This window comes from Halichoerus grypus, chromosome 11 (assembly GCF_964656455.1).
Source record: "Halichoerus grypus chromosome 11, mHalGry1.hap1.1, whole genome shotgun sequence".
In the NCBI taxonomy this organism is placed as follows: Eukaryota; Metazoa; Chordata; class Mammalia; order Carnivora; family Phocidae; genus Halichoerus; species Halichoerus grypus.
In genome coordinates, this window is record NC_135722.1 from 67,117,508 (window position 1) to 67,189,596 (window position 72,089).

The window sequence follows — 72,089 nt, forward strand, 5'->3', positions numbered from 1 at the left end:
TTTGGAAGGAGTGTTTCAGAAACCACTGCACAAATGAAAAAATACTGCTTTAACCTCTGCTCATATCTTCAGGGACTCTAAGGTAAGTGTTAGCTTGGGTATATGCCACCATCAATATTAGACCACAGGCATTCACATTCAGAAGCAAAATGTGATACAGTCCCTCTTCCTCAGAGTGACTGCTGGGAGGCTGTCTTTTGGGGGTGCTGTACAACTTCCCATCACCAACTGAGTGGGGATCAGATATTATAAAGGAAGAACATAAACTTTTTAAAGCATCAGGATTGTGACAGACAAAACTAGAGAATTTGTGGCAGGTGGTGCCACCTGCACCAGACTAACTGCAATGAAAATGACTTCCTCCCCAGAGGTGGTGGTGATGGAGGATGGAAGGACGGCAGGCACAGAACGGGGGACGGGTGTGAGCAGAGACATTCTAGTACACAAATCTACTAGGGAGGGAGGAATTTCTGCCAGTGGGCACAGCTAACTTCCTTCATGTAGAGTAACTGTTGAACATGCTCCAGTAACCTCCATGCCTTCAAAAATGTAACAGCTTTACAAGTCCAACACCAAATGCCACTGTATCAGATTGCGCACAGGGTATGTGTATGACTGCTGATCCACTAGTAGACAGCATACCCCAGGGACCTTGTTCTAGCACGCATTCTAATGAGAACACATTACAACATATAAATTTTAATAACTTTATTTTTCTGTCTTTTTTGCTGTTGTTGCTTCACCTTCTCTTCTACTTTAAAAGTTTTACACTGATTTTTTTATACAATTTTATTTATTTGAGACAGAAAGAGAGAACATGAGCAGGGGAGGGGGCAGAGGGAGAGGAAGGGCAAGAAGCAGACTCCCCCTGAGCAGGGAGCCCGAAACGGGGCTTGATCCCAGGACCCTGGGATCATGGCCTGAGCTGAAGGCAGACACTTAACCGACTGAGTCACAGAGGCACCCCTTCACTAACTTTTAAATAAGCGAATTTTAAAATTAATTAACCAAGGATCTGGTAAATGAATACTAAAAGCTAAATTGTTATCTATTTTTCACAAATTTCTCATTCTTCAAGTCAAATGCAAAGAATGATAGCAATTACTGTCTATTTTTCCATTTACTTTGAAATCATGCTTTAATTCAAAAGTTATTTCTATATGGGGCACGCCTGGGTGGCTCAGCCAGTTGAGTGTCTGACTTTGGCTCAGATCATGATCTCAGGTCCTGGATTAAGCCCAGCATCTGGCTCTGTGCTCAGTGGGGAGTCTACTTGTCCCTCTCCCTCTGCCCCTCCCCCCACTCATGTTTTTTCTCTCTCTCAAATAAATACAATCTTTAAAAAGTTATTTCTATGTATATTCCCCATGGCTAACAGTGATACTTTTATATACTTACTTTAATGCAATAAGAGATGCAATTATCTTCATAGTGTTTGCAACACCTATGCCTTGGTCCATGCTTACATCTGAAATAAGACAAAAATAATAAATGATGTGTATGTGTGTAGATGTGCTTAACACTCTCTAACCAAAAAAGCAGAAAACATTACCTACTTGTTTCTAAATGCATGCATCTTTTGGTTTCTTAGGACATAAAAAAGCAAAGATAACAGATTTTTTTTTCTTTTCAGTTCACCATTTGACACAGTGCATAAAATATGTGACTGCAGTCAAAATACTTAAATGCAGAACAGAAAAAACATTGGTAAATATTTGTGACTAAATATGAAAAATATGTAATATATTATCTCTATACTCTGCCAAATCTTTTGGAAGCTTTAAGTTGCTTACTGTAGAGTATAACGGTCATAAGTCACCCATGAAGTCAGTACTTGAGCAACAATCATAATGAGAAAGTGCTCAGGTTACAGGAATTTATACTTAATTATATTTGAGAGAAAACATCTGGAAAAGAAACATGATACGGTATTAGAATTCAAAATTCAGTTTTTAAAATAAATAGAGTAATAGATCATGTGGGAATTCAAAAGTAGGTTATTTGTGATTTAAATGCAAACCACTTGGTCCTCTGGTGTTTAGTAAATGTTTCTGCTGGGGGGGCTACTGTTCAAGACACATAGATTTTTAATTATTTGGTATGCTGACTCCAGGACTATATTGAGGCGTAAAAAAGTAAGTAAAATATCTAACAGGGGTCTGGCTCTCCCCCTTTCTCTATGAAGTGTTCATGTTCCAAAATGAGTAGTCTTTGTAATTCTTGCAGACTGCAGTTAATTAATTAATGGTTGGAACACATTAAGTTTCTTGTTTGTAACAATAATGTGTAGAGTGATATTCTGGCTCCACACCTCTTTAATTCCATTTGCAAACTGTTTAGCAAAACCCTTTAGGAAATCCAATTCTGCACCACAGCTGGCATATACGTGTAGCCCTTCACAGACAAGGGGGACGGCAGGGATTCCTGGTGCCCGTAGCCCTTATGTCATCAGGATGATGGGACATATCTGGCCATGTGAAGTTGAGGGATTAAAGCTGGGACCTAAAAGAGGTAAATCAGAGAGGGGTGGCCATGTGTAAACCATCACTCTTCATACTTCTAAGTGTCCTCTTCAAAGGCATTCCTCAGCCAGTGCTACTGGAACCACACAGAAATCGTTAAACTCTCTTTGCTAGTGAAGTTCAATTCTGGTATCAGCTATACTGTCATTTAATCTTCCCTCAGTCTGTTATTAAAACTTCTCAAAACCTGGACTCCCCATCTCCTGTCTTATCTACTCTGCTTATGTATTACCCTGCATCTGCTTCCACAGCAGTGGACTCACGGAGGCAAGTCTGACAAGTTCTGCCATGACCTGATTAGTTCTGATACCCAAGGCATCATTCACCCACATAATACATTCTCTGCATTCCCGTCTCCGCATTCCCCTCTGATTCATGGTGACATGATTTCCATGAATAGGGATTCCTTGTCTCTTTTCTTCACTCAGGTGATCAGTAACTATTTTGAACTTGCTTAAGAATTAAGAAGTTCATTACCAATCTCACTAGTGGCTATTTACCCAAAAATTACAAAACACTAATTCAAACGGACATATGCATCTCTATGTTTATTGCAACATTATTTACAATAGCCAAATTATGGAAGCAGCCCATTTCAATCAATGAATGGATAAAGAAGAGGTGGTATACACACACACACACACACACACACACACACACACACACACACAGTAATATTCAACCGTATTACTCATATGTGGAATTTAGGAAACAAATGAGCAAAGGGAAAAAAAAAGAGAGAAACTAATCAAGAAACAGACTCTTAACTACAGAGAACAAACTGCTGATTATCAGAGGGGAGGTAGTTAGGGATATGGGTGAAACAGGTGATGGGGATTAAGGAGTGCACTTATCATGATAAAAAAAAGGATATACATAAATTTTTTTAAAAAGTTTACTACCACAATTATTCCTGCCATCTGTTATTCCTTCCCTCCCTCTTACCTTCTGTATGTGCTGTATACTAAAATGAAGACAAAGTCTTTAAATACAGTAAAAATTTTGAGCACCTACTCTGTGCTCATGTACGTGAGGCAACTCACATGTTATTTCATTTAATGGACGCAACACTCCATAACAGAGATCATTAACCCAAGTTAACAGATGAGGACTTTAGGGTCCAGAGTGGTTAAATCACTTGCCCAAAGTCACAAAGCCAGCAGGGGTGAAATGAGAGTCTAAGGTCTGATTTATTGGCTTCAGCTTCCCATAACTGATCCCTAACTTTCTATATTGGCTATTCATTCAACACTCTCTAAAATATCACTACAAAGATTATTTTTATTAACTGATGTTCTAATTTTAAATCACTAAATTTTCTATTAATTATAGATGTATTTTAATATTATATAGAAGTATAATTCCTCTACTTGAAATAGCCCAGTGATGGGTATTAAGGAGGGCACATATTGCGTGGAGCTCTGGATGTTATACGAAAACAATGGATCGTGGATCACTACATCAAAAACTAATGATGTATTGTATGGTGACTAACATAACAACAACAAAAAAAGGACAAAGTTAAAAAAAAAAAAAACAAAAAAACCAAATACTATTTGTATGAAATTCAGACTTCTTTGTATAATATACAAATAAAGATGTTTTATTCCATTTCCAAAGCCCTGAAAATTTCTACTCTTACAAAAAACATTTATGTAAGGTTTGCTCCTTATTATTCCTCTATCTTCTTGAATGTGCCCCAGAACTTTTGTTTCTCCTTTCCACATTTGGAATATTTGATTAGCACATATTAACCTGTTTCCTAAAGTTCCCCATTCTAGCCTCCTACAACTGTGTCTAGTTTGACATAGAAAGCTATTACAAGTTCATATAAATCTATTCTAAAGGCATATGTTGGTCTATAGTCCAGACAAAAATAATAAATAACACTGACTTGCCATTATGTGCCTTTTATAAAACTCTATGCACTGTTTCTGGTAAAAAAAAAAAAAAAAAGATAGATATGATATATATGTATATCATTACTGAAAAGAAAATAAAACACCTTGGCAAAGTACAAATATCATATAAAACAGTAACACAGTGTGCTAAATATCAAGATAAAAAACTTACACTGAATCCACAAGTTTCCTGATTAGAGCAATTATATTCAATCTTCTTGGCTTTTCTTCATGTTCCTCTGTCTTTTGTTCCACTTTTGCATATGCTGCTTCTGGTGAATAAGAATGTGTGGGAATTTCTTCCTTCCCTACAATAAACCTAAAGAAAAGAGCACAATGTGAGGCATTTTCACCTTTAAAAAATAAAAGGAAAGGGGCACCTGGGTGGCTCAGTCGTTAAGCGTCTGCCTTCGGCTCAGGTCATGATCTCAGGGTCCTGGGATCAAGCCCCGCATCGGGCTCCCTGCTCATGGGAAGCCTGCTTCTCCCTCTCCCACTCCCCCTGCTTGTGTTCCCTCTCTCGCTGTGTCTCTCTCTGTCAAATAAATAAATAAAATCTTTAAAAAAAAAAAATAAATAAATAAATAAATAAAATAAAAGGAAAAAGACAATAAGGAAAAAAAACCCATCCTGATTCTGTTAATATACAAATACATTTTGGAGAGTACCTTATCATTTGAAATAATGTTTTTCAAAATTTAAATAAAATCTTATCCTTTATAAGAAAATGCTGACAGCCATTTCTTTAATAATGCAATAAATTCTTCTATTAAGTTTTCTATTTTAGTTCCAGCATAGTTAACATACAGTGTTATATTAGTTTCAGGTGCATAATACACTGACTCAACATTATTCAGTGTTTATCAAGATAAGTGTACTATTAATCTCCTTCACCTATTTCACCCATCCCCCACCCACCTACCCTCTGGTAACCATCAGTGTGTTCTCTGTAGTTAAGAGTCTATTTCTTCGTTTGTCTCTCTCTCTCATTTTTTTTCCTTTGCTCATTTGTTTTGTTTCCTAAATTCCACATATGAGGAAAATAATACGGTATTTGTCCTTCTCTAGCTGGCTTATTTTGCTTAGCATTATACTCTTTAGCTCATCCATGTTGTTGCAAATGGCAAGATTTTATTCTTTTTTGTGGCTCAATATTCCATTGTGTGTATATGTGTATGTGTGTGTGTGTATAAAACCTCTTCTTTATCCTATTGATGGACACTTGGGCTGCTTCCATAATTTAGCTATTGTAAATAATGCTGCAATAAACAGAGGGTACACGTAGTGTCTCTGTGAATTAGTGTTTCTGTATTTTTTGGGTAAATACCCAGTACTGTGAGTACTAGGTTGTAGGGTAGTTCCATTTTCAACTTTCTGGGGAATCCCCATACTGTTTTCCAGCATGGCTGCATCAGTTTGCATTCCCACAAATAGTGCAAGAGGGTTCCTATTTCTCCACATCCTTGCCAACACCTGTTGTTTCCTGTGTTGTTGATTTTAGCCATTCTGCCAGGTGTGAGGTGATAGCTCATTGCAGTTTTGCTTTGCAGTTCCCTGATGATCACTGATGGTGAGTATCTTTTCATGTGTCCGTTGGACATCTGGATGTCTTCTTTGGAGAAATGTTCGTTCATCTTGTCTGCTCATTTTTAAATTGAATTAGTTGTTTTTCAGGCATCGAGTTATAGAAGTTCTTTATAATTCTGGATACTAACCCTTTATCAGATATGTCATTTGCAAATATCTTTTCCCATCCCATAGGCCGTCTTTTAGTTTTGTTGATTATTACCTTTGCTGTGCAGAAGCTTTTTATTTGATGTAGTCCCAATAGTTTTATTTTTGCTTTTGCTTCCCTTGCCTCAGGAGACATCTCTAGAAAAAAGTTGCTATGTCCGATATCAGAGAAGTTACTGCCTGTGCTCTCTTCTAGGATTTTTACGGTTTTATGTCTCACATTTAGGTCCTTAATCCATTTGGAATTTAGCTTTGTGTATGGTGTAAGCCAGTGGGCCAGTTTCATTCTTTTGCATGTTGCTGTCCACTTTTCTCAACACCATTTGTTGAAGAGGCTGTCTTTTTCCCACTGGATATTCTTTCCTGCTTTGTCGAAGATTAACTGACCATATAATTGTGAGTTTACCTCTGGTTTTCTATTCTGTTCCATTGATCTATGTGCCTATTTTTGTGCTAGTACCATGCTTGTTTTGATTACTAAAGCTTTGTAGTATAAGTTGAAGTCTGGAATTGTGACATCTCCAACTTTGCTTTTCTTTTTCAAAATTGCTCTGGCTATTCGGGGTCTTTGTGGTTCCATACAAATTTTAGGATTCTTTGTTCCAGTTCTGTGAAAAATGTTGTTGGTATTTTGATAGGGATAACATTAAATCTGTAGATTGTATACATTTGTGTAGTATGGACACTTTTACAATATTTGTTCTTCCAATCCATGAGCACAGATTATCTTTCCACTTGTTTGTGTAGAAACAGCAACATCTTTTATCAATGTTTATAAATACTGTTTATAAATATATAAACTATATATTATATATATATATATAAAATATAAACTATAAAACATTGATAAAAGATAATTTATATATTTTTACACAAGTCTTTCACCTCCTTGGTTAAGTTTATTCCTAGATATTTTATTACCTTTGGTGCAATTGTAAATGGAATTGCTTTCTTAATTTCTCTTTCTGTTGCTTATTAGTATATAAAAATACCATGAATTTCTATATGTTGATTTGGTATCATGCAATCTTACTGAATTCATTTATCAGTTCTAATAGCTTTTTGGTGGAGTCTTTAAGGTTTTCCATATATAGTATCATGTCATCTGCACATAGAAAAAGTTTTACTTCTTCCTTCCTCTTTTCTGATCACTGTGGCTAGGACTTCCAGTACTACGTTAAATATGAGTGGTGAGAGTGGACATCCTTGTCTTGTTCCTGACCTTAGGGGAAATGCTCTCGGTTTTTCACCATTGAATATTATGTTAGCTGTGGGTTTTTCATTTATGGCTTTTATGATGTTGAGGTGTTCCCTCTAATCCCACTTTGCTGAGGGTTTTTATCATGAATGGATGTTTTATATTCTAAAATGCTTTTTCTGCATCCATTAAAATGATCATTTGGTTTTTATTCCTTCTTTTATTGATGTGATGAATCACATTGATTGACTTGTGAATACTGAACCACCCTTGCACCCCAGGAATAAATTCCACTTGATTCTGGTGAATGAATTTTTAATGTATTGTTGGGTTCAGTTTGCTAGTATTTTGTTGAAAATTTTTGCATCTATGTTCAGAAAGAGATATTGGCCTGTATTTCTCTTTTTTTGTAGTGTCTTTATCTAGCTTTGGTATCAGGGTAATGTTGGCTTCATAGAATAAATTAAGAAGTTTTCCTTTTCTATTTTTTGGAATAGTTTGAGAACAGGTGTTAACTCTTCTTTAAATGTTTGGTAGAATCCCCTTGTGAAACCATCTGGTCCTGGACTTTTGTTTGCTGGGACATAGGTTAACATTCTCCTACAATCTTTTTGATTTCTGTGCTTCGGTTGTTACTTCTCCCCTTTCATTTCTAATTTTATTTACTTTTTTTTTTTTTTTTTTTTTTTTTTTTTAAGATTTTATTTATTTATTTGACAGAGAGAGACACAGCGAGAGAGGGAACACAAGCAGGGGGAATGGGAGAGGGAGAAGCAGGCTTCCCGCCGAGCAGGGAGCCTGATGCGGGGCTCGATCCCAGGACCCTGGGATCATGACCTGAGCCGAAGGCAGACGCTTAACGACTGAGCCACCCAGGCGCCCCTCTAATTTTATTTACTTGAGTCCTCTCTCTCTTTTTATGAATCTGGCTAAAGGCTTATGATTTTGTTGATTTTTCAAAGAACTGGCTCCTGGTTTCACTGATTTGTTCTATTGTTTTTTTAGTTTCTACTTTATTTCTGCTCTAATCTTTATTATTTCCTACCTTCTACTGGCTTGTGGCTTTGTTTGTTGTTCTTTCTCTAGTTCCTTTAGATGTAAGGTTAGATTGGTTGTTTATTTAAGATTTTTCTTGCTTCTTGAGGTAGGCCTATATTGCTATAAACTTCCCTCTTAGAACAGCTTTTGCTATATCCCAGATTTTGGACTATTGTGTTTGCATTTTCATTTCTCTCCATGTATTTTTTATTTCCTCTTTGATTTCTTGATTTACTCATTCATTGTTTAGTAGTATGTTATTTAACCACCATGTATTTATGTGCTTTTCATGTTTTTTCTTGTGCTTGATTTCTAGTTTCATACCATTGTGGTCAGAAAAGATGTATTTTTATAACTTCAATTTTTCTGAATTTGTTGAGACTTGTTTTGTGGCCTAATATGTGATCTATTCTGGAGAATGCTCCATGTACATTTGAAAAGAATGTGTATTCTGCTCTCTTAGGATGGAATGTTCTGACTATATCTGTTAGATCCATCTGGGCCAATATGTCATTCAAAACCACTGTTTCTTTGTTGATTTTGTTTGAATGATCTGTCTATTGATGTAAGTGAAGTGTTGAAGTACCCTACTATTATTGTATTACTATTGATCATTTTCTTTATGTTTGTTATTAACTGCTTTATGTATTTATTTGGGTGCTCCCAAGTTGGATTCATAAATATTTACAATTTTTATATCTTCTTGTTGGATTGTATTGTTTATGATCATACAGTGTCCTTTGTCCCTTTTTACAGTCCTTGTATGAAAGTCTATTTTGTCGATATAACTTGCTACTCAGGCTACCTTTTCACTTCCATTTGCATGATAGATGTTTCTCTATCCCTTCACTTTCAGTCTGCATATGTCCTTAGGTCTGAAATGAGTCTCTGGCAGGCAGCATGTAGATGGGTCTTGCTTTTTTATCCATTCTGTCATCATGTGCCATGATTGGAGCATTTAGTCCATGTACATTCAAAGTAATTATTGATATGTATGTATTTATTGCCATTTTGTTACTTGACTTATGGTTATTTTGATAGTTCCTCTCTGTTCCTTTCTTCTCTTGCTCTCTTCTTTCATGATTTGTTGGCTTTCTTTAGCAAAATATTTGGATTCCTTATTTTTTTTTTAATTTATTACTGTTTTTTTTTATTTTTTTATTGTTATGTTAATCCCCATACATTACATCAGTAGTTTTAGATATAGTGTTCCATGATTCATTGTTTGTGCATAACACCCAGTGCTCCATGCAGAACGTGCCCTCCTCAATACCCATCACCAGGCTAACCCATCCTCCCACCCCCCTCCCCTCTACAACCCTCAGTTTGTTTTTCAGAGTCCATCGTCTCTCATGGTTCTCCTCCCCCTCCGATTTCTCCCCCTTCATTCTTCCCCTCCTGCTACATTCTTCTTCTTCTTTTGTTCTTTCTTAACATATATTGCATTATTGGTTTCAGAGGTACAGATCTGAGATTCAACAGTCTTGCACAATTCACAGCGCTTACCAGAACACATACCCTCCCCATTGTCCATCACCCAGTCACCCATCCCTCCCACCCCACCCCCCACTCCAGCAACCCTCAGTTTGTTTCCTGAGATTAAGAATTCCTCATATCAGTGAGGTCATATGATACATGTCTTTCTCTGTTTGACTTATTTCGCTCAGCATAATACCCTCCAGTTCCATCCACGTCGTTGCAGATGGCAAGATCTCATTCAATTTATTACTGTTTTTGACTTTTAGTTGCCGTTAGGTTTATATATAACATCTTCCGCATATAGCAGTCTATGTTCAGCTAATGGTTGCTTAATTTTACTCCTCTCCTCTCCACATTTCAGATATTTGGTATCATATTTTACATCCTTTTATTTTGTGCTTCTCTTGACTGATTTTTATAGATATACTTATTTTTTTGTTGTTTTTGTACTTCTTGTTTTTTCTTACTCTTACTTATGATTTTTGTTTTCCTCTTACAAAGCCCCCCTTAGCATTTCTTGTAGGGCTGGTTTAGTGGTCATGAATTCTTTTAACTTTTGTTTGTCTGGGATATTCAGGGAAATGGAGGAAACTAAAGACTGAGAATCATAAAATGGTCAAGATTCTATGTATTCTCACATAATTTCATTAGAAAACCTTAAACTCAATATTATTCTAATCTAGTTATTTCTCTTCTGAAAAACCTAATATCTGGGAGAAGACACTATTCTTATCTCATCAAAACTGGAGTATTTTTTCCCCAGACAATGTGAAAGAAAAGAAAGAAAAGAAAAGAAAAAAAGAGTTGCTACCATTAGATATCATTCAATCAGTATCCTTTACTAGTTTTCCATTTTTGCTGTTTGTACCTTCACTATGAGTCATTGCTCTTATAAAGAATAACTAAGCTTTCTTAAGAGAACTCTACCTGCTGAACTTTCAGAAAATACCATAAAATGCAGACAAAAACAAGGGATCAGTAATACTACACTAAGGTTCTGGAACATGGGACCTATGACAAATAGAATAAGAAAATGTAAACACTCAGAAAAGAGAGGTGAAACAAGCTATTACTATCAACAAGTGTATCCCATCTCATTCGGACAAACTTGGTAAAATATCTAGCTTATTAAATCATAAAGGGCATGTAATGAGATTGTCACAAGGTGGCAGCTGTGCAGTCTCAGTAGCTGTTATTCCAAAAGAATTTGGTTCTTAATCATGGGTGTGCATGGAGAGTTCAAGGTCTGTACTACTGTTCTTTATAAACAAGACAAAAACTATGTTAGAACAGATAAAATCATCTCTCTCACACTGTTCATAACACTGTTTCTCTTTTGGCCAGGACTGACCGTCTCAGATTAGAGGTCACTTCCTTGGAGAAACTGTCCCCGCCCAAGCTGCAGTGAGTTAGCAATCCTTCCCTTGTGCTATCAAAGCCCAATGAGTCCCCAATAGCAGAAGCACCTTATTAGTAGTTTGCATCCCCCATTAAACTGTGGGTCTGTGAGACTCTATACATCTTTTGCTATTACACCCCAGGGACTGGCACATAGTAAAAATTTAATTAATACATACTGAATGATCAAATATAGTAATAATGAGCATTTTCTGAACATTTACTATATGACAGGACAGTACAGAGGATTAAATCATTTAATCCTCATAGCAACACTACGAAGTAAGTAGGTGCCATCATTTCCGTGAGAGTTAGCATGAAAAAGCATTTGACCACATCCAAAAACAATTACTTGGACCCAAAAAACTGTCTGACTCTAAAGCCTGGGCTCTTAATCACTAAGCTGCCTATACACTTCTAAGTATTAAACTATGTTGATGCAGGTTTGGTATACCATAAGGCTCCTGAACTGGTTCCCAGCCTTTGACTCTATCCTTGACTCTATCTGTTCTCATAACTTCTACTAACTTAGCAAGAATTAATAACCATTTTTTTCCAGAATATTTTCCTATAATACAGAGTAAATTCTAAGTGCAAATAGTTATCCAGCCCCTTATTTTGAGTGGATTTGACGAAGAGACACAAAAATATCGGATACATTTTGAGTTTCTGTAAGGATTCTGGGAGCCTATGGAGAGACACGGGAAAAGGCAAAGTTTTCTCTTTAGGAAAACCAACTTTTGGTTTTGTTATAAACTTTTGACATAACATAGAGTCTTCACATTCAATGCAACAACAACAAAAAGTTATTTTCTGAAATGTTTCATGATCTTTCAATGAAAAATATAATATGAAAAAATTACCGCTGTGTATTATGACTTAGTTACTGTTACCACAGAGTTTCCACAACCAAAGATACTCTTATTCACACAGGGGACTCAATTTGTCCCCTCCCAAACTAGCTTCCTTGCACACCATCTGATTTTCTGTTAATAGCACCTTTTTTCATGTACTTAGGTTTTCAAAACTTGGCTCGTAGCAAGGATTGGAGGGAAAGAGGAAGAAGGAAAATATCAATCAGTAGGTCTTCATTTCCTTCGACACCAGTCTCAACTTTGCCTCTTTCTCTTTAATCCTCCACTGTCGCCAAATCCCAGTCCTTATCACTTCATCTTTCTTCCTTCTGATTCTCTCTTTCACAATGTCTGTCCCAAATACTGTGGCCAGACTAATCTTTCTGAAACAATGTCAACTACCCTGCTCAAAACCCTTTAGTGGCTCTCTACTGCCCATCTTATCAAATTCAAATTTGTCTTCTTTTTTTTCTGTTTAGGTCTTCCAAAATCTGGCCCTGCTCTGACCATCATTTAAAAAATCAAAAAACCCCACAAAACCTTATGACCCCTAAAATAAGCTTTTCATACCAATTAAGTTGATTTTCCCACTCTTACCTCATATTTCATGTTTATAATTTTCATACTTTTGCTAACATTATTCACTTCTACCCAGAAGGTTCCTCCTCTTCCCTTCTAGTTCTCTAAAGCTATCCTTCAAGTGCAGTTTAAGGCTTACCCCCATAAGAATAATAATAACAGTAATAGCCAACATTTCTTGAGCACTATGTGCCATGCACAGTTCTAAACACTTTTCATGCATTAACTCATTTGATCCTCAAAATAACCTAAAAAAGACAGTCATATGAAATCTTCTAGCATACCGAAGGCTACCCTAATTTTTCCCTCCTATATTTATAATAAATACTCCACACCTAATCTTCACTAAGCATCTACTATATGTACTTAGGAGAATAAAAGAGGCAACATTTATAATACAAACTGGAAGAGCATTAGGTTTCAAGTAAGTATATGCAGTCACTGTGTGACATTAAATTAGTTAAGTATTCTAAGCCTCATGTCACATGGGCATAAAAATACCCATCTCACAGAACTGCTGTGAAAATTTTCTAATCTATGTGAAAATGCTTGGTGAACTGTAAAATACAATGGAAGTGCTGCCAACCAACTTTTCTACACTATCTACTACTATCGGCCAATAACTATGGCAAGAGATGGCATACAGGGTGAAAAGCAGATTCTAGTGACTCTAGTGAAGCTTATGATTCAAAATGTGTCTGACATGAGCCCTGTCCTAATGAAGCCCATAATGTGGTACCACACAATTCAGTATTTAATTTTGCAGTAATTATTCACATGTAGCTTTGTTTTTCCAATGCTCCTTGAAGAGAGAGTTCTTCTAATTCTTTCCTAACACCCAGTGATATGAGGCACACAATAGGTCCCAAAAGCAGTTGTTGATTTTTTTTTTTTTCCAAAGATTTCACTTATTCATTTGACAGAGAGAGACACAGTGAGAGAGGGAACACAAGCAGGGGGAGTGGGAGAGGGAGAAGCAGGCTTCCCGCTGAGCAGGGAGCCCGATGTGGGGCTTGATCCCAGAACCCTGGGATCACGACCTGAGCCGAAGGCAGACGCTGAACGACTGAGCCACCCAGGCACCTCCAAAAAGAGTTGTTGATTGACTGATTTTTAGGGGGAAAGAAATCCAATAAATTAGACTCTTTTAATAAAATATCGTAAAAGTGACTGTGACTCCTGCAATTATTTTGGGCTAGAAAACTGAGTCGATAAACATCTATTGTAATTATGCGCAATAATATTACTTTTTGAAAAAGTTAACTTGCAAATTCTCTCTTAACATAAGGTAAATAAACTACTTACCTAAGAGCAGAGAATGTAAATCCTTTCAAACCATCTTTGCACCTAAAACAATAAAAATTATGATAAAGTAACAATTTTTGAGATATAAAGTAGTATATTAAGTAGCTATTAAAATTTATTCTGAAACAGATGACTTTTATTTTTAAATTTTTTTATTTTTTTAAAGATTTTATTTATTTATTTGACAGAGAGAGAGAGACAGCGACAGAGGGAACACAAGCAGGGGGAGAGGGAGAGGGAGAAGCAGGCTTCCCGCCGAGCAGGGAGCCCGATGTGGGGCTCAATCCCAGGACCCTGGGATCGACCTGAGCCGAAGGCAGATGCTTAACGACTGAGCCACCCAGGCGCCCCTGAAACAGATTACTTTTAAAAGGTGAAACTTTTAGGACAGTGATCTGAGCAGTACAAATGCAACAAACAAGCAAGCCATCTTACACAGGATGATTAAAATTTCCTATGTCAAATTAACATAATTTAAGGCTCAACTCTCCTATTTGCAGGTGGAAGAGAGATTTAAGTATATCTTCTAAGGGCTCCATGTGGACTTAAAATGAAGGCTCAGAGTGGAATATTCATTTTACCCAATCCCTGGGGGAGCAAATTGTTGAGAAGAAAAGGCCACATACACCTGCTGGGTATTATGAATAGATCAATTCAAGGTCCTGACTTCTCCCTACTTATTAATTCAGTGAATGCAGAGCAATGTAGAGCTGGCAGGCACAAAAAGGCTTCAAGTTTAGTTCAACAGTTTTAACTTTTGAGTAAGCCCAATCAGAATGGATAACATAGCAACGGGAACAGAGTGGGGGTAAGGGGAGGGCACAGAGGCAGGAGTTCAAATAATATTTATTGAGTATTTACTATTGCTGGGCATTGTTTTGGGCACTTTATATGTGTTGTCTCATTTAATTATATCACACCTCTATGAATAAGTATTTCTCTATTCTATAGCTGGGCAGAGGCCCCCTCCCCCAAAACGGGCAACTTCCAAGAGGTCACAAAATAAATAATAGTCGGAATTCAGGAAAAAAAAGTTCCTCTGACTTAAAAACTGTGGTTTTCTCTTATACCTCCTTCTGAAATAGTGTATTCCTTTTAACTGGGGGAAGGTTCAAACTGCATGACAATTAAAAAAAGATTCTCAGATCTGCAAAAAATATTTAAACAAGATTTTAAAATGGGGACATTACTATACTAGTCTTAATGGCCTGCTTTATAAGTATGATCAAGTTACTAAAGAATTGTTGTATATCTAGTATCAGAATCCTTTGGAGAAACTATAGAGATTGGTGATACAATGATGCTCAAATGTATGTTAATTTTAGACACTGGATATTCTTGGATAAAAAGTACAGCCTCAAATCTAATTGGGCAACTCTCTCAGTATACCTTTTATATGAAAGGTCACAAAGGAAATGCATAAAAATATAAGAAGTCCTTCTGAACAAGTCTAAATGTAAATATTTTTACTGGGGGACACACAGAATCTCAGAAAAGAATTTAATTCGTGTGCATGGATCTTTTAAAACACTTAAGAATTCATTTTAATTAAGAAACATGATCTACTTTGTGATCATGTTAACAGTGAGAAATGTAATCACAGAATTTAGCTAACATACTACATAATTACTCACCCCACACAGAATGAGGGTAAAGGCAAAAGAATTCATATGTTAAGCTAAAAATATGCATGAGAAAATTATAGCATTAACATTCTTAAACTTATCTTTTTTCCATCTGAAGTGTTTCTCAGTAATTTAAAACCCATAATTGGGCAATTTCTAGATAGGTGGGGTGGTGAGCGGGTTAGGCTAGGCGTCTACTGACTGGAAAACAGAAAGCAGCAGATTGATTAAAGATTATATACAAGTGGGAACAAATTTTGGCTTTGGTATGCTATTGTTAAGAGATAGCCATTTATCTTTGTGCAATGCTGAATAGATAAAGGATTCTGACAACTTGGTCTAGTCAGGATTGCATATTTGTGACCTTAAACAATAAATCTAATTGCAGACCAAACATCAAAAAGTAGCTTTCAAATAAAAAAGGGCATGTACAAATGAATTTGCAATTTCATTATGATGGAAGTTTGGTTCTTTCAGCAGAACCCTGTGGGAAGCACTTCATATTGATAAAGTCTTAGCCTGAATTCAAAAGGGGCTATTCTTCTTTCCATTCATGTGTATAAGGTCTGTTAATGTAATTGAGGGTCAGATGTCTATGTCAAAAGAACAAAAAAGTAATTATTCCCCTAAAAAGAATCTTTAAAATAATAATATCGCCCTGCATTTTGATACCAAGAGTATTGTCTGAGCCTTAGCCTAACTATGAAACACTATCGTAATCTGAGTTAAATGTAAAAAGTATGGTATGCACAGAAAGATTTATACAGAACAGACCCCATTAGAAGGGGCCTCACTATTTAACAGATCCAGTTATTATAATGCAAATCAAATTACTTTCTACATTCACGTCTTAAGGCTCACTGATTTCCTCAACAAATACTGACTGAATGCCTACTATGTGTAAGCACTAGTTTCAGATCTAAGGAGGTAACAGCGGACAATACAGAATCTCTGTTTCCATACAGGTGACATTCTGGGCCAGGGAAAGGTACGAGGAAAACAAGTAAATATATCTGGTGGTGATAAGTGCTATGGCAAAACACGACGCGGGGGAAGAGGAGAAACAGATGTGGTCGGGCCTTCTTATCTTAGGTAGTGTAATCCAGAAGGGCCTCTCCAAGAAGGTGAAATTTGATGATGTGATCAGAAGCCTTACAGGATGGAGGGAAGAGTATCTGATTGAAGGAAGAGCAAGCACAAAGCTCCTGACTAGGAGTTTTCGTGGCACTGAAGGAGAACAGCAAAGTAGATTACTGTAGCTGGAACAAAAGAGGGGAGGGAAGCCGTGGTAGGAAAGGAGGTCACAGTCACAGTGGAGGAGGGAAGGAGTGGTCCAAAGTTCTTGGTAGGGCCCTTTAGGCATGGTAAAAAAAAAAAAACCAAAACAAAACCTCAGCAGAAGAGTGACAAAGACCTGTCTTAAATTTTAAGATAATCTTTGGTTGCTCATTGGAAAACAAACCACAGGAAGGCAAGGTTAACAGCAAAGAGGCGAGGGGTGCCTGGGTGGCTCAGGCGGTTAAGCGTCTGCCTTCAGCTCAGGTCATGATCTCAGGTCCTGGGATGGAGCCCCAGCTCCCAGCTCAGCGGGGAGTCTGCTTCTCCCTCTCCCTCTGCCTCTCCCTCTGTTTGTGCTCTGTCTCTCTCTGTCTCTCAAATGAATAAAATCTTTAAAAAAAAAAAAAAACCAGCAAAGAGGTGAATTAGGAGGGGAAAGACGATTGTGGCTTGACTAGGTCATTAAGTGGTAGAGGTAGAGAAAAGTGGTAAGACTCCAAAGGTATTTCAAAAATAGAGTTGGTGGAATTCCTTGATGGTACAAGAGAAAGAGAAAATTTACAAATTATTAAAATATTTTTGATTTGAGCAAGCAAAAGGATAAAACGTCTGTTTACTGAAGTGAGGAAGACTACGGGAAGAACAGGTTTGAGGAGAAAATCAGTTTTATTTCGGACATGGTAAGTTTGAGATGACTGTTACCTACAAATGGAAATGTTAATGAAACAAGTGGCTGCTGTACAGGTTTGGGGGTCAAGGAAGAGGGGTGATTCATCTATAAGTAGAACTTAAATCCACAGTACAATCATCTAGGAAATAAGTGCCAATAGAGAAAATACCCAGGGACTGAGTGTATTTTATTTCTCTATTATCTTATAGTGCAGAAAATCTGTTCCATAGGAAAAAAACAAAAAACAAAGTCATTTCTCTTCCTAAAGAAATTGTTCTCTAATACAAAGTCTCATTTTTATTTTTGAGCGTGCATAAATATAATGCCTATAACTCATGTACACACAGACTTTTCTATTAGTTAGCCTATAAATGGCATAAATATCTAGTAAGAGTCAATCGTAGTTACTGAATCTCTACATTTGCAAGGTTATGTGCAAGGTTCAGGAAAGAGGAGGAGGAAAAAGTGCAGCACCATATCAAACAACTTAGGTGATACACAACTTATTAGAGAGGTTCAGGCTGGAATTATACACTGTGGAGAAGAAAGTATAAAGTTTAATACTGTTATTAGAATAATATACTTGGTCAAATGCCAATGAGAGGGGGAACCCACAAACACAATTTTTTTTTTAAATTGTAAGTGTAAATGATAGTTAAAAAAAAACAAAACAATTTGCCCACAAAGATTCTTTGTCTCACGCTTAATTTCCATGAAATTATTTCCAGGAGATACTTTTATTTTTATTACCAAATTACACCAGCAGATGTCACTAGTAAACCATTTTTTGAAGAGTTTGTAGCTCTGTGAGGTGATTTATCATTTTTTGCATGTTTTCCCTTAAAAACACATTTACTGACATTTGAAATGTTGTTAATCTTAGCTACATTGCATTAAATTCCCACAAGTAAATATCGTCATATTAGACTTTTAATTACAGCTGATGTTCATTCCTATCATTCTATACAGTTATGAAATCTTTAAGAACACCCCACCATTTGACACCAACATAAAATCTGATATGTACATGTGCTATATCATTATGGTCTCTATTAAGCTGAAAACAATGAAAACTATTTTGTTTCCCACTTTTTTTATTTGGTAAACATAATGGAATATAAAAGATGTAGTACTCAATAAATCTTTAAAATATTTCTTGAAGGCAGTGCATGCTACAGTGGAAAAGACTCTTGATTTGAATGATTCACAGTCATAACTTCACTACCAACCTGGAGTAAATCATTTAACTTTAGGGTTCAATTTTGTTGTCTGTTAAACAAGAGCCTGGAAGTAAATTACCTTCATAATTGACTGACTGAATGTCTTCTAATTCTGAAATTCTACCAATTATTTTATCATTTTATTTACTGCTAGTGTTATTAGAAATCACAATAGAAAAATAGAATGAATTATTCTGTCACTAGTAACATAAACAAAAAATTGATCTCACCATCGAGAATAAAAAAATTTTTAAAAAACCATACAAAAAACCCCCCTGAATTTGCCTTGAGATTACTGGCCTGCTACTAATATTATTACATTTGCTTATTGTTTTGTAATACTTACTGATGTGGAACTTATTCCTGCAAAGGTTCAAAGGGAACCTTTTCTTTTTTAACTTTAAGATTACAAGACCAACTATTGGATTAGTCTGCTATAGAAAGACCTGATAAGAAACACCATCAAATAAAAGAAGGAATTCTATAGATATAATCTCAATAATGATTAAATGTTACATTATTATCTATATTAAATATCAATGCTGAAATATAATTAATGAGAAAACGTAAAAATGTTGTTTATATACATATGAAAAAGTGGTCAAAAAGAAATATCTGAAACCCTTGATAGTAGGCTACCTAATGAAGTCGAATGGGTTAAGATGCATGAAAAGAACATAACCTTTTACTCTCTATTTATATATTACTAAAAAATTTTTTACAAGTATATATTTATATATTGTGTAGTTTCATTTAAAACATCAATACTTGAGTACTTAGGAACAGATTAAACAGTGCAAATTATTCATCTCTATTTCACCCCCACAATGGCAGAGAATGTAAACTCAAAGTAGTCAACTTCACTGTTGTAAAAGTTTTGTAAAATTACTAACTAAAGTAGATAGTTTAGATTAAAATTTTCAGAAACTATATCCCCAATCAACATGGATAATTAGGTGACTACAAGGATTAAAAAAAGAAAGAAAGAAAGAAACATGCATTAAGTATCAATTTCAGAGTTCTGTCCATTTTTAATCACTGAATTGATTAAAAGGAAACTCAAATATTGATTAAATATTACATCATCTATCTTTATTCGCTCAACAGTCATTTCTTTATCGGGCAGCTAATACACAGAAAACACTGCATTGCTTATTTCTTGAGGAAGGGAAAGATAAATTATATGCCATCTCTGACCATTAAAAAAAAGGTATATGCAAAGCTCTGTGTTTGTTTCTCATAAGAATAAAAATAACCTTGACTAAAAGTTATAACCTTGACTACAAGTTATGACACAAAATTTCTTGTATCAGTAGTGCTTCTCAAGAGTTTAATTACTCTACCGTGCTTTATATTTATAATTCAGCTTCAAATTTCTTTGTCCAGTCTTTTTCTTCATTTATCTTCTTAAATTATTTGATTTGAGAAAAGCAGTACATGCAAAACCATAATTAACGATGCTAAAAGACTGGCAATAAATAGAGATGAATTAGATTTAAAATAGTTGAGTACATTGATAAGCCTTAAAATATTCTATTCTGTTGATTATATTGTAATCACCTAAGTCACTCAGTATCAAAAACAAGTTACATTATTATATGTGAACAAAATTATTTAAAACAGAAAATGCTTAAAGTTCAGGCATATAGAAGGTATAAAAAGAATGACATAGAAAGTTAATTATAAATAATAGTTACAGATAATAGCTGAATCAAAATCAAAGTTTTGATTTGTCTAATTATTACTGGTATTAAAAACATAAATATATTTGGAGTGAATATGACTGAAAAGTTTAATGTGAAAGTTAAAAAAGGAACCAGAATGCCTATTTAAATGCTTCAAATTTGTGACTCATTGTTGTATTTATTATAAAGAAAACTCATGCAATTTTATATAGTTTTTTTTTTAAATGAAAGAAAAAGTCCATGATTTTACTGAAATGTTTTAATACACTTGGGCACCCTGGGTGGCTCAGTGGGTTAAGCATCCAACTCTTGATTTCAGCTTGGGTCATCAGGGTTGTGAGATCAAGGCCTGCGGGCAGGCTCCTCGCTGGGCATGGAGCCTGCTTAAAATTCTCTCTGGCCCTCTGCCCCTCCCAGCCACCCCACCCCCGCCCCTGCTCATGCACACTCGCATGCGTTCTCTCTCTCTCTCTCAAAAAAAAAAAAAGTTTTAATACAGCATTGGAAGATCTTAAAATCATATATCCTAAACCAATACAGCATTGAAAATGACATATTCCTGAATCTAGTTGACTTCTAAAAAAGGAAGGTTATAGTATATCCATAAGTTGATTAATATATTTATGTTAGAGACTGAGCAGCCCTGGTATATTCTTATTTCTCTGGCTCCCTTTTCTGGCTAGATATATGCCAAGTCTAGCCCATTCAGCAGAGTTGGACAGGATTAATGTATTTGGTGGTTTCCTAATGTTAATGAAAATGTCAATGTTTCCACAAGGGATGTGCAAGTTCTGGGATTAGGCTGCTCTTGAGGCCATCTGCATCATCTTTGTTGAACTCAACTTAAAGTTAAATTTTTCTTATTTTGTTTTGAAAACTCACATAAAAGAATAAACCACTTTTTCTAATTAATTTTCCTAATCCATTTTCAAGTGTAGAAACTCATCTAAGTACTCAGTTATAAATTAGTAACTGAAACTTGATCAACTATAGAATTTTGGTTGACACCTGTTTATCATAAGAATAACAAAAAAAGATCGACATGGAATTAATTCCAGCCTTTTGTTTTCGTTTTGTTTAAACAAACAAACAAACAAACAAAAAAAAACACTTCACTGTCTTAATCACATAGCATGCTCCAATAGCTTAAATCAACAATTTCAATTTACTACTCAGAACTTGGGGTGCTCAATTAAAATACATTCATTGCTTAATACACACAAGAGACTTTTTCTCTTAGATCTAATATTATTTGACTAATAGACTGAGAGAGCTCAGTTTCAGTCTGCATATGGCACTGTATATGAGAAAGCAAAATAACTAATGTTATGTTCCTATCTTAAGAACCTCATACAAAAATCTGAAGTCGGAATAGCAACAAATCAAGAAATTTGAGGACGATTATTTTCTTTGCTTCATGAACACATTATATATCTTCAAACTAATTTTCAACTGGATTTCTTTAAATATAAGTGAATTCTCCAAGAGCATCAAAAATGTTATTTTTGATTCTGGCAAATATTTTACAGTACTTTATTTCATATGGAATGGAACATTGGTGTTTAGCTTTGTTCTCAAGAACCTAAGGGACGTTACTGAAGCAGGCAGCAGTTACGGGTAATCAAGTGTGTTTGTAAGTCCCCAGATGATTATTGTGCACTTTTTCTGGTGTGTCCTAAATATGAACCAAGAATCACCTACAGAATGTTTCTAAAAGAAATGCTAATTAGGATGAATTTCCCTCCCAAAATGAAACAGTAATAGCAATACTAGTCAAGCTTTAAAATACTTGTAAAAGGAGTAGATTTGAGTTGTATTGGACCTAACATGAAAGGCCTGTTTGCAGTTGCTGAGGAAATGGCATGTGTTTAGACCTGACAAATTAACTAGAGGCAAAAGCCAAATTTAAGATCAAAATGGTGTTTTATGTAAATCCAAGGAAAAACTTTGCAAGTTCCTTAAGATCATGGCATTGCAATAGCCACAAATTATTTACATTAAACAGAATTATAACCACAATTCTGAACCAATCCATTTTTTAAAGACTTCAAGACTGGCAAGTATTTTCATTTTTTCTCCCTCCCATAATGGTTGTAAAAGATTAAAACAAATGTTTTCAATTATACAGAATCTTTGAATCAACCTTAATTTGTTTTCAAATGCATGTTGGTATCTATGTCATTAAAATAATAATGGCAATTGGTTTTCATACTGAACAAAATAAGCAGCTATTTGAAACTATAACATTAGGCCATGCTTTTTCATAAGTTTATGCTTATTCAGTATCAAAGTTCAAATCTAAAAATAAAATACGCCATCTATAGGTAATGGAGTAAAAACAAAATTTTGGAAGCTTTTAGAAAACTATTTTCTGATTGAGCACTACAGAGTATCCTAACTCTAAAAGAAATACATTTATTTCAAATACTGCAGCGTACTTCATGCATCTCAAAGATTATGAACTTAATTTGTGGTATGTATAATAGAAATTGGGCAAGTTAACACATACCGGAATTTTGTTGGCCGAAAGTATTAGAAAAATGGAATACTGGAACCCGAGAGAATTATATTTTACAAATTAAGAAACCAAGGCCCAAAGAGGTTAAGTGATCTCCCTGAAAACAGTTTGTTCCTAGACACCCTCACACAACACTAAAATCATTCTACATCCCAGTCAACTCCCTTTCTGCCTGCTGAGGTCTCCCTGTGGAGGAGAAATACCACAGAGAAGCAGTGGGACCTTGGGCCATAGAAAAGAAACCACAAAACATGTGAACACAGAGAGCAATGCTCTTCCAACTAGTTCTATGCAAAGACTTTACACAGGACTGAAGCGCATGGAACCAATTTCCATTTCCTCACTTCCACATGTCTCCTAGCTAAACCTGACGTACTGGGGAGTGTCCTTTGGTCAAGACTCCATGCTGGCCTCTCTCACCCACTTCCTCTTCGACAATAGCTATTATTCACAGCAGTCTCTCCAGGACTTCCTGGACAATCATAAGGCCTACCCTTGGTATTAATTTGCCACCTTTAGCAACAAAAACTCCCAAAGCACCTCAATGTAAACATGAATACAAAAAACAGTACTGAACTGAAGCTTCACTGTGTTTCATTACAGACCAAGTTAGAAACTGGACTTCTGAAAGAGACTCTCCTTTATCTGTCTCTCAGTAGCGAACTCTATTAGTGTTACGTTCAGATGCATTTCACACTTTCTCACCTCTCTCATTTTGGTCATCCGTGGTCCTTCCATATGCAATGACCTCTTTAACTACCCTCCTTTTTTGAGAGAATTCCTACTAAGTCCATCAGGATGGCATTTTCTCCCACAATCAGATGTGACTGTTTCTTTCTCAAATTCCCTTTGCTCTTTGTATATTTTTAGCACCTTTTATTTGAATCTGACTAATATGATAGTCATTTCCATGGTTATCTAATCCACTCTACCAAATTTAGGGTTTCTTACGACATTTTGTGTGTCCATATTCCACAAATCAAAGGAGCATTTTACAGAGTTTACTTCTTTATTAATGAAGTTGGGAAATATTCCGCATTTTGTTGCTGTAATATTTATTAAGTAATTAGAGTATCCAGGAATATGAATTCACGGGCTGTATCAGGAAAGGTGAGTTCTCAAAGTGCGGGCTCTGAAGCACCTCAGCATCTGATGGTAACTTGTTAGAAATGCAAATTCTTGGTCCCCACCCCAGACCTACTGAATTCAGAAACTCTAAGGGGCCCAACAGTGTAAAACCTGTACAATCGCCTTTTAACAGAATCTTCACGTGATTCTAATGCATGCTCAAGTTGGACAACCACTGGGTGAGGTTATGTTGCCGTAATAAAATTTCAATGGCTTTCAACATTTTTTTTTCTTGCTCATGTTACATGTCAAACAAGGGTTGGCAATGGCTCGTCTTATAGGTCATTTTTATTTCAAGACGTTAGGGTGAGGAAGAAGCATCTATCAGATCTGCTGGTTGTCAGAGCAGAGAAGAAAAGAGAATATAGGACACTATGTTCTGACTCAAAACTTCTGCTCATAAGTAAACATAAATCATTTCCACTCTTATTTTATTAGTCAAGGCAAAGCTAAGGCCTGGCATGAGGCCAATAGAATAGGGAGGCACAGCAAAGGTTTCTGAACAATAACACAGTCTACCATACGGGCCAGGTATATTATTCTTGAAGGTCAATTGTATTTGTTTATTACATTTAAGGAAATTCAAAGCACAATTCCCCCTTTCCTCCCAAATCCTACCATCATTTAGTTTTTTTCACAGTAACTTTAATATCTCACTTTAAATAATCCTAAAATCTTTTGGTATTGGTTTCAGAAATAGGCTTATCTAAAACATACTAATTAGTATTTTACATATATGCATAAACGTGTGTGTGTGTATGTGTTCTAGGCTCCATTTTTTCCTATTTATTAAAGCATTCAGGAAGTTAACATTGTTCAATTATGTATCCCAAGTGCCTACAGCAATGCATAACATATTAGTCACTCAAAAGATATATGTTGAAAGAGAGAAATTTTTATCTGTGTAGTAACTGATAACATCATACTTCATATATTTCTAATTGGGTACCAACTTTTTTGGATTCTTTTTTTTAACAGCAATTCTAGAGTTTGGGGGTTTTTCACATTCAGTTTCTAAAGAAATTTGTGTATATTTTTTGAGAAACTTTTTAAAAAAGATTTTATTTATTTTGAGAGAAAGAGAGAGAGAGAGCACGAGCAATGGAGAGGGGCAGAGGGGGAGGGAGAAGCAGACTCCCCGCTGAGGAGGGAGCCTGACCTGGGGCTCGATTCCATGACTCCGGGATCAACACCTGAGCCAAAGGCAGATGCATAGCTGACTGAGCCACCCAGGTGCCCAGAAATTTGTATATGTTTAAATTAGCTACCCTGACACTTATTAACAACTTCCAATGATTGTCCTTAATATCAATTTGTATTAATTTTTTATACTGATAATTTGGCATGAATTTATATAGACATAAATATGCATAAGTAAGTCTAAAATTTTTTTTAATGTTGTTTTTTTTTTTTTTAAAGTAGGCTCAATACCCAACATGGGGTTTGAAATCATGACCCTGAGATCAAGAGTTGCATGCTCTATAGATTGAACCAGCCAGGTGCCCCTAGAGCTATTTTAAATACCTCAAATGCAATGTAAGTGACTGTAATGTAAAACTATCAAGTCTAAAAGGCAGGACTGGGACGCTGATATAGTTAGCTTGTTAATTGACTAGGATCTGTACCTGAGTAAAAAAAGTAAGACCATAAAGTTTGTAGATTGGGGCATTATTCACACTCATTCATCATTCATTCACTTATTCACACATTCAATATTTCACAAATATTTACTCTGAGTTGACTATGTACCAGGCAGGTTGCCAAGTGCTGGGAATAGCTATTTTCCCTGTTTTCCAGAAGTTCACCATCCAGTGGGGTATACATATAAGTGAAAAGTGCTACAATATTACAGAAAGTGTATCAATATAAGGGACACAGTGTTTATAGGAGCACAAAGGAAGGGTGCCTAACCTTGGCTTTGTCATGGAAGGCTAGCCAGAAAAATGACATATTTAAGGTGGTATGTAAAGGAAGAAGGGGAAGAAGAAAGCAGGGAGAGACAGTATCTATAAGATTTAGAGAAAAGAGAACATTGAGTATTTTGGGAACTGAAGAAGTTTAATGTAACTGGAGCCTGGAGACAAGGAAGCAGAGTGGAGGGAGACTGGCACAGGCCAGACCACCCCAAATTGAGTTTGAAATTTACCTATAAGGCAAAAGGCCCTATGCTCCACAAGAAGGACATGACCAGATTTGTGTTTAACAATGATATTCCAAGTGGAGTTTTCAGGACCTACTACTGAATCTCATCTCATTATTTACTTCTAAATTAATCTAATTTAGTAATATTTGTTTAAACTTTGTAACATGTCAACTTACAAACTGAATTCTGTTGAAAGCAACAGATATTAAAGCCATCTAAAAACTTATATTGTTCTTTCAGATAATAGATTAAACCACACATCAACTTTAAGACAGATTTTTAATATCTTTTGATAGATTAACAAATTAGTTTAAAAATAAAAACTCCTTTCAAAACCACAACTAAATACAGACATAAAGTATGAAACTTAATGACACTATAAAATCAAGGTCATGGGGCGCCTGGGTGGCTCAGTCAGTTGGGCGTCTGCCTTCGGCTCAGGTCATGATCCCAGAGTCCTGGGATCGAGCCTCGCATCGGGCTCTGTGCTCAGCAGGGAGCCTGCTTCTCCCTCTCCCTCTGCCTGCCTGTCTGCCTGCTTGTGATCTCTTTCTCTCTCTCTCTGTCAAATAAATAAATAAAATCTTTAAAAAAATAAATAAATAAAATCAAGGTCATTAACACTAGCTGTTGCAGTAAACAAGCCAAAAAATCTCAGTGCTTTAACATAATGAAGACCGATTACTTGCTTGTCACCATCCAAGTAGGAATTCATCTAGACTGTCTCTGCCTCAGAGAGTAACCTCATTTCTGGCAACCATAATGGAGTTCTAGATATTGCTCTGTGTGTATATGATTAATAAAGTCACATCATTTATTGTGGGAACAGGGAAGGATGATGAAAACTAAGACTACCAATGAGTCATTTCAGATGAAGTTATATACTTTTGTGTAACTAACACCCTATCCAGAGAACTATGAAGCAATCCTTATTCTTCTACACATTCATTTGTTTGTCCCACAATTATTAAGCACTGAGGCAGCAGAGTTAAAAGGGGAGGGCTACAGAATCAGACAAGCAAGTTGTATAAATCCTGTGTCTGTTTACAGGTAAAATGCAAAAAATAGCACCAACTTCATATAATTATTATACTAAGTGCTCAATATCACCTATTACTACTGCTTCTGTTATTACTGTGAAGTTACAAACTACAAAGGTGAGTGTATGGTAGTTCCTGTCCTCAGTAGTGGGAGGACTATAAAGAAAATGTAATAATCCCTACCCATGTCAAACTCATCAGCTTAAACCCTAAGTTGAAAGATCGAGCCACGAATAGCAAGAGGAAATTGGACAGCATCTGCCAGGACATTAACACCATTATCTAAAAGGTCCAACATTACAGCCCTCCCTCCAAAGATACAAAGATATAATCACGTTATAACCTAATTATTTACAAATCTGGGACAATACATATGACATAAACTGTCAAATGAAAAGTTGACTGGACCTGGAAAGGATTCCACAGACATATGAATGCGTAAACTGTGGCATATAAGGGAACATTACTCAGCAGTGAAAAAAAACGAACTGGTGATATACTCAACAGAACAGATGAATCTCAAAAAAATGTGGAGGAGAAGCCAGACCCAACACTGTATACTGTGTGATTCTACTTATATGAAATTCTAGGGAAAGAATCTCATTTATAGTGACAGGAAGCAGATCGGCATTTCCCTGGTACCAGGGATGGGGTAAGGGTAGGAAGTGACTGCAAAACTGAATGCACAAGAGAACTTGTAGAGACTAATGATTAAATCACTTGACCTCAGAGGGCTTCCGTTTCCTCAAATGTAAAATCACATAGTATGACTTCCCGTAAGAGCACTGCTGTAGGACATAGAGTTAGGTCTGAAACAGAGAAGGTGCTCAATACATTGTTACTGCCTGGGGTTTTGTTGGTGGTCTTTTGGGAGGAGACGGGGAAAGCGCCAGAGGGTTTGAGCATCGTAACACATAGCTTTCTAAACACAGGATTAAATGCCTGCAATTAAAGAGTTATAAAAATCTCAAAACTACTCACTGAACACAGAATTTATCGTCCTTTAGGCATTATAATTTTAAGATGACAAAACCAGCAAATCAACCTCAGGGAGGGAAATGAGTGACAAAAGACAGAAAAGATGGAGCACTAGGGGAGGGTGTGGAGGAGAAGGGGCTCCTGAAGTCTTCTTAATCCCTTCTAAGAGGATCTCATGGGAAATCCTAAGTTTGATGGCTCTTACCAGCCTTAGAACTCCACTTCTGCAAATATTTTGGGGGGCTTGAGTTGAGTAATGGAGGGAAGAAAAAGGGACTGTTTGCAGGGATACCCTGATATTTTTTGAGAAACTTTAGAAAGGGATGTTTTACTTTCCCCCAAGCTTTATTAAAAGTAAAATTCTACACAGATAAAAAACTAAAATAAAAAGGTTTTAATTCATCAAACTACTTGGAAAAATGAAGTTTTTTTTTAACACACACACAAAACACAATGAATTTATATGCAGTCTTCTTTACCTCAAAAACAAAAACCAACCCTATCTGACCAGCCTGAATGAGGAACAAGCAGTTTTGCAACACAGTTCAGTAAACAAACAGTAAAGCCATCTGGAAGGTATTTCTGAGATATCAATCATGTGGCATTGATAATTTAGAAATGCAAGAGAAAGGAAAGACAGCTATTCTTACTTGAGCAGTGTTTCACTTACTGGAGCCAACAACATTAATGACTTAGAATGGTCTTAAGGTTATCATGAATTTCGACAGAAATGACTGGTTCATCTACAAATAGGTCGAGAGATATATATGTTCTGCTATAGTGAGAGGTTAACTCTTTTCTTTCTAGTGAACATTCTTCTACCAGTTTAGACTCCATAATTAATTTATGATAAGCCAGAGTCTGAGATTCTCATTTTTAGTTCTGGCTCTTTGACTAAACAGTTACAAAACCTTAAACAGAAACATACTGAGATTCTCAGCCTTAGTTTCTCCAAGTATAAAATGAAAGGACTGAATTGAACGGTCCTTCAGATTCTGCAAAAACTTAAAAATTCTGATGCAAATTTTCCACAAATTTTTATGATTTGCTCAAACCTGATACAGTCCCAGTTTGATTCTAGGTTTCGAAATAAAACCAAAGTAAAAAACCAAATCAATACCAAATTTGTATGAGGTGCACTGGAACATATTCTAGAGACCACTGAAGATACCTTCTTTGTTCTAAGTAGAAAAAATATTGTATAATTAACACTCTACCCAAAGTAAAAAAACTTCTAATACCAACTAAATAGTCAAATGGTCAAAATCATATTTTACCTTCAAGGGCTTATCTATTTCTGTATTAGTCCATCATATTTCCATATGTGGAAATTATCTGAGCTCTGTTGAATTAAGTACTATAGCAAATAACCAGGGTATACCGCTTACAGTACCATCTACATTTTTTATAAGCTGACTTTCTGCAACATACTCTTGCTTTTACCAGTTTTGAAAGGTGAAACATTCATGTGCAACATTTTACAGGAAAATATTGTAGAGTATTTAATGTGTATATAATCTAATATTTAGCAAGAAAATATCTCAGAACATTTAACAAACCTCCACTGGGAAATGTTTAAGAATATATTAAAAAGCTGACAAGATTTATATACACACACAGTTTTAGGATTACCTATGTTCTGCTTTAAAGATGGCAAAACTGATGTATGGGCACACCTAAGTAATTCTAATTACATCTGAATTCCCTCCTAAATACCATCCTAGCTAATGTCTGTTCCTTATAGTTTTTTTATTTTCCTTCGCATATGTAAACTGAGATGCTGGGGAGTCAAAAGCAGTAACAGTATTTAAAAATGCAGAAAGTACTTTCTTTTCAGTGCTACATGATTAGGGGGCCCTGTGGAGCTTGGTAGTAGGGGAAAATGGGAGGAAAACTTTAAAATCCAAACTAGCTTGGCTTTTCTCACTATGAGACTCTAACTTGGTGAAAAATGTATTTTGTCTTCCAACAAGTTTGTATGTGTGGGCTATATTTTAGGTTTTCAGTATCCTGCCAGACAAATACTTAATACACAGAGTGGTTTTTTCTTTTTTTTTAATTTTTGGTAACAGTATATCAACACTCCACATTCTTAGAGTTAGTCCAGTACCCTTTCCTAGAACATATAGTCACCCAACAGCCAAGTGGCTAATAGGCAGGCTTTGGCCTTAAGGAGCCTGTATCGGTTGCTAGAACTTAAAGATGGGAATTTACTTTGACTTCAAGCCATGCCTTGTTCTGCATCTCATTTTTGTAGAAGAAAGGGAAGGAAATTCAAGCTTCAGAGGCAAAATTCCAAGAGGCTAAAGAGGAGGGAGAATTAAGTGAAAGTACAAAAGACAATCACACAGTAGGATAAAAGAATTATAATATTCTGGTATTTAGTTTGAAATAAAATTACCCAATGTAATAATAACACTTCACATAACTTTCTTTTTTAAGTAGAAAAATTGTAGAGGTCTGAACGTGGAGATAAGAGCTTCTCAAATATTCATTCATGTAAATGAAAGAGAAAATGAAGAAGAAAGAGGTTAAGGGTTATTTGTTCTAGAAATACAACAGATGCCTCTTTTCTCCTTAAGGGAAAAAAGATTTCTTTAGAAACCTGTGCACTTAGAAATCATATTTTATAAATGTCTTGTCCGGCCTTCTTTAGTATGAGAACATGGACTTGAAAATACGGTATTTCTTTCTCAAGAGTCCATTCACTCCTGCCACAAATTCTACACTGGAGTCCATAGAGCACATTTGCCATAAGACTTCGAAAGCACAAAGTATCCGGCATCTTTTGGCCGTTCCAAAAACGAAGTCAGCAAGTCAGGAGGGAAGAATGGACTGGTGGAACCTAAGAGACATGTATGGGGTAGAACACGAGGGAGCTAATAAGCAGAAAAGCATGGACAGAGAGGAAAGCTTTGAGGGAAGCACGCAGATTGTTATAAGCCACATTTGTGAAGACATTTCAAGTGAGTCTGGAGTTAGCCCTGAAAGGCACAGCATAATTCACAAATTTACAATTACCATTTTAGCTTTGCCTACCCATAACGGAAGTAGCTGGCTGAAGAGTGAGAGCCAGGTCCTAAGGGAATGTGGGAAAGAAAATCAGACACTGAGAGGGTTTCACTTTGAGTGTTGAGCAGCTTTCAGACCTGAAAGTTCTGTTGGCATTTTTAGCTCGGGAAAGGAAGGCCTTCTGAATTACCACCACCCTCCTTCCACCCACTCTAAAGACCGGTCTAGAGATCTATGTTTCCCAAAACAGTACAAAATTCATTTCATAAATATCGTATCTGGTATCCTTGTTTAAAAACACTCAAATTTCATTTAGTTTCACTAGTACACTGGAGACCAACTCTATCTACATTGTTAGCATAGAACTCAAGCACCCAAAGTAAATAGTGCTTACCAAACAATGGTCTGGGGTGGGGGGGAATGCAGATAAACAATAAGGAGAGACTTGAATTACTTGAAAGCAAGTTACTTAATGGCCTGGCCCGAAGTTCCTTTCTCTGTAAGATAGGAGGAAAAAACAAAACTCCCTTAAAAAATTGTAGTGAACATGAAATAAAATGAGGTAACATAAAATCATCTATCAAGAGCAGTGCCTGGCACATGATAAGTATTCAGTATGTGTTGGGTTCTCCCTTCACCTAGGGTCTTGTATTCTTCAATATGTGGTGCTCTCCCTTCCCCCACTCTTGGTATTTGGAACTTTTCTCTCAATCTATGATCTCGGCTATTAAAAATCTACATGCAAATCCCAAGTGATGCTTTCATTTTGTGAGCAATAAGATATTTGCTCTATTTTTCCTTTATAACCATAGTTTCTTAGAAGGACTAAAGATCGTGGAAACACAAATATCAATGGATGAGAGAAAGAGAAGACCTAAAATAACAATAGGAGTAAATAGCAAGGAATAAAGGACACTAGGAAAGGACAGTACCCTTGAAGTCGAATGCTGTCAAGAAGGTTAAAAGGAAAATATTTCTGAATAAGAACATGGGTAAGTGGTAACAATATTTACATAATGTTTTATTTGAGCCTCATAATATCCATTTTACAGATAAAAAGATTGAGGTTTAGGAAGACAATTGTCTTGTCTAGGATTGTTAAGTTAGTAAGTTATTAGATGAGGAACCAGAATTAGAATCTAAGACTTTTCACTCTAAATCCTATATTCATTCATTCTATTATCCATTCTAGACCTAATGAAGACAGAACTCAAACTCTGAGAAGTCAAAAGTTTTGGATGGAAAAATGCGATCACTAGATAAAATCAATAAATGTGAGGTTTTTAACAATAAAATGATGAAGAAAGGCATGATAACAGCTTACCAGGTAGAAAGATCCAACTTCAGAAATGAGAAAATTTAGGCATAATAAAAAGTTTAAAGGTGAAATTCTCCAAAGCGAAGAAGTTTGGTTTATGCCCTGAGAAACAGAAAGGATTTTCCAAGAGCTCTACATTCCAAAGTAACATACTGTAAAAGTCCTCAATAGAGACAGCAATATCATAACAATCAAAAATAAAATGACGGCTCCATAGTCAATCAGGACATCAATCAGAATCACCACAATGCTGGGAACAGAAGGATCCATAGAGATCATCTCTAGTCTTATATCTGCTAAAGTATCACTGTCCAAGAGAAATATAATGCAAGCTATGTGTATATAATTTTAAATCTGCTAATGGCCATATATTAAAAAGAAAAGTGAAAGATGAGAAATTAATTTCAATAATATATTTTACATAACCCAATATATCTAAGATATATCATATCAACAAATAATCAACATAAAAGAATTATTAGTGAGATATTTACACCTTTTTCTGCACTAAGTCTTCAAAATCTAGTGTGTGCTTTATACTTATAGCACACTAAATTTGGACTAGCCCCATTTCAAGTGCTCAAGAGCTGTATGTGGCTGGTGGCTACCATACAGAACAATGAACTTCTACATAATCACAAAAGTAACGACAGCCTGCGTATGTTAAGTGACTTTCTAAAGATTAAAATTAATACTGTGATAATAGAATGTGAGATACAACTTTCTTCTCTTCATTGATATTAGAACCATGAAAACCTCATAGAAATCCATACTAAGTTAATGTGACCATACGGTAGTTCAGGGGGTGGTTATTGATCAATTGAACCCAGTAAGATTATGATTACAGACATATATTTTTAGTGCTGGTATATAATTTTCAAGGGGGGCTTTTCTTCTAAGGATTATAGTCAACAAGGAAACAATCACAAATGACCTTTCTAAAAAGTAAGCTGATAAGTAACCTGATATAGTGTCATGAGAAGTATATTATAACTGGGACTTCACATAAAAACAGAATTGAGATTTTTACAGATGCTCTCTCAGGTATGTATGATCTGAATATGATAAAACTGAAAGCTTATCTAAAAAAAACCAACAACTTTTGAAAGTCAACAGAAATCTGTAGTCTTAAGAATAATGATGGCCAATACCTTTCCAGAAAATGTTATTGTGTAAAACTTTTAACATTTGTAGCATTATGAAGGAAGATATGCAACTCTGCTTTAATAATAAACAGAAGAGTCTGACAAGTCATGTAAGTCAAAACTATATGTTTGAAACTGCTTACATTTTGGTGAAAAAAATAAGAAGGCAAGAATTCATGCAAAAAATTCGGGTATGATAAATCATATGGTAAATATGAATAGAAGTTTGTCTCTTCACATTATTAGAGGTTATAATTTCTGAATCAGAAGCACTAAGGAAATGTTCTTTTGATATATACTGTGGCACTTTTCTTGGAGTGAATTCTGATTTGATTAATTGAAATTAGAAAAGCACAAGTAATTAAAAAAAACCCTTCCTTCCTTAAAACTAGCCATTTTTTGGCTGGGTGATAGACATTGGGGAGGGTATGTGCTATGGTGAGTGCTGTGAATTGTGTAAGACTGTTGAATCACAGACCTGTACCTCTGAAACAAATAATACATTACATGTTAAAAAAAAGAAGAAGATAGTAGGAAGGGAAAAATGAAGGGGGGAAAATCAGAGGGGGAGACGAACCATGAGAGACTATGGACTCTGAGAAACAAACCGAGGGTTCAAGAGGGGAGGGGGGTGGAGGGATGGGTTAGCCTGGTGATGGGTATTAAAGAGGGCACGTACTGAATGGAGCACTGGGTGTTATATGCAAACAATGAATCATGGAACACTACATCAAAAACTAATGACATAATGGTGATTAACATAACATAACAAAATAAAAAACTAGCCATTTTTACAAGCAAATTTTGGAATCTATAATTCTATCAGTGTAACAAATTGAAGCTTAAATACCGATTTTTAACATGAAAATCTAAGTAAAATTCTTCGAAACTTAGAAAAACAAAGAATTTAAACTGCTTAAGAAAGACTAGGAAAGGGGGGCCTGGGTGGCTCTGTTGTTAAGCATCTGCCTTTGGCTCAGGTCATGGTCCCAGGGTCCTGGGATTGAGCCCCACATCGGGCTCCCTGCTCGGCGGGAAGCCTGTTTCTCCCTCTCCCACTCCCCTTCCTTGTGTTCCCTCTCTCGCTGTGTCTCTCTCTCTGTCAAATAAATAAAATCTTAAAAAAAAAAAAAGAAAGACTAGGAGAGGCATCTAACCAGAACTGCCTTTTCAATCTAGATGCTCTATGAAACCTAGACTTCTAAGAGAAAAACCTCAAACAGCTGGAATCCAGCTTAGATACACAAAATAAATCATTTCTGACTGAAAATTCACTCTCAAAAGCTCTAATCAGGTTTCCACAAGCAACAAAACAAAACAAAGAACATCAATAACACTAGTAAACTGGGTTTACTAATTGTGCAGCAACAAAAAAAACACAATAGAAAAGAGGAGACAGAAAAGAATTCCTTGTTAAATCCATGATCATCCATCCAGTACCTTTGACCCTTAAGGTCAGAATTTGTTCCTAATACACTCTTGAAATAAAGATGTAGAAGGTTTTCTCATTCTAATTCAAATCCTCAGGTCACTTATTGAAAACTTAAGTCATCTAAAATGTGATAGTTGATAGAGTGTGTATAAATGACAAAGTCATATAAATATTCATACTTAGGCCATCTTTAGAAAAAAGTAGGTGTACTTAATCTCCCCTGAAAATAAATAAGACTTTACTATAGCTACCCTGTGTTCCAAAGCACACTGTCTTACAGGGAAATAAGAATATGGATCATGACATTTAGTTTCATATATTGTTTTTTTAAATGTATATCATGCAAAATATTCTCTACTTTCATGAAAACTTTTTATGTATTACCAAAAGCAATAAAGAGATCCAAGCTGTAAATAAAACAAGAAATAAGTAACGATCAGAAGCTTACTACTACCTTCAGTTGGGGGGGGGGGAACAAAACTTTTCCAATGAAATGTTTTTCCTCCAAAATACTTTGTTTTTCTTTTTCTGTATAATAAAACTCCCATAACTCCATGTGAAATCAGACATAGCATGTCTTCCACTCTTTAAAGGGGGGTGGACAAGAGAGAGGGAGAATTAGAAAGGAACTTCCCTCTGATCATTTAGAACTCTCTCAGTTCAATAATCAATCTTCTCTTACATACCTAAATAAATGACACAAAGTGATAATTTTTTCATCCACTCCCTTCCCATGTAGGGACAAGAAGCCCAATTAAAAAACACTGCTTAGCAATGTCCACAATAGCCAAACTATGGAAAGAGCCAAGATGTCCATCAACAGATGAATGGATAAAGAAGATGTGGTATATATATATATATATATATATATATATATATATATATATATACACAATGGAATATTATGCAGCCATCAAAAGGAATGAAATCTTGCCATTTGCAACAACATGGATGGAACTGGAAGGTATTATGCTGAGTGAAACAAGTCAATCAGAGAAAGACATGTATCGTATGACCTCACTGATATGAGGAATTCTTAATCTCAGGAAACAAACTGAGGGTTGCTGGAGTGGTGGGGGGTGGGAGGGATGGGGCGGCTGGGTGATAGACATTGGGGAGGGTATGTGCTATGGTGAGTGCTGTGAAGTGTGTAAGACTGTTGAATCACAGACCTGTACCTCCGAAACAAATAACACAATATATGTTTAAAAAAAAAAAAAAAGAAGAAGATAGCAGGAAGGGAAAAATGAAGAGGGGGAAATCGGAGGGCGGACGAACCATGAGAGACAATGGACTCTGAGAAACAAACTGAGGGTTCTAGAGGGGAGGGGGGTAGGAGGATGGGTTAGCCTGGTGATGGGTATTAAAGAAGGCATGTGTTGAATGGAGCACTGGGTATTAACCACACACAATGAATCATGGAACACTACATCAAAAACTAATGATGTAATGTATGGTGATTAACATAACAGTACAAAAAAAAAGTACTGCTTTTTATTAACCTGTTAATAACATATTTTATGTGAATATATAATCAGACTTCACTAGTCACTTTATGGAAGAGTTTTACTCTAAAGGAAAACTACAGCAATTATGACTTGTGCCCGCCACAATTTGCTTTTTGTGTTACTCTCACCATATGCTATGAGTGCCCCCAAAATCCCCATTCTACTCTTTTTCAATCCTTCTCCTCACCTGTGTCTGTTATTTAAATTTTCAGTCCAGGGCACCTGGGTGGCTCAGTCAGTTAAGCATCTGCCTTCGGCTCAGGTCATGATCCCAGGGTCCTGGGATGGAGCTCCAGCATTGGGTTCCCAGCTCAGTGGAGAGTCCGCTTCTCCCTTTCCCTCCGCCCCTCCCCCACTCATGCTCCCACTCTCTCCCTTTCCCTCCATCTCTGGCCCTCCCAAATAGATAAATATTTTTAAAAAAATGAATTTTCAGTCCAAAATGTTCTGATAAAATCAGTGTAAAAGACCAGTAGGAAAGGATGTGGATACCAAGGATGGTGTCTCGCAGGCTGCTGGATACTTACCCAATATCCATTCTCCCTTTCTAAGTAACAGAAATCATTGTCTAGTTATGCTGTTATCCAGAACAAAAGACCACAATTCCCAGCCTGTATGGCCATATGACTGAATTCTAAATAATGAAATGAGAGCAAAAGTATTAGTGGGGCTTTGTTTAAAGAAAGCTGAATCTGATAGAAGTGGTCCATTTTTTTCTTTTTTCACTATTCATCTCCCTTCTGGCCTGTAAGACAGACACAGTGGCTGGAGTTCCAGCTGCCATCCTAGTATAGGAAGTGATCTCAGGAATGAAATACACTCACAAGGCTGATGAAACAGATAGTGGGTCCAGACACAATGACTATGGCGTTGCCATATCAGCCCTGCACTGCCCACCTCGTGTCCTCTTTTATGTAAGAAATAAACTTCTCTCACAAAGTTTAAGCCACTGTATTTTGGGTTCTTCAGTCTTAAACACTGAATCCTAAGTAATCCACAGGGACTAAAAAATAAGAAAGAAAATGTAAAAGTTTTATTTTTTCATGGGCCATATTCTTCCCGATATCACATAAAGTGATTTAGCATAATGGTTAATATCACAGACTGGATTCAAACAGCTGGGTCCAAGTCCTGGCTCTGCCACTTACCAACAGGTTAGTTTATCCTCTCTGTACCTCAGTTTACCCATCTGTAAAAGTGGGATGATGATAATAATGGGACTACCCCCATAGGATTGTTTTGAGTATCAATTAATACATGTAAAGTACTTTAACAACACTTGGCACAATATAAGTGTTATATCTATGTTAGCTACATGATTACCTCTGTAGATACTTTTAATAACAACAAATAGCCTTGATTATAAATTTATATTTCAATACTAAATGGATTTGAGGAAATTGCTCAACACAAGGAGATTTTCTCAAACATATACCAAGTCCAACACTGGAAGATGGGTGCAGCCAAATATATCTGCTTAGTAAGAGAAGATTTATTTCACTGGGAAATTTTTAAAAAGTATTTCCAAGAAAGGATAATGACATCATTCAATGAGAAAACAATTTTTTAATTTTACCACTTAGTAGGTTAAATGAATCATTAAAGAAAAAGCAATTTTTATTGTATCTTGGTAATTTATAAGCATGATCATATGATCATTAACTCAAAGAATATTAAACCTAGAAGCATTTTCTTTAAACAGCATGAGACACTGAGGAAAATTTAATTCCAACAGGTGCATAATCAGTTTACCACATTTACAAATAGAATACTACAGTCCTTAAACAGTAGACGTTTCATTTGATTTATAAATTTTGCACTGACATCACCCATCGTTCTGATAATTTCTCTTACCCATCCTAGTACTCTTGACCTCATCTCTTTAATGGTGAGATTATTAAAGTCCATCTGTATAGGCATACTCCATTCCAAACACCAATACACATGAAAACCAAAAGGAGTAAGCACGTAATATTGGTGTTTCAATCAACTTTATTACTAAATCACCTTTCACTGAGTACCGACTACCTGTGTTTTGTCCTATAATATTAACTCCATCTTGAAAAGGTTCGGTGTGTATGTGTATTTTTGTTTTTTTGCCTCCTCCAGTGAAAAGTAGCTGTTCCTTAGAGACATATATGCCCTGTAGCCATCTCAGATGAAGGCTATTTGTTTACTAATCACATTCTTCCTTGTTCTCTATTTCTAGCTTTACACCATTTATCTCTGATTCTTTAGTAAAGACCCTGATCACTTGAGGCTCATACCATTCAGTCATACCACCCCCTCTGCCTCTGCATCACTGTTGTATCTACTAATCTCTTGTCATTCTTCCATATTCATCAAAGGCTTTGGAACTTAACTCAGTCTTCTCTGCATTCCAAATCTTTCCATTATTCTGAGTGACTTCCGTATCCACATGTGTGATCCATGTAGTCCTCTGGCCTTCTCGATTCCATTAAGTAACTCCACGTCAGCTCAGCCATTTACTTCCACAATTATCATAATCTTGCCATCCTAACTGTTCTTGAATCGTTTATTCAAGCAGTCCATCTTATTACTTCCAATTGTCTTGATGAACTACTCTCACCATGAAGATCCGTCTCTTAAGAGACTTCCAATTCATTAGCTGCGTAGTGCTTCCCACCTATCAATGCTTTCTTCTTCACTATCCTCCTAATCTAGTTTAAATTCCATGATCCTAGGAAACATTCTATTACTCTAAACTCCTTTCCCATTCAGTTTTTGCATCGCCTCCATTGGCAAAACTGCAACCATCGTGAAACTAACTACTTTCTCCGTAAATATAATGAAGCTGGTATGTGCTGCTAGGGAAAACCACAAAGCAAAATATAATCACCATGCTCAACGGATCCTGAATATGGCCCAGCAATCCTATCATTTTTTCTCCGATCTATACAAAACAAGTATTTCAAATCCTCCAAATTCTGACCCTACCTTCTACTTTACTGAGAAACACAGAGGTTCACAGACATGACTTTTCAATGAAAAGTGGAAGACATTCATGCCTGACAGTTTCTGCTTTGCACCATTTTCTTTTCCTTCCCTCCTACCATTAGACAGCAGTTAAAGCTATGAACATGAGATAGCTATTTATAGTGAGAATTCAGAGAGAGATAAGAAGAGAGTTTAGAACCAGTCTTTGAAGAATTCTAAGATTTGATGGCTGAGTAGAGGAGAATGAAGCTTCAAATCAAGGTATAAATTTTGCACTAAAAACAAGTCAGCTACATTTTGTGTCTTTGTTTATGCAGTCATACATACATACACACACTCATATTTATACAAGAAACTGGTTTTGAAGGCAAATATAACTCTAGTGTTTTCCAACAATATTAAACATTAGCCCTTTGGCAGATGAAATTTGGAAACGTTATCATTGCTGAGGTCCAAAAAAATCTTTTCCCCTGTGGAAATGAAATAATCTCCTTGACAGAATTTTACTAGCCAAGGGTGGTGGGGAGAAACATGAAATTATTACCCTTTGTAGACATAAAACTTTCTAGCTGGAATAAAGATAGCTCTTGCTCATCAAGAGCATATGTAGATTTAAGATCCTTAACTATAAACAGTAGGCTTCAGGCCTGGGTGGTCTGTGTTATTTCCAATAATATATAAATTGGCTTATCCTCAAAATAAATATTTCCTTTTTCATTACTGAGTCATGGAAGAGATTCAATCTTTGTTTAAAAAAGAAAGGTTTTCAATAAAGTCTTTTAGATATAAGTCCATATATTCAATAGATAGTTCAGGATACTATTCTTCATTAAATGCATATGAAAAGATCTTAACTGATTTTCTCAGTACCTCAAGAACACTCAGTAAACTGGGAAGATGCTTAATGAGAAATGAATCCTCCCCATGCATTTAATGATCACTGATATTTTTTGCATAGTGTTTAATAATAAGCTATGATTTGGGGGATGAAATGAACATCAAAATACCCCGTATTCCTGTTTTTATCTCAGAGATAACTTATTACTATATTATTTGGCATAACATACAAGCCCCCTAAAGACTATTTTTAAACGAACAAGTCTTTCATTTTCTTTAAATTTTATATCAAAATGACAGCTGATTAGGTTAAATGTGTCTTTAAGAGAATATTTAAATATTTTATAAATGATGCATATGAATTATTTTAAAGCCTTCAGATCCTTATCAAACTTTGGTCTAAAAATAAGGAAAAGTAGCATATAAATGAAAGGAAGTATATTTCCTTTTTCTTTTTTTTTGAAAAAGAGTAGAAGAGGGGAAAACACTGAGGAGTAACATACTCCATTTATGTACAATATGGCAAAATGGCTCCATGAAACCATCCACAGAATTGTTTTTCTCTTTCACAATGAAAAGAGTCCAGTATTCTTCATGCATGATAGGAACTCGGTCTGACTCATTCAGGATTTGTTTCCATACCTGCCTAATGAGTTGGCCAGAATATATTCTAAAGTCATAACAAAGACATATCATCAGTGTGTAAAGATTCCAAAATCATCATGACCAGATGTGTAGGACTGAAAATCTTGGCTTCTGGCTGGGTTTCTCACAGTTGGTCTATAAAATGAGAATTAAATACTATTTGTTCTAGCTCTAAATTTCCTCCTTCTAAAAGAGCTGATCTAAGTGTGAAACACTTTCTCTATGAAAAGTTAATGAACATTATGAGGAAATGTGTGAGCTGCAACTGGCTGTTTTCCAGACGGGTACACATATACTCAGATGTTCACTCAGCTCTTATATAACCCAATACTCAGACCTGCAGCTGTGGAATACTAACACTACTTTATAACAGTAATTATATAGTACCCTATATAATTAATATGATACTTTTTATTTTATTATCTAAATGATAAAAAATTTCACCTTCGATTCTCTTAGTTTTTCTAATAACTGAAAATTTGTGACAAACACCATAGCCATCTTTTAATTATAAAAATCTTTATTGTATTGGGATAACATAGGCAGAAAAAAGCTACACATTTTTAATAATGAGGAAGCTAAGATTCATCTTGAGTTTGAATCCAAACATTCATTATGCTAGTATTACTGGATGCATTAAACTAAGTCTAAATAAATAGAAATCTAATATGTTGGGGGAGGAAGGCACATTTTAAATAAAAACGATACTATTTTGTAAAAAGAATAATGGGGGGACACCTGGGTGGCTCAGATGGTTAAGCGTCTGCCTTCGGCTCAGGTCACGATCCCGGAGTCCTGGGATCGAGTCCCGCATCGGGCTCCCTGTTAGGCAGGGAGCCTGCTTCTCCCTCTGCTGCTGCCTCTCTCTATCTCTCTCTCTGACTCTCATGAATAAATAAATAAAACAAACAAAAATTAAAGAATTAAAAAAAAAAGAATAATGGGAAATAAAGAATACATGCCATCTTTAAATTATTCTAGTTAAAATACGAAAACAGGATTTTCTTTTCTTCCCTGTTGTAAGACAGTACTAGCCAGGAGCCAGGAGCATGCAATACAGGAAACCTTTCATGTACTTGTGGAAAACTTCACTTCAGAGTTGTAATTTAAACATTAGTAATTGTGCTTTATAAAACAAATATTTTATCAACCCAGGGACGTGTCCACTCAGGAAGAGTGTGTGATTTCTATCATAAACTTCATAAAGGATGGTCCTTTTTCATACTTGTGTCACTCCTTATTCTGCTTATTATTGAACAAAATTCTGGGGTGTAACATACCTTTAAAACAATGAATTGAGGAGGAGGAGCAAGATGGTGGAGGAGTAGGAGACCTAAATTTCGTCTGGACCCAGGAATTCAGCTAGATAGGGATCAAACCATTCTGAACACCTAGAACTCAACAGGAGACCGAAGAAAAGAATAGCAGCAACTCTCTGAACAGAAAAGCAGCCACTTTCTGGAAGGTAGGACATGCGGAGAAGTGAATCCGAGGCGATATTGGGGAAGATAGATGGCGGGGAGGGGGCCTCCGTTGGCCGCTACCGGCAAATGATAGAGCAGCAGAGCACAAAATCGGAACTTCTAGAAGTCAGCTCCGCTGACAGATGTCGCTCCAGTGGCTAAGCGGGGGGTGGAACCCTCGCTGGGACAGTGTGGTCTCAGGACCTTTGGGGTCACAGAAAGACCGGGGGTGCCTGAGTGTGGCAGGGCTCCCAGGTGTCAGAGCAGGGAAGCTGGCTGCAGAGACGGAGCCGAGGAGCGCGCTCTCAGCTCGGGGTTGCCATAAACGGTGATCCGCAGCACAGTCGGGCCACTGCTCCTCCAGCACAGACCCAACAAGCAGCAGATCTGGGGAGACTCCCTAGCGTGCTGCAGGGATCTGCTGGGTTTGGAGACTCCAGATGGGGTCATGTGCCAGCAGAGATAGAAACACTCGGTCACAGGCCGGGTGAGCATGGAGTGCGGCGGGAGACCGGGGAGACGGGAGTGATTGACTGCTTTTCTCTGGGGGCTCACTGAGGAGGGGCCCTGAGTTCTCAGCTCCTCCGGGGCAGAGATTGGGAGGCCGCCATTTTCACTCTCGTCCTCCAAAGCTGTACAGAAAGCTTGCAGGGAACAAAAGCTCCCGAGAGTAAACCCAAGCAGATTACTTAGCCCAGACCCGGCAAGGGCGGGGCAATTCTGCCTCAGGCAAAGACATTTGGGAACCACAGCAACAGGCCCCTCCCCCAGAAGATTAGCAAGAACAGCCAGCCAAGACCAAGTTTACCATCAATGAAAACGGCAGAACTCCAGGGCTAGGGGAATACTGCACATAGAATGCATGGCTTTTTTTCCCATGATTCTTCAGTCTGAATTTCAAAGTTAATTTTTTTCTTAACTTTTTCTTTTTTTTTTGAATTTTTCTTCTTCCCTTTTTCAACCAACATCTTATCAATGCCTTTTTAAAAAATCTTTTTTATTTTTCATTTTTAAGTCATATTCTATCCCTTCATAGTAGTTAACCTTATTTTTGATGTATATATATATCAAAAATGATCTAAGTGTGAAACACTTTCTCTATGAAAAGTTAATGAACATTATGAGGAAATGTGTGAGCTGCAACTGGCTGTTTTCCAGACGGGTATATATAAGTTGTTCTCTTTTTAAAATTTTGGGATACAGTCTCTTCTAACAGACCAAAATATACCCTAAATCTCTAGTGTATGGCTTTGTGCTAGTCTCCTGCCTGATGACATTCTCTCCTTTTTTTTTTTAAAAGATCCTCTTCTTTCTTTTTTCAACCAACTTCTTATCTTATCAATTCCTTTTATAAAATTTTTGATAATTTTCATCTTTACAGTCATATTCCATCCCTTCATTGTATTTACCCTTATTTCTGTACATATATAAGGTTTTCTTTTGTTAAAATTTTGGGACGCACTTTCTTCTAACAGACCAAAATACGCCCAAAATCTAGTGTGTGGCACTGATCTATGCACCAGCCTGATCATATTTGATCATATTCTGTTTTTTTTGTTTCTTTGTTGGTTGGTTGGTTTATATCTTTTTCTTTTTTCTTTCTTTCCCTTTTTTCCCCCCGGTTTCAGGTCCCTTCCGATTTGTTTAGCGTGTATTTTTCTGGGGTCATTGTTACCCTGTTAGCATAGTGTTCTCTCATTCATCTATTCTCCTCTGGACAAAATGACAAGACAGAAAAAATCACCTCAAAAAAAAAAAAAAAACAAGAGGCAGTACTGACTGCCAGGGACCTAATCAATACGGACATTAGTAAGATGTCAGAACTAGAGTTCAGAATGACGATTTTAAAGATACTAGCTGGGCTTAAAAAAGCATGGAAGATATTAGAGAAAACCCTTTCTGGAGAAATAAAAGAACTAAAATCTAACCAAGTCGAAATCAAAAAGGCTATTAATGAGGTGCAATAAAAAATGGAAGCTCTAACTGCTAGGATAAAGGAGGCAGAAGAGAAAATTAGTGATATAGAAAACCAAATGATGGAAAATAAAGAAGCTGAGAAAAAGATAAACAACTACTGGATCACAAGGGCAGAATTCGAGAGGTAAGTGATACCATAAGACAAAACAATATTAGAATAATTGGGATCCCAGAAGAAGAAGAAAGAGACAGAGGGGCAGAAGGTATATTGGAGCAAATTATAGCAGAGAACTTCCCTAATTTGGGGAAGGAAACAGGCATCAAATCCAGGAGGCTCAGCGAACTCACTCCCTTCAAAATCAATAAAAATAGGTCAACACCCTGACATCTAATAGTAAAACTTATGAGTCTCAGAGACAAAGAGAAAATCCTGAAAGCAGCTCAAGAGAAGAGATCTGTAACCTATAATGGTAGAAACATTAGATTGGCAACAGACCTATCCACAGAGACCTGGCAGGCCACAAAGGACTGGCATGATATATTCAGAGCACTAAATGAGAAAAATATGCAGCCAAGAATACTATATCCAGCTAGGCTGTCATTGAAAATAGAAGGAGAGATAAAAAGCTTCCAGGACAAACAAAAACTAAAGGAATTTGCAAACACGAAACCAACCCTACAAGAAATATTGAAAGGGGTCCCCTAAGCAAAGTGAGAGCCTAAAAGTAACATAGACCAGAAAGGAACACAAACAATATACAGTAACAGTCACCTTAGAGGCAATACAATGGCACTAAATTCATATCTTTCAATACTTACCCTGAATGTATATGGGCTAAATGACCCAATCAAAACACACACGGTATGAGACTGGATAAAAAAACAAGACCCATCGATATGCTGTCTGCAAGAGACTCATTTTAAACCCAAAGACACCCCCAGATTGAAAGTGAGGGGGTGGAAAACCATTTACCATGCTAATGGACACCAAAAGAAAGCTGGGGTGGCAATCCTTATATCAGACAAATTAGATTTTAAACCAAAGCCTGTAATAAGAGATGAGGAAGGACACTATATCCTACTTAAAGGGTCTATCCAACAAGAAGATCTAACAATTGTAAATATCTATGCCCCTAACATGGGAGCAGACAATTATATAAGCCAATTAATAACAAAAGCAAAGAAACACATCGACAACAATACAATAATAGTGGGGGACTTTAACACCCCCCTCACTGAAATGGACAGATCATCTAAGCAAAAGATCAACAAGGAAATAAAGACTTTAAATGACACACTGAACCAAATGGACTTCACAGACATATTCAGAACATTCCATCCCAAAGCAACGGAATACACATTCTTCTCTAGTGCCCATGGAACATTCTCCAGAAGAGATCACATCCTAGGTCACAAATCAGATCTCAACTGGTACCAAAAGATTGGGATCATTCCCTGCCTATTTTCAGACCACAATGCTTTGAAACTAGAACTCAATCAGAAGAGGAAAGTCGGAAAGAACTCAAATACATGGAGGCTAAAGAGCATCCTACTAAAGAATGAATGGGTCAACCAGGAAATTAAAGAATTAAAAAAATTCATGGAAACCAATGAAAATGAAAACACAACTGTTCAAAATCTTTGGGATGCAGCAAAGGCAGTCCTAAGAGGAAAGTATATAGCAATATGAGCCTTTCTCAAGAAACAAGGTCTCAAATATACAACCTAACCCTACACCTAAAGGAGCTGGAGAAAGAACAGCAAATAAAGCTTAAAATCAGCAGAAGAAGAGAAATAATAAAGATCAGAGCAGAAATCAATGAAATAGAAACCAAAAGAACAGGAGAACAGATCAACGAAACTAGGAGCTGGTTCTTTGAAAGAATTAACAAGATTGATAAACCCCTGGCCAGACTTTCAAAAAGAAAAGAGAAATGACCCAAATCCACAAAATCATGAATGAAAGCAGAGAGATTATTATAAGAACATATTATGAGAACATATTATAAGAACATATTATTATAAGAACATATTATGAGCAACTATAGGCCAGTAAATTAGATAATCTAGAAGAAATGAATGCATTCCTAGAGATGTATCAACTACCCAAACTGAAGCAGTAAGAAATAGAAAACCTGAACAGACCTATAACCACTAAGGAAATTGAAGCAGTCATCAAAAATCTCCCAACAAACAAAGCCCAGAGCCAGATGGCTTCCCAGGGAAATTCTACCAAACATTTAAAGACGAATTAATACCTATTCTTCTGAAACTGTTCCAAAAAATAGAAATGGAAGGAAAACTTCCAAACTCGTTTTATGAGGCCACTGTTACCTTGATCCCAAAACCAGACAACGACCCCATCAAAAAAGAGAATTACAGACCAATATCCTTGATGAATATGGATGCAAAAATTCTCACCAAAATACTAACCAATAGGATCCAACAGTACATTAAAAGGATTATTCACCACAACCAAGTGGGATTTATCCCTGGGCTGCAAGGTTGGTTCAACATCTGCAAATCAATCAGTGTGATACCATGCATTAATAAAAGAAAGAACAAGAACCATATGATCCTCTCAGTAGATGCAGAAAAAGCATTTGACAAAGTACAACATCCTTTCTTGATCAAAACGCTTCAGAGTATAGGGAGAGAAGGTACATAACTCAAAATCATAAAATCCATCTATGAAAAACCCACAGCCAATATCATTCTAAATGGGGAAAAACTGAGAGCTTCCCCCTAAGGTCAGGAACACAGCAGGATGTCCACTATCACCACTGCTATTCAACATAGTATTAGAAGTCCTAGCCACAGCAATCAGACAACAAAAAGAAATCAAAGGCATCCGAATCGGCAAAGAAGAAGTCAAACTCTCACTCTTTGCAGATGATATGATACTTTATGTGGAAAACCCAAAAGACTCCACCCCAAAACTGCTAGAATTCATACAGGAATTCAGTCAAGTGGCAGGATATAAAATCAATGCACAAAAATCAGTGGCATTCCTATACACCATCAACAAGAAAGAAAGAGAAATTAAGCAGTCGATCCCATTTACAATTGCACCCAAAACCATAAGATACCTAGGAATAAATCTAACCAAAGAGGCAAAGGATCTGTACTCAGAAAACTGTAAAATACTCATGAAAGAAATTGGGGAAGACATAAAGTAATGGAAAAACGTTCCATGCTCATGGATTGGAAGAACAAATATTGTGAAGATGTCAATGCTACCTAGAGCAATCTACACATTCAATGCAATCCCTATCAAAATACCATCCACTTTTTTCAAAGAAATGGAACAAATAATCCTAAAATTTGTATGGAACCAGAAAAGACCCCGAATAGCCAGAGGAATGTTGAAAAGCAAAGCAAAGCTGGTGGCATCACAATTCCGGACTTCAAGCTCTATTACAAAGCTGTCATCATCAAGACAGTATGGTACTGGCACAAAAACAGACACATAGATCAATGGAACAGAATAGAGAGCCAAGAAATGGACCCTCAACTCTATGGTCAACTAATCTTTGACAAAGCAGGGAAGAATGTCCAATGGCAAAAAGACAGTCTCTTCAACAAATGGTGTTGGGAAAATTGGATAGCCACATGCAGAAGAATGAAACTGGACCATTTCCTTACACCACACACAAAAATAGACTCCAAATGGTTGAAAGACCTCAATGTGAGACAGGAGTCCATCAGAATGCTAATGGAGAACACAGGCAGCAACCTCTTCGACCTCGGCTGCAGCAACTTCTTCCTAGAAACATCGCCAAAGGCAAGGGAAGCAAGGGCAAAAATGAGCTTTGGGACTTCATCAAGATGAAAACATTTTGCACAGCAAAAGAAACAGTCAACAAAACCAAAAGACAACCGACAGAATAGGAGAAGATATTTGCAAATGACATATCAGATCAAGGGCTAGTATCCAAAATCTATAAAGAACTTATCAAACTCAACACCCAAAGAACAAAGAATCCAAACAAGAAATGGGCAGAAGACATGAACAGACATTTTTCCAAAGAAGACATCCAAATGGCCAACAGACACATGAAAAAGTGCTCAACATCGCTTGGCATCAGGGAAATCCAAATCAAAACTTCAATGAGATACCACCTCACACACTCAGAATGGCTAAAATTAACAAGTCAGGAAACGACAGATGCTGGCGTGGATGCGGAGAAAGCGGAACCCTCCTACACTGTTGGTGGGAATGCCAGCTGGTGCAGCCACTCTGGAAAACCGTATGGAGGTTCCTCAAAAAGTTGAAAATAGAGCTACCATAAGACCCACCAATTGCAGAACTGGGTATTTACCCCAAAGATACAAATGTAGGGATGCGAAGGGGTACATGCACCCCGATGTTTATAGCACCAATGTCCACAATAGCCAAACTATGGAAAGAGCCAAGATGTCCATCAACAGATGAATGGATAAAGAAGATGTGGTATATATATATATATATATATATACACACACACACACAAAGGAATATTATGCAGCCATCAAAAGGAATGAGATCTTGCCATTTGCAACGACGAGGATGGAAATGGAGGGTATTATGCTGAGCGAAATAAGTCAAACAGAGAAAGACATGTATCATATGACCTCACTGATATGAGGAATTCTTAATCTCAGGAAACAAACTGAGGGTTGCTGGAGTGGGGAGTGGGGGGTGAGAGGGTTGGGGTGACTGGGTGATGGACAATGGGGAGGGTATGTGTTCTGGTAAGCGCTGTGAATTGTGCAAGACTGTTGAATCTCAGATCTGTACCTCTGAAACAAATAATGCAATATATGTTAAGAGAGAAAAAAAGAAGAAGAAGAATGTAGCAGGAGGGGAAGAATGAAGGGGGAGAAATCGGAGGGGGAGAAGAATCATGAGAGACGATGGACTCTGAAAAACAAACTGAGGGTTCTAGAGGGGAGGGGGGTGGGAGGATGGGTTAGCCTGGTGATGGGTATTGAGGAGGGCACGTTCTGCATTGAGCCCTGGGTGTTATGCACAAACAATGCATCATGGAACACTATATCTAAAACTACTGATGTAATGTATGGGGATTAACATAACAATAAAAAAATTAAAAAAAAAAAGAACGGTTGCTATTAGACTCCCATGCAAAAGTGGAGCCGCAGTGCTAGCCTCAGGAAACAAGTGGGGAGTCGTGTTCTGCCTTCTGCCGGGGCCTGAGTCCCACACGGAAAATGGTTCTGGACTCACTTGCAGTGCGCTCACGCATGCACACAGCAAAATGCGTCCACCCTCCGGCATGGCTACTTTAGCGGAAGCAGGAATTCTCTACAGAGTTGTTCCTTTGAGTTAGGTGGTTGGCTTTAGGCCTGCAGGCACACCCGGGGCAAGGGTACCAGCCTCATAAACAAGAGGTGAGTTGAGAGCTGCCTTCCGCTCCGGCCTGTTTCTCACTCCATTTCACGTATGGGACCCTTTCCCCGGGCTCTCAGACACGAGCACTGTCAAATTCCCCTGGCTTCAGGAACGGCAATGTTAACTAAAGCGCAGTCACTCTATAGCATTGATTCTTGGTGTTAGTAGCCTGGTAACTAGGCATCCAGGCACACAGGGTACAGCAGTGCTAATCTCCTCAAACAAGAGGTGAGTCGACAGCAGCCTTCCTTCCAGGCCTGCTTCTCACTCCGAGTTACGTTTAGGTTCCATTCCTCATGCTTGCACAAAAACACACAATAGATGAAGTGCACGCTCAGGAAGGGCGATCTTTGCTGAGGCACGGGTCCTCTGCACTTTTGTTCCTTTGCGTTGGGTGGATGGCACTTAGGACTCCACGCACACACGGGAGAGCCGATCTAGTTTCCCGAAACAAGAGTTGAGTCGATAGCTGCCTCCTGCCCATGCTTATTTCTCCCTCAGAATTCTGCTGGGACTCATTCCCCAGGTTTGTGCTCAAGCAGAGTTGAAAATGCTGCCACCCTGTGGAGAGGCGAATGAGCTGAAGCTGGGGTTCTTGACCGGCTTCTTTCTGCCAAATCAGTGTGGAGCACTTGGCATTCCTATGCACGCATGGAGCGGTACTGTTAGCTTCAGGTAACAAGAGCTGAGTCGAGAGGTGCCTTCTGGCCCAGACTTCTTCTCCCTCGGTCTCACGTAAGGAACCCGTTCCCCAGGCTCTCACCCACGGTAGCCTGGAAACTGCTTCCTCCCTCAGAGACGAGGCTGGTAGCTAAAGCACTATTTCTCTACCGTGTTGTTTCTTCGAGTTAGAACGCTAGCGATTAGACTTCCATGCGAAAGTGGGGCCGCAGTGCTAGCTTGATGAAACACATGGCGAGTCGTGTTCTGCCTTCTGCTGGGGCCTGAGTCTCACTCGCAAAAAGCTTTGGACTCCCTCTCAGGGCTCTCACGCACGCACACAACAAAATGCTTCCCCACCCTCTGGAGAGGCTGTTTTAGCTGAAGCATGGATTATCTACCAAGTTTTTCCTTCGAGTTAGGTGGTTGTCTTTAAGCCTGCACGCACACCCAGGGTAACGGTACTAGCCCTATAGCCATGGTATGAGTGGAGGGCTGCCTTGTGTACTGGCCTGTCTCTCCCCCAATTTTACGAAATGGAACCCGTCCCCAGGCTCTCACCCACAGTACACCCTATACTGCTTCCTCCCACAGAGGTCGACGGTAGCTAAAGCACGGTTTCTCTACAGTGTTGTTTCTTCGAGTTACAACGCTAGCTGTTAGACTTCCAAGCAAAAGTGGGGCCGCAGTGCTAACTTCATGAAACAAGTAGGGAGGCGTGTCCTCCCTTCTCCCGGGGCCTGAGTCTCACACGGAAAATGGTTTGGCACTCCATTGCACTTCTCTCACCCAGGCACACAGCAAAATGCTTCCAGCCTCAGGAATGCCTATGTTCGCTGAAGCAGGAAATCTCTACAGAGTTGTTCCTTCGACTTAGGTGCTTGGCTTTAGGCCTGCAGGCACACCCGGGGGAACTGCACTAGCCTCGTAAACAAGAGGTGAGTTGACAGCTGCCTTCTGTACTGGCCTGTCTCTCCCTCGATTTTACCTATGGAACCTGTCCCCAGGCTCTCACCCACAGTGCAGCGTAAACTGCTTTCTCACACAGAGAGGTCGACGGTAGCTAAAGCACGCTTTCTCTACACTGTTCTTTCTTCGATTTTGAACGCTAGCAATTAGACTTCCATTCAAAAGTGGGGCCGCAGTACTAGTTTCATGGAGCCAGTGGGGAGTCGTGTTCTGGCTTCTTGCGGGGCCTGGGTATCACAAGGAAAATGGTTTTGGACTCACTTGCTGTGCACTCACGCATGCACACCACACAATGCGTCCACCCTGAGGCATGGCTCTTTTAGCCGAAGCAGGAATTCCCTACAGAGTTGTTCCTTTGAGTTAGGTGGTTGGCTTATGGCCTGCAGGCACACCCAGGGCAAGGGTACTAGCCTCATAAACAAGAGGTGAGTTGAGAGCTGCCTTCCGCACCGGCCTGTTTCTCACTCCATTTCACGTATGGGACCCTTTCCCCGGTCTCTCATACACGAGCACTATCCAACTCCTGCGGCTTCAGGAACGGCAATGTTAGCTAAGGCGCAGTAACGCCACAGCATTGATTCTTGGTGTTAGGAGCCTGGTAGGCGAATGAGCTGCAGCTGGGATTCTTTACAGGCTTGTTTCTTCCCAGTCAGTGTCGAGCACATAGCATTCCAAGCACACATGGAGCAGTAGTGTTGGCTTCAGGTAGCAAGAGCTGAGTCCAGAGGTGCCTTCTGCCCGGACCTATTTCTCCCTTGGTTTCACGTATGGAACCCGTTCCCCAGGCTCTCAGCCACGGTACTCCGTGTAATACTTCCTCCATCTAGAGGTCGACGGTAGCTAAAGCAGGGTTTCTCTACAGTGTTGTTTCTTCGAGTGAGAACACTAGCTGTTAGACTTCCATGCAAAAGTGGGGCTGCCGTGCTAGCGTGATGAAACACATGGGGAGTCATGTTCTGCCTTCTGCTGGGGCCTGAGGCTCACTCACAAAAAGCTTTGGACTCCCTTGCAGGGCTCTCAGGAAGCACACAACATAATGCTTCCACCTTCAAGAGCGGCTCTTTTAGCTGAAGCATGGATTCTCCAGCGAGTTTTTCCTTCGAGTTAGGCGGTTTTCCTGAAGCCTGCACACACACCCGGGGCAACGGTACCAGCCCCATAACCATGGTGTGAGTTGAGAGCTGCCTTCTCTCCGGCCTGTCTCTCCCTCGATTTTAGGAAACGGAACGCGTCCCCAGGCTCTCACCCACCGTACACCCTAAACTGCTTCCTCCCACACAGAGGTCGTCGGTAGCTAAAGCACGGTTTCTCTTCAGTGTTGTTTCTCCGAGTTAGAACGCTTGCTATTAATGTCCACAATAGCCAAACTGTGGAAAGAGCCAAGATGTCCACCAACAGATGAATGGATAAAGAAGAGGGTGTATATATATATATACAATGGAATATTATGCAGCCATCAAAAGGAATGAGATCTTGCCATCTGCAACGACGTGGATGGAACTGGAGGGTATCATGCTGAGCGAAATAAGTCAAACAGAGAAAGACATGTATCATATGACCTCACTGATATGAGGAATTCTTAATCTCAGGAAACAAACTTAGGGTTGCTGGAGTGGGGGCTGGGGTGGGAGGGATGGGGTCACTGGGTGTTGGACACCGGGGAGGGTATGTGTTCTGGTAAGCGCTGTGAATTGTGCAAGACTGTTGAATCTCAGATCTGTACCTCTGAAACCAATAATGCAATATATGTTAAGAAAGAAAAAAAGAAGAAGAAGAATGTAGCAGGAGGGGAAGAATGAAGGGGGGAAAATCGGAGGGGGAGAAGAACCATGAGAGACGATGGACTCTGAAAAACAAACTGAGGGTTCTAGAGGGGAGGGGGGTGGGAGGATGGGTTAGCCTGGTGATGGGTATCGAGCAGGGCACGATCTGCATGGAGCCCTGGGTGTTATGCACAAACAAGGAATCATGGAACACTATATCTAACTCTAATGATGTAATGTATGGGGATTAACATAACAATAAAAACATTTAATAATAATAATAAAAAAGAACGCTTGCTATTAGACTTCCATGCAAAAGTGGGGCCGCAGTGCTAGCTTCATGAAACAAGTGGGGAGTCGTGTTCTGTCTTCTGCCGGGGCCTGAGTCCCACACGGAAAATGGGTCTGGACTCCCTTGCAGTGCTCTCACGCACGCACACAACAAAATGCTGCCACCCTCAGGAGCAGCTGTTTTACCTGCAGCACAGGCTCTCAACCGAGTTTTTCCTTCGAGTTAGGTGGCTGTGTTTAAGCCTGCACACACACCCTGGGCAACGGTACTAGCCCCATAACCATGATGTGGGTTGAGAGCTGCCTTCTGTACCGGCCTGTCTCTCCCCCGATATTACGATATTGAAACCGTCCCCAGGCTCTCAGCCACAGTACACCCTAAACTGCTTCGCCCACAGAGAGGTCGACGGTAGCTAAAGCACGGTTTCTCTACAGTGTTGTTTCTTCGAGTTAGAAAGCTAGCTATTAGACTTCCATTCAAAAGTGGGGCCGCAGTACTAGTTTCATGGAGCCAGTGGGGAGTCGTGTTCTGGCTTCTTGCGGGGCCTGGGTCTCACAAGGAAAATGGTTTTGGACTCACTTGCTGTGCACTCACGCATGCACACCACACAATGCGTCCACCCTGAGGCATGGCTCTTTTAGCCGAAGCAGGAATTCCCTACAGAGTTGTTCCTTTGAGTTAGGTGGTTGGCTTATGGCCTGCAGGCACACCCGGGGCAAGGGTACTAGCCTCATAAACAAGAGGTGAGTTGAGAGCTGCCTTCCGCACCGGCCTGTTTCTCACTCCATTTCACGTCTGGGACCCTTTCCCCGGTCTCTCATACACGAGCACTATACAACTCCTGCGGCTTCAGGAACGGCAATGTTAGCTAAGGCGCAGTAACGCCACAGCATTGATTCTTGGTGTTAGTAGCCTGAAGGCGAATGAGCTGCAGCTGGGATTCTTTACAGGCTTGTTTCTTCCCAGTCAGTGTCGAGCACATAGCATTCCAAGCACACATGGAGCAGTAGTGTTAGCTTCAGGTAGCAAGAGCTGAGTCCAGAGGTGCCTTCTGCCCGGACCTATTTCTCCCTTGGTTTCACGTATGGAACCCGTTCCCCAGGCTCTCAGCCACGGTACTCCGTGTAATACTTCCTCCATCTAGAGGTCGACGGTAGCTAAAGCAGGGTTTCTCTACAGTGTTGTTTCTTCGAGTGAGAACACTAGCTGTTAGACTTCCATGCAAAAGTGGGGCTGCCGTGCTAGCGTGAGGAAACACATGGGGAGTCGTGTTCTGCCTTCTGCTGGGGCCTGAGGCTCACTCACAAAAACCTTTGGACTCCCTTGCAGGGCTCTCATGCACGCACACCACATAATGCTTCCACCTTCCAGAGCGGCTCTTTTAGCTGAAGCATGGATTCTCCAGCGAGTTTTTCCTTCGAGTTAGGCGGTTCTCATGAAGCCTGCACACACACCCGGGGCAACGGTACCAGCCCCATAACCATGGTGTGAGTTGAGAGCTGCCTTCTCTCCGGCCTGTCTCTCCCTCGATTTTAGGAAACGGAACCCGTCCCCAGGCTCTCACCCACCGTACACCCTAAACTGCTTCCTCCCACACAGAGGTCGTCGGTAGCTAAAGCACGGTTTCTCTTCAGTGTTGTTTCTCCGAGTTAGAACGCTTGCTATTAATGTCCACAATAGCCAAACTGTGGAAAGAGCCAAGATGTCCACCAACAGATGAATGGATAAAGAAGAAAGCGTATATATATATACAGTGGAATATTATGCAGCCATCAAAAGGAAGGAGATCTTGCCATCTGCAACGACGTGGATGGAACTGGAGGGTATCATGCTGAGCGAAATAAGTCAAACAGAGAAAGACATGTATCATATGACCTCACTGATATGAGGAATTCTTAATCTCAGGAAACAAACTGAGGGTTGCTGGAGTGGGGGCTGGGGTGGGAGGGATGGGGTCACTGGGTGTTGGACACCGGGGTGGGTATGTGTTCTGGTAAGCGCTGTGAATTGTGCAAGACTGTTGAATCTCAGATCTGTACCTCTGAAACCAATAATGCAATATATGTTAAGAAAGAAAAAAAGAAGAAGAAGAATGTAGCAGGAGGGGAAGAATGAAGGGGGGAAAATCGGAGGGGGAGAAGAACCATGAGAGACGATGGACTCTGAAAAACAAACTGAGGGTTCTAGAGGGGAGGGGGGTGGGAGGATGGGTTAGCCTGGTGATGGGTATTGAGCAGGGCACGATCTGCATGGAGCACTGGGTGTTATGCACAAACAAGGAATCATGGAACACTATATCTCAAACTAATGATGTAATGTATGGGGATTAACATAACAATAAAAACATTTCCTAAGAATAATAAAAAAGAACGCTTGCTATTCGACTTCCATGCAAAAGTGGGGCCGCAGTGCTAGCTTCATGAAACAAGTGGGGAGTCGTGTTCTGTCTTCTGCCGGGGCCTGAGTCCCACACGGAAAATGGGTCTGGACTCCCTTGCAGTGCTCTCACGCACGCACACAACAAAATGCTGCCACCCTCAGGAGCAGCTGTTTTACCTGCAGCACAGGCTCTCAACCGAGTTTTTCCTTCGAGTTAGGTGGCTTCGTTTAAGCCTGCACACACACCCTGGGCAACGGTACTAGCCCCATAACCATGATGTGGGTTGAGAGCTGCCTTCTGTACCGGCCTGTCTCTCCCCCGATATTACGATATTGAAACCGTCCCCAGGCTCTCAGCCACAGTACACCCTAAACTGCTTCGCCCACAGAGAGGTCGACGGTAGCTAAAGCACGGTTTCTCTACAGTGTTGTTTCTTCGAGTTAGAAAGCTAGCTATTAGACTTCCATTCAAAAGTGGGGCCGCAGTACTAGTTTCATGGAGCCAGTGGGGAGTCGTGTTCTGGCTTCTTGCGGGGCCTGGGTCTCACAAGGAAAATGGTTTTGGACTCACTTGCTGTGCACTCACGCATGCACACCACACAATGCGTCCACCCTGAGGCATGGCTCTTTTAGCCGAAGCAGGAATTCCCTACAGAGTTGTTCCTTTGAGTGAGGTGGTTGGCTTATGGCCTGCAGGCACACCCGGGGCAAGGGTACTAGCCTCATAAACAAGAGGTGAGTTGAGAGCTGCCTTCCGCACCGGCCTGTTTCTCACTCCATTTCACGTCTGGGACCCTTTCCCCGGTCTCTCATACACGAGCACTATACAACTCCTGCGGCTTCAGGAACGGCAATGTTAGCTCAAGCGCAGTAACGCCACAGCATTGATTCTTGGTGTTAGTAGCCTGGTAGGCGAAGGAGCTGCATCTGGGATTCTTTACAGGCTTCTTTCTTCCCAGTCAGTGTCGAGCACATAGCATTCCAAGCACACATGGAGCAGTAGTGTTAGCTTCAGGTAGCAAGAGCTGAGTCCAGAGGTGCCTTCTGCCCGGACCTATTTCTCCCTTGGTTTCACGTATGGAACCCGTTCCCCAGGCTCTCAGCCACGGTACTCCGTGTAATACTTCCTCCATCTAGAGGTCGACGGTAGCTAAAGCAGGGTTTCTCTACAGTGTTGTTTCTTCGAGTGAGAACACTAGCTGTTAGACTTCCATGCAAAAGTGGGGCTGCCGTGCTAGCGTGAGGAAACACATGGGGAGTCGTGTTCTGCCTTCTGCTGGGGCCTGAGGCTCACTCACAAAAAGCTTTGGACTCCCTTGCAGGGCTCTCATGGACGCACACAACATAATGCTTCCACCTTCAAGAGCGGCTCTTTTAGCTGAAGCATGGATTCTCCAGCGAGGTTTTCCTTCGAGTTAGGCGGTTTTCATGAAGCCTGCACACACACCCGGGGCAACGGTACCAGCCCCATAACCATGGTGTGAGTTGAGAGCTGCCTTCTCTCCGGCCTGTCTCTCCCTCGATTTTAGGAAACGGAACCCGTCCCCAGGCTCTCACCCACCGTACACCCTAAACTGCTTCCTCCCACACAGAGGTCGTCGGTAGCTAAAGCACGGTTTCTCTTCAGTGTTGTTTCTCCGAGTTAGAACGCTTGCTATTAATGTCCACAATAGCCAAACTGTGGAAAGAGCCAAGATGTCCACCAACAGATGAATGGATAAAGAAGAAAGCGTATATATATATATACAGTGGAATATTATGCAGCCATCAAAAGGAAGGAGATCTTGCCATCTGCAACGACGTGGATGGAACTGGAGGGTATCATGCTGAGCGAAATAAGTCAAACAGAGAAAGACATGTATCATATGACCTCACTGATATGAGGAATTCTTAATCTCAGGAAACAAACTGAGGGTTGCTGGAGTGGGGGCTGGGGTGGGAGGGATGGGGTCACTGGGTGTTGGACACTGGGGAGGGTATGTGTTCTGGTAAGCGCTGTGAATTGTGCAAGACTGTTGAATCTCAGATCTGTACCTCTGAAACAAATAATGCAATATATGTTAAGAAAGAAAAAAAGAAGAAGAAGAATGTAGCAGGAGGGGAAGAATGAAGGGGGGAAAATCGGAGGGGGAGAAGAACCATGAGAGACGATGGACTCTGTAAAACAAACTGAGGGTTCTAGAGGGGAGGGGGGTGGGAGGATGGGTTAGCCTGGTGATGGGTATTGAGCAGGGCACGATCTGCATGGAGCACTGGGTGTTATGCACAAACAAGGAATCATGGAACGCTATATCTCAAACTAATGATGTAATGTATGGGGATTAACATAACAATAAAAACATTTCATAATAATAATAAAAAAGAACGCTTGCTATTCGACTTCCATGCAAAAGTGGGGCCGCAGTGCTAGCTTCATGAAACAAGTGGGGAGTCGTGTTCTGTCTTCTGCCGGGGCCTGAGTCCCACACGGAAAATGGGTCTGGACTCCCTTGCAGTGCTCTCACGCACGCACACAACAAAATGCTGCCACCCTCAGGAGCAGCTGTTTTACCTGCAGCACAGGCTCTCAACCGAGTTTTTCCTTCGAGTTAGGTGGCTTCGTTTAAGCCTGCACACACACCCTGGGCAACGGTACTAGCCCCATAACCATGATGTGGGTTGAGAGCTGCCTTCTGTACCGGCCTGTCTCTCCCCCGATATTACGATATTGAAACCGTCCCCAGGCTCTCAGCCACAGTACACCCTAAACTGCTTCGCCCACAGAGAGGTCGACGGTAGCTAAAGCACGGTTTCTCTACAGTGTTGTTTCTTCGAGTTAGAAAGCTAGCTATTAGACTTCCATTCAAAAGTGGGGCCGCAGTACTAGTTTCATGGAGCCAGTGGGGAGTCGTGTTCTGGCTTCTTGCGGGGCCTGGGTCTCACAAGGAAAATGGTTTTGGACTCACTTGCTGTGCACTCACGCATGCACACCACACAATGCGTCCACCCTGAGGCATGGCTCTTTTAGCCGAAGCAGGAATTCCCTACAGAGTTGTTCCTTTGAGTGAGGTGGTTGGCTTATGGCCTGCAGGCACACCCGGGGCAAGGGTACTAGCCTCATAAACAAGAGGTGAGTTGAGAGCTGCCTTCCGCACCGGCCTGTTTCTCACTCCATTTCACGTCTGGGACCCTTTGCCCGGTCTCTCGTACACGAGCAGTGTCAAATTCCTCCTGCTTCAGGAACGGCAATGTTAACTCAAGCGCAGTCACTCTATAGGATTGATTCTTGGTGTTAGGAGCCTGGTAACTAGGCATCCAGGCACACAGGGTACAGCAGTGCTAATCTCCTCAAACAAGAGGTGAGTCGACAGCAGCCTTCCTTCCAGGCCTGCTTCGCACTCCGAGTTACCTTTAGGTTCCCTTTCTCATGCTTTCACAAAAACACACAATAGATGAAGTCCACGCTCAGGAAGGGCGATCTTTGCTGAGGCACGGGTTCTCTACAGTTTTGTTCCTTTGCGTTGCGTGGATGGCACTGAGGACTCCACGCACACACGGGAGAGCCGATCTAGTTTCCCGAAACAAGAGTTGAGTCGATAGGTGCCTTCTGCCCATGCTTATTTCTCCCTCCGAATTCTGCTGGGACCCCTTCCCCAGGTTTGCACTCAAGCGGACTTGAAAATGCTGCCACCCTGTGGAGTGGAGAATGAGCTGAAGCTGGGGTTCTTGACCGGCTTCTTTCTGCCAAATCAGTGTGGAGCCCTTAGCATTCCTATGCACACATGGAGCCGAAGTGTTCGCTTCAGGTAACAAGAGCTGAGTCGAGAGGAGCCTTCTGGCCCGGACTCCTTCTCCCTCGGTTTCCCGTAAGGAACCCGTTCCTCAGGCTCTCCCCCACGGTAGCCTGGAAAGTGCTTCCTCCCTCAGAGAGGTGGATGGTAGCTAAAGCACGGTTTCTCTACCGTGTTGTTTCTTCCAGGGAGAACGCTAGCGATTAGACTTCCATGCAAAAGTAGGGCCGCAGTGCTAGCTAAATGAAACACACGGGGAGTCGTGTTCTGCCTTTTGCTGGGGCCTGAGTCTCACTCGCAGAAACTTTGGACTCCCTTGCAGTGCTCTCACGCATGCACACAACCAAATGCTTCCACCCTCAGGAGCGGCTGTTTTAGCTGAAGCACGGATCCTCTACCGTGTTTTTCCTTCGAGTTAGGTAGCTGTCTTTAAGCCTGCACACACACCCAGGGCAACGGTACTAGCCCCATAACCATGATGTGAGTTGAGAGCTGCCTTCTGTACCGGCCTGTCTCTCCCCCGATTTTACAAAATGGAAAATGTCCCCAGGCTCTCAGCCACAGTACACCCTAAACTGCTTCGCCCACAGAGAGGACGATGGTAGCTAAAGCACGGTTTCTCTACTGTGTAGTTTCTTCGAGTTAGAATGCTAGCTATTAGACTTCCATGCAAATGTGGGGCTGCCGTGCTAGCTTGGTCAAACACATGGGGAGTCGTGTTCTGCCTTTCGCTGGGGCCTGAGTCTCACTCGCAAAAAGCTTTGGACTCCCTTGCATTGCTCTCACGCACGCACACAACAAAATGCTGCCACCCTCAGGAGCAGCTGTTTTACCTGCAGCACAGGCTCTCAACCGAGTTTTTCCTTCGAGTTAGGTGGCTGTGTTTAAGCCTGCACACACACCCTGGGCAACGGTACTAGCCCCATAACCATGATGTGGGTTGAGAGCTGCCTTCTGTACCGGCCTGTCTCTCCCCCGATATTACGATATTGAAACCGTCCCCAGGCTCTCAGCCACAGTACACCCTAAACTGCTTCGCCCACAGAGAGGTCGACGGTAGCTAAAGCACGGTTTCTCTACAGTGTTGTTTCTTCGAGTTAGAAAGCTAGCTATTAGACTTCCATTCAAAAGTGGGGCCGCAGTACTAGTTTCATGGAGCCAGTGGGGAGTCGTGTTCTGGCTTCTTGCGGGGCCTGGGTCTCACAAGGAAAATGGTTTTGGACTCACTTGCTGTGCACTCACGCATGCACACCACACAATGCGTCCACCCTGAGGCATGGCTCTTTTAGCCGAAGCAGGAATTCCCTACAGAGTTGTTCCTTTGAGTGAGGTGGTTGGCTTATGGCCTGCAGGCACACCCGGGGCAAGGGTACTAGCCTCATAAACAAGAGGTGAGTTGAGAGCTGCCTTCCGCACCGGCCTGTTTCTCACTCCATTTCACGTCTGGGACCCTTTCCCCGGTCTCTCATACACGAGCACTATACAACTCCTGCGGCTTCAGGAACGGCAATGTTAGCTAAGGCGCAGTAACGCCACAGCATTGATTCTTGGTGTTAGTAGCCTGAAGGCGAATGAGCTGCAGCTGGGATTCTTTACAGGCTTGTTTCTTCCCAGTCAGTGTCGAGCACATAGCATTCCAAGCACACATGGAGCAGTAGTGTTAGCTTCAGGTAGCAAGAGCTGAGTCCAGAGGTGCCTTCTGCCCGGACCTATTTCTCCCTTGGTTTCACGTATGGAACCCGTTCCCCAGGCTCTCAGCCACGGTACTCCGTGTAATACTTCCTCCATCTAGAGGTCGACGGTAGCTAAAGCAGGGTTTCTCTACAGTGTTGTTTCTTCGAGTGAGAACACTAGCTGTTAGACTTCCATGCAAAAGTGGGGCTGCCGTGCTAGCGTGAGGAAACACATGGGGAGTCGTGTTCTGCCTTCTGCTGGGGCCTGAGGCTCACTCACAAAAACCTTTGGACTCCCTTGCAGGGCTCTCATGCACGCACACCACATAATGCTTCCACCTTCCAGAGCGGCTCTTTTAGCTGAAGCATGGATTCTCCAGCGAGTTTTTCCTTCGAGTTAGGCGGTTCTCATGAAGCCTGCACACACACCCGGGGCAACGGTACCAGCCCCATAACCATGGTGTGAGTTGAGAGCTGCCTTCTCTCCGGCCTGTCTCTCCCTCGATTTTAGGAAACGGAACCCGTCCCCAGGCTCTCACCCACCGTACACCCTAAACTGCTTCCTCCCACACAGAGGTCGTCGGTAGCTAAAGCACGGTTTCTCTTCAGTGTTGTTTCTCCGAGTTAGAACGCTTGCTATTAATGTCCACAATAGCCAAACTGTGGAAAGAGCCAAGATGTCCACCAACAGATGAATGGATAAAGAAGAAAGCGTATATATATATACAGTGGAATATTATGCAGCCATCAAAAGGAAGGAGATCTTGCCATCTGCAACGACGTGGATGGAACTGGAGGGTATCATGCTGAGCGAAATAAGTCAAACAGAGAAAGACATGTATCATATGACCTCACTGATATGAGGAATTCTTAATCTCAGGAAACAAACTGAGGGTTGCTGGAGTGGGGGCTGGGGTGGGAGGGATGGGGTCACTGGGTGTTGGACACCGGGGTGGGTATGTGTTCTGGTAAGCGCTGTGAATTGTGCAAGACTGTTGAATCTCAGATCTGTACCTCTGAAACCAATAATGCAATATATGTTAAGAAAGAAAAAAAGAAGAAGAAGAATGTAGCAGGAGGGGAAGAATGAAGGGGGGAAAATCGGAGGGGGAGAAGAACCATGAGAGACGATGGACTCTGAAAAACAAACTGAGGGTTCTAGAGGGGAGGGGGGTGGGAGGATGGGTTAGCCTGGTGATGGGTATTGAGCAGGGCACGATCTGCATGGAGCACTGGGTGTTATGCACAAACAAGGAATCATGGAACGCTATATCTCAAACTAATGATGTAATGTATGGGGATTAACATAACAATAAAAACATTTCCTAAGAATAATAAAAAAGAACGCTTGCTATTCGACTTCCATGCAAAAGTGGGGCCGCCGTGCTAGCTTCATGAAACAAGTGGGGAGTCGTGTTCTGTCTTCTGCCGGGGCCTGAGTCCCACACGGAAAATGGGTCTGGACTCCCTTGCAGTGCTCTCACGCACGCACACAACAAAATGCTGCCACCCTCAGGAGCAGCTGTTTTACCTGCAGCACAGGCTCTCAACCGAGTTTTTCCTTCGAGTTAGGTGGCTTCGTTTAAGCCTGCACACACACCCTGGGCAACGGTACTAGCCCCATAACCATGATGTGGGTTGAGAGCTGCCTTCTGTACCGGCCTGTCTCTCCCCCGATATTACGATATTGAAACCGTCCCCAGGCTCTCAGCCACAGTACACCCTAAACTGCTTCGCCCACAGAGAGGTCGACGGTAGCTAAAGCACGGTTTCTCTACAGTGTTGTTTCTTCGAGTTAGAAAGCTAGCTATTAGACTTCCATTCAAAAGTGGGGCCGCAGTACTAGTTTCATGGAGCCAGTGGGGAGTCGTGTTCTGGCTTCTTGCGGGGCCTGGGTCTCACAAGGAAAATGGTTTTGGACTCACTTGCTGTGCACTCACGCATGCACACCACACAATGCGTCCACCCTGAGGCATGGCTCTTTTAGCCGAAGCAGGAATTCCCTACAGAGTTGTTCCTTTGAGTGAGGTGGTTGGCTTATGGCCTGCAGGCACACCCGGGGCAAGGGTACTAGCCTCATAAACAAGAGGTGAGTTGAGAGCTGCCTTCCGCACCGGCCTGTTTCTCACTCCATTTCACGTCTGGGACCCTTTGCCCGGTCTCTCGTACACGAGCAGTGTCAAATTCCTCCTGCTTCAGGAACGGCAATGTTAACTCAAGCGCAGTCACTCTATAGGATTGATTCTTGGTGTTAGGAGCCTGGTAACTAGGCATCCAGGCACACAGGGTACAGCAGTGCTAATCTCCTCAAACAAGAGGTGAGTCGACAGCAGCCTTCCTTCCAGGCCTGCTTCGCACTCCGAGTTACCTTTAGGTTCCCTTTCTCATGCTTTCACAAAAACACACAATAGATGAAGTCCACGCTCAGGAAGGGCGATCTTTGCTGAGGCACGGGTTCTCTACAGTTTTGTTCCTTTGCGTTGCGTGGATGACACTGAGGACTCCACGCACACACGGGAGAGCCGATCTAGTTTCCCGAAACAAGAGTTGAGTCGATAGGTGCCTTCTGCCCATGCTTATTTCTCCCTCCGAATTCTGCTGGGACCCCTTCCCCAGGTTTGCACTCAAGCGGACTTGAAAATGCTGCCACCCTGTGGAGTGGAGAATGAGCTGAAGCTGGGGTTCTTGACCGGCTTCTTTCTGCCAAATCAGTGTGGAGCCCTTAGCATTCCTATGCACACATGGAGCCGAAGTGTTCGCTTCAGGTAACAAGAGCTGAGTCGAGAGGAGCCTTCTGGCCCGGACTCCTTCTCCCTCGGTTTCCCGTAAGGAACCCGTTCCTCAGGCTCTCCCCCACGGTAGCCTGGAAAGTGCTTCCTCCCTCAGAGAGGTGGATGGTAGCTAAAGCACGGTTTCTCTACCGTGTTGTTTCTTCCAGGGAGAACGCTAGCGATTAGACTTCCATGCAAAAGTAGGGCCGCAGTGCTAGCTAAATGAAACACACGGGGAGTCGTGTTCTGCCTTTTGCTGGGGCCTGAGTCTCACTCGCAGAAACTTTGGACTCCCTTGCAGTGCTCTCACGCATGCACACAACCAAATGCTTCCACCCTCAGGAGCGGCTGTTTTAGCTGAAGCACGGATCCTCTACCGTGTTTTTCCTTCGAGTTAGGTAGCTGTCTTTAAGCCTGCACACACACCCAGGGCAACGGTACTAGCCCCATAACCATGATGTGAGTTGAGAGCTGCCTTCTGTACCGGCCTGTCTCTCCCCCGATTTTACAAAATGGAAAATGTCCCCAGGCTCTCAGCCACAGTACACCCTAAACTGCTTCGCCCACAGAGAGGACGATGGTAGCTAAAGCACGGTTTCTCTACTGTGTAGTTTCTTCGAGTTAGAATGCTAGCTATTAGACTTCCATGCAAATGTGGGGCTGCCGTGCTAGCTTGGTCAAACACATGGGGAGTCGTGTTCTGCCTTTCGCTGGGGCCTGAGTCTCACTCGCAAAAAGCTTTGGACTCCCTTGCATTGCTCTCACGCACGCACACAACAAAATGCTGCCACCCTCAGGAGCAGCTGTTTTACCTGCAGCACAGGCTCTCAACCGAGTTTTTCCTTCGAGTTAGGTGGCTGTGTTTAAGCCTGCACACACACCCTGGGCAACGGTACTAGCCCCATAACCATGATGTGGGTTGAGAGCTGCCTTCTGTACCGGCCTGTCTCTCCCCCGATATTACGATATTGAAACCGTCCCCAGGCTCTCAGCCACAGTACACCCTAAACTGCTTCGCCCACAGAGAGGTCGACGGTAGCTAAAGCACGGTTTCTCTACAGTGTTGTTTCTTCGAGTTAGAAAGCTAGCTATTAGACTTCCATTCAAAAGTGGGGCCGCAGTACTAGTTTCATGGAGCCAGTGGGGAGTCGTGTTCTGGCTTCTTGCGGGGCCTGGGTCTCACAAGGAAAATGGTTTTGGACTCACTTGCTGTGCACTCACGCATGCACACCACACAATGCGTCCACCCTGAGGCATGGCTCTTTTAGCCGAAGCAGGAATTCCCTACAGAGTTGTTCCTTTGAGTGAGGTGGTTGGCTTATGGCCTGCAGGCACACCCGGGGCAAGGGTACTAGCCTCATAAACAAGAGGTGAGTTGAGAGCTGCCTTCCGCACCGGCCTGTTTCTCACTCCATTTCACGTCTGGGACCCTTTGCCCGGTCTCTCGTACACGAGCAGTGTCAAATTCCTCCTGCTTCAGGAACGGCAATGTTAACTCAAGCGCAGTCACTCTATAGGATTGATTCTTGGTGTTAGGAGCCTGGTAACTAGGCATCCAGGCACACAGGGTACAGCAGTGCTAATCTCCTCAAACAAGAGGTGAGTCGACAGCAGCCTTCCTTCCAGGCCTGCTTCGCACTCCGAGTTACCTTTAGGTTCCCTTTCTCATGCTTTCACAAAAACACACAATAGATGAAGTCCACGCTCAGGAAGGGCGATCTTTGCTGAGGCACGGGTTCTCTACAGTTTTGTTCCTTTGCGTTGCGTGGATGGCACTGAGGACTCCACGCACACACGGGAGAGCCGATCTAGTTTCCCGAAACAAGAGTTGAGTCGATAGGTGCCTTCTGCCCATGCTTATTTCTCCCTCCGAATTCTGCTGGGACCCCTTCCCCAGGTTTGCACTCAAGCGGACTTGAAAATGCTGCCACCCTGTGGAGTGGAGAATGAGCTGAAGCTGGGGTTCTTGACCGGCTTCTTTCTGCCAAATCAGTGTGGAGCCCTTAGCATTCCTATGCACACATGGAGCCGAAGTGTTCGCTTCAGGTAACAAGAGCTGAGTCGAGAGGAGCCTTCTGGCCCGGACTCCTTCTCCCTCGGTTTCCCGTAAGGAACCCGTTCCTCAGGCTCTCCCCCACGGTAGCCTGGAAAGTGCTTCCTCCCTCAGAGAGGTGGATGGTAGCTAAAGCACGGTTTCTCTACCGTGTTGTTTCTTCCAGGGAGAACGCTAGCGATTAGACTTCCATGCAAAAGTAGGGCCGCAGTGCTAGCTAAATGAAACACACGGGGAGTCGTGTTCTGCCTTTTGCTGGGGCCTGAGTCTCACTCGCAGAAACTTTGGACTCCCTTGCAGTGCTCTCACGCATGCACACAACCAAATGCTTCCACCCTCAGGAGCGGCTGTTTTAGCTGAAGCACGGATCCTCTACCGTGTTTTTCCTTCGAGTTAGGTAGCTGTCTTTAAGCCTGCACACACACCCAGGGCAACGGTACTAGCCCCATAACCATGATGTGAGTTGAGAGCTGCCTTCTGTACCGGCCTGTCTCTCCCCCGATTTTACAAAATGGAAAATGTCCCCAGGCTCTCAGCCACAGTACACCCTAAACTGCTTCGCCCACAGAGAGGACGATGGTAGCTAAAGCACGGTTTCTCTACTGTGTAGTTTCTTCGAGTTAGAATGCTAGCTATTAGACTTCCATGCAAATGTGGGGCTGCCGTGCTAGCTTGGTCAAACACATGGGGAGTCGTGTTCTGCCTTTCGCTGGGGCCTGAGTCTCACTCGCAAAAAGCTTTGGACTCCCTTGCATTGCTCTCACGCACGCACACAACAAAATGCTGCCACCCTCAGGAGCAGCTGTTTTACCTGCAGCACAGGCTCTCAACCGAGTTTTTCCTTCGAGTTAGGTGGCTGTGTTTAAGCCTGCACACACACCCTGGGCAACGGTACTAGCCCCATAACCATGATGTGGGTTGAGAGCTGCCTTCTGTACCGGCCTGTCTCTCCCCCGATATTACGATATTGAAACCGTCCCCAGGCTCTCAGCCACAGTACACCCTAAACTGCTTCGCCCACAGAGAGGTCGACGGTAGCTAAAGCACGGTTTCTCTACAGTGTTGTTTCTTCGAGTTAGAAAGCTAGCTATTAGACTTCCATTCAAAAGTGGGGCCGCAGTACTAGTTTCATGGAGCCAGTGGGGAGTCGTGTTCTGGCTTCTTGCGGGGCCTGGGTCTCACAAGGAAAATGGTTTTGGACTCACTTGCTGTGCACTCACGCATGCACACCACACAATGCGTCCACCCTGAGGCATGGCTCTTTTAGCCGAAGCAGGAATTCCCTACAGAGTTGTTCCTTTGAGTGAGGTGGTTGGCTTATGGCCTGCAGGCACACCCGGGGCAAGGGTACTAGCCTCATAAACAAGAGGTGAGTTGAGAGCTGCCTTCCGCACCGGCCTGTTTCTCACTCCATTTCACGTCTGGGACCCTTTCCCCGGTCTCTCATACACGAGCACTATACAACTCCTGCGGCTTCAGGAACGGCAATGTTAGCTAAGGCGCAGTAACGCCACAGCATTGATTCTTGGTGTTAGTAGCCTGAAGGCGAATGAGCTGCAGCTGGGATTCTTTACAGGCTTGTTTCTTCCCAGTCAGTGTCGAGCACATAGCATTCCAAGCACACATGGAGCAGTAGTGTTAGCTTCAGGTAGCAAGAGCTGAGTCCAGAGGTGCCTTCTGCCCGGACCTATTTCTCCCTTGGTTTCACGTATGGAACCCGTTCCCCAGGCTCTCAGCCACGGTACTCCGTGTAATACTTCCTCCATCTAGAGGTCGACGGTAGCTAAAGCAGGGTTTCTCTACAGTGTTGTTTCTTCGAGTGAGAACACTAGCTGTTAGACTTCCATGCAAAAGTGGGGCTGCCGTGCTAGCGTGAGGAAACACATGGGGAGTCGTGTTCTGCCTTCTGCTGGGGCCTGAGGCTCACTCACAAAAACCTTTGGACTCCCTTGCAGGGCTCTCATGCACGCACACCACATAATGCTTCCACCTTCCAGAGCGGCTCTTTTAGCTGAAGCATGGATTCTCCAGCGAGTTTTTCCTTCGAGTTAGGCGGTTCTCATGAAGCCTGCACACACACCCGGGGCAACGGTACCAGCCCCATAACCATGGTGTGAGTTGAGAGCTGCCTTCTCTCCGGCCTGTCTCTCCCTCGATTTTAGGAAACGGAACCCGTCCCCAGGCTCTCACCCACCGTACACCCTAAACTGCTTCCTCCCACACAGAGGTCGTCGGTAGCTAAAGCACGGTTTCTCTTCAGTGTTGTTTCTCCGAGTTAGAACGCTTGCTATTAATGTCCACAATAGCCAAACTGTGGAAAGAGCCAAGATGTCCACCAACAGATGAATGGATAAAGAAGAAAGCGTATATATATATACAGTGGAATATTATGCAGCCATCAAAAGGAAGGAGATCTTGCCATCTGCAACGACGTGGATGGAACTGGAGGGTATCATGCTGAGCGAAATAAGTCAAACAGAGAAAGACATGTATCATATGACCTCACTGATATGAGGAATTCTTAATCTCAGGAAACAAACTGAGGGTTGCTGGAGTGGGGGCTGGGGTGGGAGGGATGGGGTCACTGGGTGTTGGACACCGGGGTGGGTATGTGTTCTGGTAAGCGCTGTGAATTGTGCAAGACTGTTGAATCTCGGATCTGTACCTCTGAAACCAATAATGCAATATATGTTAAGAAAGAAAAAAAGAAGAAGAATGTAGCAGGAGGGGAAGAATGAAGGGGGGAAAATCGGAGGGGGAGAAGAACCATGAGAGACGATGGACTCTGAAAAACAAACTGAGGGTTCTAGAGGGGAGGGGGGTGGGAGGATGGGTTAGCCTGGTGATGGGTATTGAGCAGGGCACGATCTGCATGGAGCACTGGGTGTTATGCACAAACAAGGAATCATGGAACGCTATATCTCAAACTAATGATGTAATGTATGGGGATTAACATAACAATAAAAACATTTCCTAAGAATAATAAAAAAGAACGCTTGCTATTCGACTTCCATGCAAAAGTGGGGCCGCCGTGCTAGCTTTATGAAACAAGTGGGGAGTCGTGTTCTGTCTTCTGCCGGGGCCTGAGTCCCACACGGAAAATGGGTCTGGACTCCCTTGCAGTGCTCTCACGCACGCACACAACAAAATGCTGCCACCCTCAGGAGCAGCTGTTTTACCTGCAGCACAGGCTCTCAACCGAGTTTTTCCTTCGAGTTAGGTGGCTTCGTTTAAGCCTGCACACACACCCTGGGCAACGGTACTAGCCCCATAACCATGATGTGGGTTGAGAGCTGCCTTCTGTACCGGCCTGTCTCTCCCCCGATATTACGATATTGAAACCGTCCCCAGGCTCTCAGCCACAGTACACCCTAAACTGCTTCGCCCACAGAGAGGTCGACGGTAGCTAAAGCACGGTTTCTCTACAGTGTTGTTTCTTCGAGTTAGAAAGCTAGCTATTAGACTTCCATTCAAAAGTGGGGCCGCAGTACTAGTTTCATGGAGCCAGTGGGGAGTCGTGTTCTGGCTTCTTGCGGGGCCTGGGTCTCACAAGGAAAATGGTTTTGGACTCACTTGCTGTGCACTCACGCATGCACACCACACAATGCGTCCACCCTGAGGCATGGCTCTTTTAGCCGAAGCAGGAATTCCCTACAGAGTTGTTCCTTTGAGTGAGGTGGTTGGCTTATGGCCTGCAGGCACACCCGGGGCAAGGGTACTAGCCTCATAAACAAGAGGTGAGTTGAGAGCTGCCTTCCGCACCGGCCTGTTTCTCACTCCATTTCACGTCTGGGACCCTTTCCCCGGTCTCTCATACACGAGCACTATACAACTCCTGCGGCTTCAGGAACGGCAATGTTAGCTCAAGCGCAGTAACGCCACAGCATTGATTCTTGGTGTTAGTAGCCTGGTAGGCGAAGGAGCTGCATCTGGGATTCTTTACAGGCTTCTTTCTTCCCAGTCAGTGTCGAGCACATAGCATTCCAAGCACACATGGAGCAGTAGTGTTAGCTTCAGGTAGCAAGAGCTGAGTCCAGAGGTGCCTTCTGCCCGGACCTATTTCTCCCTTGGTTTCACGTATGGAACCCGTTCCCCAGGCTCTCAGCCACGGTACTCCGTGTAATACTTCCTCCATCTAGAGGTCGACGGTAGCTAAAGCAGGGTTTCTCTACAGTGTTGTTTCTTCGAGTGAGAACACTAGCTGTTAGACTTCCATGCAAAAGTGGGGCTGCCGTGCTAGCGTGAGGAAACACATGGGGAGTCGTGTTCTGCCTTCTGCTGGGGCCTGAGGCTCACTCACAAAAAGCTTTGGACTCCCTTGCAGGGCTCTCATGGACGCACACAACATAATGCTTCCACCTTCAAGAGCGGCTCTTTTAGCTGAAGCATGGATTCTCCAGCGAGGTTTTCCTTCGAGTTAGGCGGTTTTCATGAAGCCTGCACACACACCCGGGGCAACGGTACCAGCCCCATAACCATGGTGTGAGTTGAGAGCTGCCTTCTCTCCGGCCTGTCTCTCCCTCGATTTTAGGAAACGGAACCCGTCCCCAGGCTCTCACCCACCGTACACCCTAAACTGCTTCCTCCCACACAGAGGTCGTCGGTAGCTAAAGCACGGTTTCTCTTCAGTGTTGTTTCTCCGAGTTAGAACGCTTGCTATTAATGTCCACAATAGCCAAACTGTGGAAAGAGCCAAGATGTCCACCAACAGATGAATGGATAAAGAAGAAAGCGTATATATATATATACAGTGGAATATTATGCAGCCATCAAAAGGAAGGAGATCTTGCCATCTGCAACGACGTGGATGGAACTGGAGGGTATCATGCTGAGCGAAATAAGTCAAACAGAGAAAGACATGTATCATATGACCTCACTGATATGAGGAATTCTTAATCTCAGGAAACAAACTGAGGGTTGCTGGAGTGGGGGCTGGGGTGGGAGGGATGGGGTCACTGGGTGTTGGACACTGGGGAGGGTATGTGTTCTGGTAAGCGCTGTGAATTGTGCAAGACTGTTGAATCTCAGATCTGTACCTCTGAAACAAATAATGCAATATATGTTAAGAAAGAAAAAAAGAAGAAGAAGAATGTAGCAGGAGGGGAAGAATGAAGGGGGGAAAATCGGAGGGGGAGAAGAACCATGAGAGACGATGGACTCTGTAAAACAAACTGAGGGTTCTAGAGGGGAGGGGGGTGGGAGGATGGGTTAGCCTGGTGATGGGTATTGAGCAGGGCACGATCTGCATGGAGCACTGGGTGTTATGCACAAACAAGGAATCATGGAACGCTATATCTCAAACTAATGATGTAATGTATGGGGATTAACATAACAATAAAAACATTTCATAATAATAATAAAAAAGAACGCTTGCTATTCGACTTCCATGCAAAAGTGGGGCCGCAGTGCTAGCTTCATGAAACAAGTGGGGAGTCGTGTTCTGTCTTCTGCCGGGGCCTGAGTCCCACACGGAAAATGGGTCTGGACTCCCTTGCAGTGCTCTCACGCACGCACACAACAAAATGCTGCCACCCTCAGGAGCAGCTGTTTTACCTGCAGCACAGGCTCTCAACCGAGTTTTTCCTTCGAGTTAGGTGGCTTCGTTTAAGCCTGCACACACACCCTGGGCAACGGTACTAGCCCCATAACCATGATGTGGGTTGAGAGCTGCCTTCTGTACCGGCCTGTCTCTCCCCCGATATTACGATATTGAAACCGTCCCCAGGCTCTCAGCCACAGTACACCCTAAACTGCTTCGCCCACAGAGAGGTCGACGGTAGCTAAAGCACGGTTTCTCTACAGTGTTGTTTCTTCGAGTTAGAAAGCTAGCTATTAGACT